Here is a 72,089-nt window from a genome sequence, read left to right as displayed (position 1 = left end):
TGAAACCTTGAGCAATTGAGACAAGGAAGGAACTATTTTTATATCATTCGGTCCTTTTCCTATTGTTATTATTTTAATGTCGTCCTAGGATACCATTTCCTTGAGACGATGAATTTCATGACCTGAGAGTTGAAAACTTGTAGAAACAGTTTATTTTTGTCTAGTTCACTGGCGCACAAATTGTTCAATATGAGCTTTTGTGATCACAAGTTGTCCCCGGCCTATAGTCCTTCAGTGCATCTGTCGTCATCTTTTTTTAAGCGACTTCTCATTTCTCCACTAGGTCGAATTTGTTAAAAATGTTCTAAGATGGTTCTAGAATTAAGCACTGTAGAGAAATATAAATGTCCATAGCATAGATATATAGCATACACCATAACATTCTGTTCATCTGAAAACTATATAAATCATGGCCCAGGGGATCAAAATTGTGCTCGCTATCTTTTAACTTGGTTTATAATAACTTGGATAGAGACATATATGTAAGTCTTCTAATTAAAAAATTAGGCATGTAGCATTTCCTAGCAAATTACTACAAATATTTCTGAAATAATGAATGCAGTTGGGGTATATAATGTTACACCAAATGTGAAATAATTACTTGCTCTGGCATTTAAGAATTGTGATCTTTGCTAGAAATGTATTTCATGTGAGCTATCTAGGGCCATCATGGCACTCTTTTATTCAGTATCCTTCATTTTCGTAGCCTTTATATTTGTTTCAAATTTTTGTATTAACCTTTTGTTATTTTGCATTAATGTATGAATTAATAACGTAATAGTTATTTATTTGCTTTTGTCTTTTGTCAAATTATTGATTACATTTGATTAAAAAGCTTCGTCATCATTGCTTATGAGCTATTTTGAATGTGTTGATACAGTGTCAATCGTATTTATCTCTATGTTAAATGCATTTTATTATTTATATTGCTTTTCCCATTATACCTTACATTAAATTAATAGGGTTCTATATAAAAAAAAAACTTGAGATCTAGTTTGTTTTGAATATTGCATCCACGCCTCATAAGTGAAGGTATAATTAGAAATTAATGGTGTATTAATATGCTGAACAGCATATGAAACAGCATAAAACAAATTTTAAACTATGTAATCTTATTTCTTCAGTAATTGGAACGCGTGGTTGTGTATATTTGTTAAGAAGTAGAAATCAAGATTTGGTACAACCAGTAAAGAAAGCAGTCGGGTATGTCTATTATTAATATTATTTAATTTATCTTTATTTATTTATTTATTTATTTTGCCTGAAATGCGATTGATTGGAAAAGAAAATGCTTTTGAATATATAATATTTTTGCGCGCATTATTTTAAGACGAATTCCTATTGTTTACACATAAAGATTTTATTTCAATTGTTATGATAGCTTACTTATACTATTCTCGGGTAAAGATGCGACTATTAGATGCTGTTTCACGTACGAGGTCACCTTACGATCCTTGGCCACTAGGCCACCGTTTCATGTTTCTCGTTTATAATGTACCTATGTTTGTTGTAAATAACTTTCTGTTCTCATGTTTTAAACAGATGTTTCCGATTCACCACATTTAAATATTTTGTATTCTTCTACTGTGAAAAGTTATCAGAAATAAAAAATTTAAACATTCTGTTCTTCTGAGCATACCATTATCTCTTTATTATTGTTGATTTTTACAATTAAGTTTTTTTTTCAATTTATTTAATAAAAACATAAAAGAAGTGACACTTTACATGATTAAAAAATGAAGTGTTAACATGCTTAGATTAAATAAATGTAAAGTAGTTTTAAGTCTAGACTATTTGATAAAGGGACCATGTTGCTATGGTTTATATATGTCTGCTTTCAGAAGAAGTGATCGTGAGTTTATATAATTTTCAGTTGCCTGATTCGACAATCTGGCTTGAAGTTTAGATAATGTTTCATTCGATTGCCTTAAAGAGGTGCACCCCGTTGTAAACTTTAGTGTTGTTTTAATTTTTCTGATCCTTTCTGATTTCAATACTTTAAACTGGCGCGAGGGGTGTGAGGGGCGTTGCATCTTTTCAATATCCCTCCTGTACAGATTCAGTAAAACCTAGTCTGCTATTTTCATGTTATTTTGTTAACGTTGTTGCTTCCCAGGGATCACACTTTATCCAGATTTTTAAATAAATTATATAGTGGCATGGCTATCGGTTTAGGTGTCGATCTGATTATCTAAGTATCACTAGTCGCGTGTTCACAAACCCTGAAAGGGGCAAGCCGTTGTATCCTTCAACGAAATACTTTACACTTTTTGTTGGTACTGGTTGGTTCAAGATACGAATTCGAGGCCTCTCCTCACTACACGATCGAACTGAAATAAATTCTTTATTAGCTTAACTTAATTGGTCTATTACATGTACTTCAATAGCTACATTTCGGAGATTTCGAATTACTATTTTGTAAAAGCTGCATTTCATAAATACGTAGAAATAGTTTACCGTCGGTCTAAAACCAAGCACTTTACTGTTGTATTAACCTTTAAAGTTATGCTTACGCCAATGAAATTGAAAAAAGGTAAAAAGCATCCTTTATATAAAATTTATGTCTGATATATTGTAATCAAGGATGAAACATACAGTAAAGGAAAGTGTTACGTGTTATAAAATTATTATGTATGTAATTATTGTTCTTAAACAATTTCCAAACATCCAAGACTCTGTTAAATATGTACAGAAAATGTTTATTTATCATGCAACTACTATGGTAACTGCCCGATAACACTTGCCTGATAATTATTTTTGATATCAGGTCAGTAACCTGATATCAAAAATAAGCCCCGCCCACTTTAACGGACTTTTTTCAATTGCTTATATTCTCATTTTCATCAGCATGTGAATTCTACAATGTAATTTCATACCCTTACAAGTCTTGAATCAAGGTGCGATATTTATTTATTTATTATTTCGATTTCAATTACGAATAAATTAGATAGCGAATAGTTTAAGCACCAACTAAATGAAGTGACGTCATAATTTATATTGCAAATGACATCATCGATGTTCACGTCATACTATACATGTAATCATAACAAACAGGCTAGACGATTTTCTTTGAGAACTTGTAAATGTTTACTTTATTTCGCCGGATTATTATTTAATAAGTGAAGAAATTGTTTCGTTTAAAAAATAAAACGCATGGTTGCGTAGCTTGTGTTTGATTGCCGATTTGATTTCTTTGATTGAAATTATCGTGAACTTTTGAATTTGACAATTCAAGACAAAAATTGCAGTAAAGTTTAGTTTATGTGATTCTAAGTGGATTTTCGGATCGATGTTTAAATTAAAGGTAAGAATTTTATCGTATTAGGCCTACATTCTTTTGTATCTTTTATCCGAGTCGAAAGAAAAAATGGCCGCCATTTACAAATTCTAAGTTTCAGGGGCGGAGGAATTTGTTTTCAAGAATTATTTCTTTGAACAAAAATCCCCCTTTTTAACGAAATTCGCTATTTAAAAGTAGATTATTTTGTTATTTTGACAGTTATTTTGTGTTACATGATAAATGGCAAGCCTCGCCCTTTCTAGCCCATATCAGCCTCGCCTGATAAAATTGATATCAAAAGACAGTAGCATGTTATTCTCTATATACATTATAACTAAACGTTAATATGATTGCATTTATTTCTATTGAAAACAAAACCGTGATAACCTCCCTTTATTTACATGAAATATATGTACAAGTAATGCTTTTTGAAACTTACAATATTGATAAATCTTAATTTCAGCATCAGATTTATGATATAAAACTAAAAAAAAAATGCGTTATAGGATCTTTAATGTTGATATTATATATTTAGAATGACGTCGGTAAGGATAAAAGATCTTGGGGGTGCGACTATGCGTGCAATTGACGTTGGTGGATTTATTACATCCAATTTTATGGAAGAACTAGGAAAGGAGAAGCAAATCTTTGATAAAGTTCCTTATTTCAAATTCCGGAAAGATGATTTAATGTTGTGTACATATCCAAAAACAGGTATATTCATCCTTCAATAATGCGAACGAAGATCAAAAAGAGAAAAAAAAACAATCCTATCCATCCATCATTTTGAATACTAAGAACGAAAATAAACTATATTTTTACATTTATTTTTTAACAAAATGCGCTATTAGTGTTTGAATATTCTTAATTTGTTAAGTAACACATTCCTGCACTTTAAAGTACATTTTAGCTGCGTCACGACAAAACCAACGTAATGCGTTTGCGACCAGCACGGATCCAGACCAGCCTGCGCTACCGCGCAGTCTGATCAGATTCCATGCTGTACGCTATCAGTTTCTTTACTTGTTATAGGTTTTGTAACCGAACAGCATGGATCCTGATGAGACTGCGCGAATGCGCAGACTGGTCTGGATCCATGCTGGTTGCAAACACACTATGTTGGTTTTGTCGTGACGCGGCTCATTTAATTACTCGAATCATCATGATTATGTTCAATACAACGCATTATTTTATAGGCACAAACTGGATATATGAAATACTTATGATGATTTTAAAGAAGAGCACTGAACCAATAAAAGACTTCAAGGATGACCTAATGCTTGATTGCCAGTCGGCTGAATTAATTGATATACAACCGTCACCTAGAGTTGTAAACTGTCACCATCCTTGTCGGTATGTATTCACCTGGTTATACGTATGTCATTCATGCTTTTATCTCATTTTTATGCAAACAAAAGCTTTCCAATATGCCCTGATAAATCTTATTAATGGCCCTTATGAAAATTGCTGATAAGAATTCCAGAAAATGATATGCTTTGGATATACTTTAAAAAAAAATATATGTTTTATTTTTGTTACATTCCACGATATATTTTGAGATATCTTCTGAAAAGCACAAAGTAAATGAAATAAAAAGTTCAAATCTGCAGAGGGGTGTGATTTGACTTATCGGAATTTAGAATAAATCCGGACGTTTGTTTTTTTAAACCTTCGACTGCATTGTCATCAATATGATAAGAGCCGTTAGATATTTGTCTAGATAAACAAATAGAACAGGTGTTCTATATTATTTTAACTTTACATAGATTTTGTCAACCATTCATAATTGCAGTGCACTGTAGTTTCAATTTATAACGTTAACAATTCTTTAGTCACATATTATGGTGTTGATTATAGAACACCGCTTAAGCAGATGGTTTTGATAATGTGAAACGTTTCACCTTTCACCAGTGTTGACCTTTTCTCTGATATGTCGTTGCTCTCAAAGGATCTTCCCGCCTTCTTCCAAATTACAATTATCAATATTCTATTCGATCCTTCCAATATGAGTTATTAGACAATGTTTTCGGTTAGCTTAACATGTAATTCTGATATGGTAAGGTAACGGTTAATAGAAATACTTCACCCATCGTCGGTCAAATTTACCTTATATCCTGCTCAAATGTCTAGGAAAATTAGGTTTACACCATTTATTAGAAAATAAATTCAATGTGACTTTATCGCGTGCCCTGTAGGACACAAGCAAGTGCATTTTTGCCCGAGTCAGGTATGCTTTATGTCATCGAAGGGCGGCATATCAAAATCGCACCGTTCGCCGGTCTGTCCTTGCGCCCCAATTTACACAACATTCCTGTTCAGATACATTGAAGAATTTTTAAATGAAACACATGTAAACGGCATCATAATGATGCGTGTCGTGTAAGACCCATGTTCTTTCCTCAAAGGTCAAGGTCACACTTAAGGTTTGAAGGTTCACAATCTTACAATTAGAGGTAAAGGTACACACATTTGTGTAACTTTGTCATGCATTAAGGGATTTAATAAATGCTTACAACATCAAGACGACATGTCGCGTAAAAAACGCACGTCCCTACCCTCAAGGTTAAGGTCACACTTAAAGTTTATAGGTGCCCATTTTCACAAGAAGAGTTTGACAGTACACCTTTTTTATTCAGACCATCACGTTGTTATTCATTGTAGGATTTTAAAATAACTTGGCACGAATGTCTACCACAACAAGATGGTGTGTTGCGTGTCACTACCTTAAAGGTCAAGGTCATATTTAGAGGTTGACCGTAACACATTCGTGTCCGGACTGTTACGGTTAAAACGAAGGAGCTCATTTTCACAAGAAGAGTTTGAAAATACACCTTTTTGTTTGGACTTCACTTTGTAATGCATTGAAGGATTTTAAAATAACTTTGCACAAATGTCTACCACATCAAGATGGTGTTCAGTGTCTAAGACTCATGTCCTTACCTAAACGGTTGAGGTCACACTTACAGTTTGAAGGTTCACATTCTCACAATAAGGGATAAAAGATCCGGACTGTAACTATGTCATGCATTGAATGATATTAGAATGATTTAACTTTAATGTTTACCATATCAAAACGACGTGTCTCATTTAATACCCATGTCTGTATTCCAGGGTCAATGTCACACTTGTGGTTTGAAGGTACTTATTCTCGCAAGAAAGTTTGGAAGTATTTTTCGAACTATCACTTTGTAATTTATTAAAGGATTTTAAAATAATTAAGAATAAATGTCAAACATAATGAATCAGCAAGGTTATTGCAGTTACCTACCATTGAAGGACATGAAAGATAAGCAGATAAAGACGATACTGTGTTGTCGTAACCCAAAAGACACTGCTGTGTCCTACTATAACCATATGAAGGGGTTTAAATCGTACGAATATGATGGCAAATGGAAAGATTGGCTCCCCGTGTATCTGCAAGGAAAATGTAAGTAGTGTGAAAGTGGCATTACGACTTTTTAGGAATGTTTTATATGCAATAAGGCGAATATAAAATGTAGTTTGGGAAGTTTTACTTGTCACTTTGCACTTTGTAGATATACGCAGTTTCAATTTTCTTATTCGATCCTTTAAATCAAGTTTGATATGGAGGCACTGTCATATAACTGAACCAAATAGAAAAATCTTCGAATTGATAGTGAGAATGTGAACCTTTTTTGTTTACCGTTTGGTCTATATGACGTCACATTGGGAAAGGTCAGGTAAACGCAATGTTAAAAAAGTCAAGAATAAAAACACCTTGTGCATTGTCATGCTGCAATCAAATGTTAGTCAAACCTGTTTCGATTTTTTAATCTTAAAATTTTGCTTGAGCTTTTGGAAAAAAATGGTATTTTTACTGCTTTTCCTTTGGACACAAAAAACCTCATTGTCGGTGTCGTAAAATGTGAAGAATATTACAATTCTTTCTTGAAACCTTAACATACATTTCACTTTGAAATTAATAATCTTTTGTCGCACTTTGTTGCCTATATTCTGTTTTAAATCGAGTGTTGGAACTCTAAAGAGTTACCAATATTTTTCACTAGTGGCATATTTTGCGAAAAATCATGCATAATATTGTAATTTGGAATCTATTTTTGCAGTATTTTCAAATTACTTATATAGAAGCCATAATAATTGTATGATTCTTTAACTCTAGAAACTATTTACGGGTGAATTTTCTAGAAACAATGAATAACAAAACGGTATACACACTCAATGGAAAATAATAAAGACATATCATTATATACTAGTACCTTTATAATTATGAGAAGTAATATGTTAAAAATGAACATTTATTTGACATTGTCGACTTTATTTTACAGTAGAGTACGGGAAATACACAGATTATCTAAAAGAATGGGAAAAAGAAATACAAAATGGCGTTGGATATCCTCTTCATATCATGTTTTACGAGGACATGAAAATCGTATGTTTACATTTCATTAAAATAAAAGTTTTAGAATAAGACACGGACGTGTAAGAGGAATAAGAAGCTACATGGGAAAATATACACAGTGAAATATGCGTTATATCATTTACAGTCGTATTATGTGAATCATTCATCGGCCAAAAAATTCCTTTGTATGGAATGAAAATACACGATAGAAACTACAGACTATGTTAAAATATACAGTCAAACTTGCATGCGACCACGTGTATTAAGCGTCTTTTGTCTTATGCAACCACTGTATATATATTTATATATATGAGCCTCGTCATGACAAAACCAACATAATGGGTTTGCGACCAGCATGGATCCAGACCAGTATCTGCGTATCTGCGCAGTCTGATCAGGATCCATACTGTTCGCTATCAGTTTATTTACTTGTTATAGGGTCTGTAAGCGAACAGCATGGATCCTAATTAGGCTGTGGGGATGCGCAGGCTTTTGTTGTAAACGCAGTATGTTGGTTTTGTCGTGACGCGGTTCATATATTATAGATAGAGAGCATAAATAGCAGCCCCAAAACTAGCGTTACTGTTACTCAAGTAAATCAAAAGTATGTTGGTTTTTAAAACTGGCTGAATGTATGCACAGGATAGAGGAATGAAAGAAAATGATTGAAAATATGATTGACAGCTTTTCAATCCATAACAATTCTTTACGACAAATTCAAGTTCTTATTAATATGCTAATTTTTGCCAGCAAAGTAATTCATGGGGTCACACCACAGGAAATAACTAAAAACGGACGTCAAATGAGATAATTTATGGTATTCTGTTAATATTGACGTTTTAGTATCTTATAAGATACCGTCAAGTTTTGATTACCCTCAAGAGTTATTTCCCTTGCTACAATAAATTTATTTGAATATATTCATATTAGATATATTCATCTTAAAATACTAATGAGCCGTGCAGGCGAACTTAAATAATCTTTAAAATAATGAAGAATAATTTGCATTTTTCATATTTTCATATTTATATCCGGTTCAGGGTACTATTTTAGGTATATTTCCTTATTTTTGTTTGTTTATATTTGTATATTGAATATTTATATATGTACATACAGAACGGTACTGAAGAAATTGAAAAGCTTTTGAAATTTCTTGGTGTTGAAATAGACGCAAACTTAAAGAATAATATTTTACAACAGTGCGACTTTGATAGTATGGTGGAAAGGAAGAAAATCCCTCCTGGAGCAATAGAAATGTTTATGAAGTCAGATTTCAGATTGTTTAGGAAAGGTTTGATTCAAATTTGATTATTCATAGATTTGATTTTCTTTTTTTTCTTGAATGGCATCTGTTGATAACGGCAGCGTCCCGGTGCCAATTTAACATGTTCTATAAAAAAGATAACTCCTACGTAGGATATAAAAAAACCTAATTAGGAGTTTATATCTCCTTGGTAGGACTTTTAAACTCCTACGTAGGACTTTTACACTCCTTCGTAGGACTTTATAACTCCTACGTAGGACTTTGTATGTCATACGTAGGACTTAAAAACTCCTACGTAGGAGATAAAAAAGCCTTATTAGGAGTTAATAACTCCTACGTAGGACTTTATAACTCTTACATAGGACTTTAAAACTCCTAATTAGGTTTTTTATCTCCTACGTAGGAGTTATTAAGTCCTACGTAGGAGTTATAAAGTCCTACGTAGGAGTTATCTTTTTTTTATAGAACATGTTAAATTGGCACCAGGACGCTTCCGTATATATAGTTGATGATAAGGTAATCTACTTATCATGTTTTTTTTTTATATTTTCTAGTACTTTTAACAATAACTTCGAAAATTCCATCTGAATATAATTTTTCCTTAAAATATTGCTCTTGTTATTTGTTAATTAAGATTAACTTTAATCAAGATAATTGAATAATTATAAACTCACCATCGTTGAAGGCTTGATTTCTTTTTCTAAACATGTGCTTTTTATAATATAATGACTAATAAACTGAATAAAAACAACTATCACTATCATTGTCCAACAATATTGTCTTCTGGTTCGATTCCTACCCAACACTATGTTATGTAGATACACTTTTTTATTTACCTGCAAAAAAATTTTTTAAATCGGTTTATTACATCCGGTTTTAGGATACATTCATTGAAGTAGTTTTTTTAAACTGTATTTTATGCTCCCCGAAGGGTGAGCATATAGTCGCCGTTTTGTCCGTCTGTTCGTCCGTCCGTCCGCTTTACTTGTCCGGGACATGACTCTGGAACAAAAAGAGATATCAAAAAATGAAATTTTGAAGATAGGATAGATCTCATTGGGTCAATGAACAGTGCATAAAAACCGTTACTCTGTCTTGTCTTATTTTTGAGTTGTTGCCTTTTTTAATTAATACTTTTAACTTTGCCCGGGACATAACTCTAAAAGTATAAGAGATATCAACATGAAACCCTGCAGGTAGATATATCTCATTGAGTAGAAGTGCGGTGTAAAAAAAAACATAACTCTGTCTTGCCTACTTTTAGTGTTATTGCCCTTTGTTCATTTTTACATTTGAACTTTGTCCGGTACATAACTCTTAAGACTTTCAACATGACACTTTGTAGGTAGATACATCTTATTAAATAGAACAGTAACTCTACCTCGCTTAATTTTGAAATTATTGCCCTTTGTTCATTTTTACGCTTTGAACATTTTCCAGGGCATAGTTCTGAAAGTATAATAGATAAAAACAAGACACTTTATAAGTAGACAGATCTCATTGAGTAGATGTGCAATGCAAAAGAACCATAACTCTGCCATGCCTTATTATGGAGTTAATGCCCTTGTTCATTTTTACATTTTGAACTTTGTCCAAAATCTGTTCGGGAGCATCACCAGGTTGAACCGGCTCTCTTTATTGTTACATTATCTTTAATAAAAGTACAGTGTGTGTATAATACAAATCAATGAATCGACTAGCCGAGTTAACTACAAGTGTAGTTAATACTAGACATACCGGTGGTTTTAAGAGAATGGCAATTTTAAGGGTAAAATAAAAAGAAGAAATAAAAGTGGCTGAACCAAGATTCGAACATCCGAGGATACGTCTATATTTTTGAAATGAAAAAAAAAAGACCTTAGTTCATACAATTTTCATACAATAAATAGTTCTTACGTTAGTTTGTCATTTTTGCAGGGCAAGTTGGTGACTGGAAGAACTGGTTTACAGTCGCCCAGAATGAAATGTTTGATGAGATATGGGAGAAAGAGATGGGTGGATCATGTTTTTCAAAGTTTATATACACTGATCCAAGATGTTAAGAAATGCAAATATATTATAAAATTGTACAGATGCACGATAGTGTGTACTACATAATTGTATATTTTCTTATATCATAGTTTGGACACCTTTTCATTAAAGATGTGTTGAAAAAAATCACCTATATATGCATATTGCGTTAAAGAGATTCCCTTTAAAGTTTTTTTACATGAATGAACAAAAAAAACAACTGTTGGAGTTTAATATTTCATTTCATGTACGTGTGGACCTATAACTTGTGTACCAAATTTCAGATGTTTCCCTCACTCCATTTTAAAAGAATGGGTAGTTATTGTGAAAAACGACCCGAAATTGAACATCGGGCCCGAAATTGAACATCAGGCTCGAAATTGAACATCGGGCTCGAAATTGAACATCGGGCTCGAAATTGAACATCGGGCTCGTAATTAAACATCGGGCCCGAAATTGAACATCGGGCTCGAAATTGAACATCGGGCTCGAAATTGAACATCAAGCTCGAAATTGAACATAGGGCTCGAAATTGAACATCGTGCTTAGAATAGCACACCAATACGATTTTTATACTTATTTCTGATGTCATTTGTACATATTTCTATCTCAAGGCATTAGTTGAACTATCCAAGTATTCTTGTTTCAAACTGGAGACACAGCAAAAGTTAGGTAATGGAGAGTCTTCACAATAGCAATTTATTCCATATGTAAAATTACTAGGCTATTTTCTATATGTGCGTGCGTGCGTGCGCGCGTGCGCGTGTGTGTGTGGTTGTATTAAGTTAAAAAATTAGGTTGATATAACATAAACTAATACAGGAAAGACACGAAAGTCTTCAATATAATAAGCAATATCCTGTAGGTCTCTTATAGAGACATGTTTAGAAATAATCAAAAATAAATAAACAAAGCAATAATAATAATTTTCGTCAAATGTTCGTATAATTAATTCATTTGATTGGAACCATAATTAAAGTTACGAAAATATCACATAGTAAAAATGTTTTAAAAGTTTTCTCAAAAAGCAGAATGCATAGGTTATAAGCATGTAGCATCATCTTGGGTCTTTGACATATTGAATCTTGCTCATAGGGTCACTTGGAACTAAATACATATTTATTTTCAAAAGTTTTTATATGAGAATATCCAAATTATATGTCACAAATGTTTTTATTTAAAAGTATGTATCGTGCAGAATGAATAAAAATATTTTGTTAAATGTCAGATTTTTCATGTTTGCCGATAGAAATTATAGATAGCAACATGGACCGCTTGTGTAAGGAACTTATCCGGATCCAAAGATTAAATACTGACTATGATTCCACATGGCATTAATAACGAGGTATTTATTAATAAATGCGTTACATAAATATTAAAAGGTTTATCCATTATCTTCTTTTTATCGCCATTGTCAATTAGACATCTATATTACTATATTGTAAATCCATTTTTTATTCATGTACCAGTTTTATTTAAAACATAAATATTTGAGCCGCGTCACGACAAAACCAACATAATGGGTTTGCGACCAGCGTGAATCCAGACCAGCCTGTGCATCCGCTGTTCATGATGTTCGCTACTTGGAATAGGGTTTGTAAGCGAACAGCATGGATCTTGATCAGACTGCGCCGATGCGCAGGCTGGTCATGATCCATGCTGATCGCAAACGCACTATGTTGGTTTTGTCATGACGCGGATCATGCTCTGCCCGAAACGTCTGTAAGAATGTTTGTGTTTATATGGCTTGTTTGTATATGATTTATTAGTCCCCTACCGGTTTACCGGAGGGGACTTTAGGTTTACCCTCCGTCCGTCTGTCCGTCTGTCTGTCCGCCCGTCAGTCCGTCCGTCTGTGCGTCCGTCAGTCCGTCCGTCCACAAAACTGGATCCCGCGATATCGCAAAAAGTACTGAAAATATTTTAATGAAACTTGATATATGGATGGATGGCAGTATGGAGATTATGCACGTCTTTTTCTTTTCTTCCCATGTTTAAAATTCTGGTTGCTATGGCAACAAATAGACTGAAAATATGGCATATTTTACACATAACCTGGATCCCGCGATAACGCAAAAAGTACTGAAAATATTTTTATGAAACATGACATATTGGTAGATGGCAGTATGGAAATTATGCATACTCTTTTCTTATCTTCCTGTATTGAAAATTCTGGTTGCTATGGCAACAAATTGACTTAATATCAAGATTTCTGATTCTAGTTTTTAAGTTTTTTCACTATAAGTTCTTTATTTCTTAAGGTAATTTTTCAAACTGTAAATATAAGTTGCTAGTCATCAACCATATCATATGTGACAAAGTTTACAACTCTAACACAAAATTTATCAGAATTACCTCCCTTGAACTTAAAATTTTCATGAAAAAAACATTGTTTTTTTTAATAACTTCTTTTCTTTTGATGGTATCTACTTCATATAAATGTTTCTTATTATCACTCAACATTTGTGAGTGTTCAATACTCTAGCAAGACTATTTCCAGAATTATGCCCCTTTTGAACTTACTCCAACTTCTTCAATCATGATAGGATTTTCTTCAAACTCCCACATCATAATAATATGACAAGGTTTATAAATCTAGCATCCATATTTCCAGAATTATGTCCTCCTTGAACTTTTAATTTTTCCTATTCGTTCTTTTAACTTTCATTTATTTCAAATTCAAAATAAACATTCAATATTCATACCTTCATTACTAATTGTTCTTTGTTACACTCACTTCATGTATGACATTGTTATCTCCTTTTTTTTAAATTTTGCTTTTAAAAATGTTATATTTTGATAACAGGGATGTTTAAAAAATAACTTTAGAGTGTCCTTCAGTCTGTCTGTCTGTCTGTCTGTCTGTACATAAAAACTGTTCACTGTGATCACTTTTAAAGAACTTTTTCAATAATTTTACTTAAAATAGAAACATAAGTGAATGGCCCTTCAGAATGTTGCGTTGGCTCTTACCAGTAGGAGACTTATGGATTGCTTGCAATAGTATGATAAATGCTTGTTGATATTTGAAATATTCATTCATTGATAAACTTTAAGAGCAAATGCCGTATCCATAAAATCTTACCGAAAGGTTAAACCCCTGCATAACATGTAACCAAGTGCTATTGTTGTTTTCAAGAAAGAAAACTCTGTCGGCCTTGTTTGAATTTACGCAATTATGTACATATGTCCCTTTGACCAAATTTGCTATCTGTTCATCATCACTTGAGGTCATTCTTTGTGTTGGTCATATTGACATGTATACTTAGAAATTATTATTGAAATATTAAGGTTATTGGTATGTTTTATTTATTTGTTCTTAAAAACTCTTATGTGAATTAAATGAAGACTTATTTTAATTAATACCGTTGTGTATTTGATCAAAGAAATTTTAATAAATTAGTAATATTCTTGAGTGTTAGAATTCAGGATGGCAGCATACTTCCTTCTCTTACAGTTATTTCTAGATCAATGTTTCTATTTGTTATGCACTGATGTTTTTGTAATTTACAGTAATTGCAGTACAGCTAGCTAATATCACAGTGTGAGTGACATAGGTATAGTTTAAATAGTCTGTTGCTATATTGTCATTTTTTATATATTTTTGGAGCTACATATGAATATTTTTAAGCTGAGCATATATTGTAAATTGTTTTATAAGTAAATGATTAAGAGGTCACTAGATGCAGGTACAATATTATGTAATACATTTAAAAGATGTTTTTATGTGTGCATGATTTATTAGCTGAGATATAATGCATGGATTACTCCTATAGACTGATCTGTTGATAGAATACATTGATGATATTAAAGGGTGTGTATAAAACTATATATGGAATGTTGAATATTTATTATTTTCAGGGGTTGTATGTATGATTTATGTACTGTGTATCCGGGAAGATCAATTTGCTTTGAAAATTTATAACTATAAGTCATGTGGAAGCTTTTTTTTTTAGATTTTTGTCTTAACAATAATCCATATGTAGCTTTATATCCAGAATTTTGTCTTTGTTGGTTGGGAAAATAAACGGTTAGTGGAGACAGCTTACAAATACTCCCTCTAGCCTCTTTAAAGATCCTGTACGTTTTGTGATTGATATTGTTACTGTGTGTAAACATCGAATGACATTGTTACTGTGTGTAAACATCGAGGAATATGTAAAAATCTGTACTGCAAACATTTGTGAACATTATATTTAATCAATAAATATATGCATTTATTTCTTATTGGAAAATTTGACTTAGAATTTATAGAAAATAAATTTCTAATAACCTCTCTTTATTTACATGAAATGTTAAATTAAATAATGCATATTGGAACTTACAATATTGACAAATCTTAATTTGAGCATCATATTTATGAAATAAAACCATGAAAAAATGTGTTACATGATCTTTTAACACTGTGTTGTGTTGTTTATTATTTCAAAGGTGTAAAGAATGTAATGATTTATGCTCGTTTGAGTGTAACGATACGACCAATTAATGTAAACGTTATCGTGTTTGACCTACATGTAATTGACAGGCGGATAGATACACCACCCGAGGACTTATGTCCGTGAAGTACGCGGGCTAACGGGCTAGCAGTCTAGCGGGCTAACAGTATGAACTGAGCGGGCTAGCAGTCTAGCGGGCTAACAGTGTGAACTGGGCGGGCTAGCAGCCTAGCGGGCTAACAGTGTGAACTGGGCGGGCTAGCAGTGTAGCGGGCTAGCAGTGTGAACTGGGCGGGCTGGCGGGCCAGCGGGCTAAAATCTAAAACTTTATTGATTGAACATAAAAATGTTATGATACATTACCTGGCAGTGTGAAGTGGGCGGGCTAACAGTGTAGCGGGCTAGCAGTGTGAACTGGGCGGGCTGGCGGGCCAGCGGGCTAAAATCTAAAACTTTATTGATTGAACATAAAAAACGTTATGATACATTACCTTGCAGTGTGAAGTGGGCGGGCTAGCAGTGTAGCGGGCTAGCAGTGTGAACTGGGCGGGCTGGCGGGCCAGCGGGCTAAAATCTAAAACTTTATTGATTGAACATAAAAACGTTATGATACATTACCTGGCAGTGTGAAGTGGGCGGGCTAGCAGTGTAGCGGGCTAGCAGTGTGAACTGGGCGGGCTGGCGGGCCAGCGGGCAAAAATCTAAAACTTTATTGATTGAACATAAAAATGTAATGATACATTACCTGGCAGTGTGAAATGGGCGGGCTAGCAGTGTAGCGGGCTAGCAGTGTGAACTGGGCGGGGCTGGCGGGCCAGCGGGCTAAAATCTAAAACTTTATTGATTGAACATAAAAATGTAATGATACATTACCTGGCAGTGTGAAATGGGCGGGCTAGCAGTGTAGCGGGCTAGCAGTGTGAACTGGGCGGGCTGGCGGGCCAGCGGGCTAAAATCTAAAACTTTATTGATTGAACATAAAAATGTTATGATACATTACCTGGCAGTGTGAAATGGGCGGGCTAGCAGTGTAGCGGGCTAGCAGTGTGAACTGGGCGGGCTGGCGGGCCAGCGGGCTAAAATCTAAAAACTTTATTGATTGAACATAAAAATGTTATGATACATTACCTGGCAGTGTGAAATGGGCGGGCTAGCAGTGTAGCGGGCTAGCAGTGTGAACTGGGCGGGCTGGCGGGCCAGCGGGCTAAAATCTAAAACTTTATTGATTCAACATAAAAATGTAATGATACATTACCTGGCAGTGTGAAATGGGCGGGCTAGCAGTGTAGCGGGATAGCAGTGTGAACTGGGCGGGCTGGCGGGCCAGCGGGCTAAAATCTAAAACTTTATTGATTGAACATAAAAATGTTATGATACATTACCTGGCAGTGTGAAATGGGCGGGCTAGCAGTGTAGCGGGCTAGCAGTGTGAACTGGGCGGGCTGGCGGGCCAGCGGGCTAAAATCTAAAACTTTATTGATTGAACATAAAAATGTTATGATACATTACCTGGCAGTGTGAAATGGGCGGGCTAGCAGTGTAGCGGGCTAGCAGTGTGAACTGGGCGGGCTGGCGGGCCAGCGGGCTAAAATCTAAAACTTTATTGATTCAACATGAAAATGTTATGATACATTACCTGGCAGTGTGAAATGGGCGGGCTAACAGTGTAGCGGGCTAGCAGTGTGAACTGGGCGGGCTGGCGGGCCAGCGGGCTAAAATCTAAAACTTTATTGATTGAACATAAAAATGTTATGATACATTACCTGGCAGTGTGAAGTGGGCGGGCTAACAATGTAGCGGGCTAGCAGTGTGAACTGGGCGGGCTGGCGGGCCAGCGGGCTAAAATCTAAAACTTTATTGATTGAACATAAAAACGTTATGATACATTACCTGGCAGTGTGAAGTGGGCGGGCTAGCAGTGTAGCGGGCTAGCAGTGTGAACTTGGCGGGCTGGCGGGCCAGCGGGCTAAAATCTAAAACTTTATTGATTGAACATAAAAACGTTATGATACATTACCTGGCAGTGTGAAGTGGGCGGGCTAGCAGTGTAGCGGGCTAGCAGTGTGAACTGGGCGGGCTGGCGGGCCAGCGGGCTAAAATCTAAAACTTTATTGATTGAACATAAAAACGTTATGATACATTACCGGGCAGTGTGAAGTGGGCGGGCTAGCAGTGTAGCGGGCTAGCAGTGTGAACTGGGCGGGCTGGCGGGCCAGCGGGCTAAAATCTAAAACTTTATTGATTGAACATAAAAATGTAATGATACATTACCTGGCAGTGTGAAATGGGCGGGCTAGCAGTGTAGCGGGCTAGCAGTGTGAACTGGGCGGGCTGGCGGGCCAGCGGGCTAAAATCTAAAACTTTATTGATTGAACATAAAAACGTTATGATACATTACCTGGCAGTGTGAAGTGGGCGGGCTAGCAGTGTAGCGGGCTAGCAGTGTGAACTGGGCGGGCTGGCGGGCCAGCGGGCTAAAATCTAAAACTTTATTGATTGAACATAAAAACGTTATGATACATTACCGGGCAGTGTGAAGTGGGCGGGCTAGCAGTGTAGCGGGCTAGCAGTGTGAACTGGGCGGGCTGGCGGGCCAGCGGGCTAAAATCTAAAAACTTTATTGATTGAACATAAAAATGTAATGATACATTACCTGGCAGTGTGAAATGGGCGGGCTAGCAGTGTAGCGGGCTAGCAGTGTGAACTGGGCGGGCTGGCGGGCCAGCGGGCTAAAATCTAAAACTTTTATTGATTGAACATAAAAACGTTATGATACATTACCTGGCAGTGTGAAGTGGGCGGGCTAGCAGTGTAGCGGGCTAGCAGTGTGAACTGGGCGGGCTGGCGGGCCAGCGGGATAAAATCTAAAACTTTATTGATTGAACATAAAAACGTTATGATACATTACCGGCAGTGTGAAGTGGGCGGGCTAGCAGTGTAGCGGGCTAGCAGTGTGAACTGGGCGGGCTGGCGGGCCAGCGGGCTAAAATCTAAAACTTTATTGATTGAACATAAAAACGTTATGATACATTACCTGGCAGTGTGAAGTGGGCGGGCTAGCAGTGTAGCGGGCTAGCAGTGTGAACTGGGCGGGCTGGCGGGCCAGCGGGATAAAATCTAAAACTTTATTGATTGAACATAAAAAACGTTATGATACATTACCTGGCAGTGTGAAGTGGGCGGGCTAGCAGTGTAGGGGGCTAGCAGTGTGAACTGGCGGGCTGGCGGGCCAGCGGGCTAAAATCTAAAACTTATTGATTGAACATAAAAATGTTATGATACATTACCTGCAGTGTGAAGTTGGCGGCTAGCTGTGTAGCGGGCTAGCAGTGTGAACTGGGCGGGCTGGCGGGCCAGCGGCCAAAATCTAAAACTTTATTGATTGAACATTAAAACCTTATGATACATTACCTGGCAGTGTGAAGTGGGCGGGCTAACAGTGTAGCGAGCTAGCAGTGTGAACTGGGCGGGCTGGCGGGCCAGCGGGCTAAAATCTAAAACTTTATTGATTGAACATAAAAATGTTATGATACATTACCTAGCAGTGTGAAGTGGGCGGGCTAGCAGTGTAGCGGACTAGCAGTGTGAACTGGGCGGGCTGGCGGGCCAGCGGGCTAAACTTTAATATTTCTTAGAAATGTGACAATATGAAAACCTCATGATACATTTCTAAGAAGTGTGAAGTGGGAGGGCTGGCGTGTTCATGATTCATTAACTGAAGTCGGCGTTTTTTCATCATGGCAAAGAAACAGGCACAGTTATGGACTTACAAAAGGATAAAAACCAAAACCTTTGTACTCGAGCCAACATGTGGCGAACTGGTTAATATACCGGACTCTCAGTCCAGGGGCAGAGATTTTTCTTGGGTCACTCCTGTCAAATATTCCGTATTAAATTTAAACCATGGTCTCAACCAACCAGGGATGGTTATGGAACTGGCATCTTTTGTTTTAATAGCAAAATCTAGACATTTTTAAACTCCTTATCCCGGCAGGCTGAAACAAACTACGGACATTAACACTTAATTTAAGTGCTTTGACCGAGTATACTCAGCCTTTGCGAACATCGAAGATCCACATCAGTCGGTGCGCATTCGCGCCGTCTGCCAAGAATCTACACTGTTTACTGCCCAACCACTGAGTATGATTCTAGTGTCCAGGCACCGAACATTGTGGAACCTGATCAACCGGCTCTTGTTGGCGCCTATTGATATAACTCAAAAACGAGAACGGTGACCCCAAATTCTGTTTTGCTTAAAATGTTTCTGTTATCATATTTTAACAACATGCCAAGTTTAAAAAAAATTCTAGTGAACAGTTTTAATTCTGGATATATGCTTATATGAAAACTCCCGAAAACGTCATTAAGGGTTAAAAATAAAATATCAACTATAAGAGTTTTTGTCGTCTTTTTATTAATAAAAAGTTTCTGCTGCGCCGATGGCAACAGTAGCTTCTCTGTGATCAAAATTCTGATTTTCATTTTTTCAATACGGGCGTTGACAAGAAAATACAAGAAAATGCGAGTTTGTTATCGTATTATATTTTCAATTTGATAGAACTTATGCTGCGCTTCGCGTGGCTTGCAATAAGTTCCATAAAATTTAAAAAAATAAACAATAACCTATACTTATAACAATCTCAAATATTATGCAAAAGTTATTTTTCAAAAAATATTAAGAACTGTCAAGGAACAGTATTTGTGGTTAATAAACCTTTCGAAAATTTCGAAATTTTTCACGAGCTTATGCATTCTTACTGACAACATGCAACATAAAAATATTTCTGAATACATACACAAGCCAACAAAGTTTATGTATCGTGGATGTGCATAATACATTAGTTCAAACGAATGAACAAACATGAAAATCAATACATGATAAAACGTTAAATAATTTTCAAAAATATAAAAATGAATGACAATTGTTGAATAAATTTTGTCAAACATATTGCAAATTGTCCATTTATATAATGACAGTAACTTAGCGTTTGATGCTATGGTAATTCTTTGTTGTTCTTAGGTGTGTGCCTTAAAATGATTTTAGATTTTCGAGAAATAAAACCAACATAATTTAAACAAGAAATCAATAATACAGTCAAATCAAGATAACTTGATCAAATTTGCCATGCATATGTTAAGTTAAGTAATAGATATACCATTGCTGCGTTGACGATTTCTGGGTTTGCGTAAATTATACCATAATCACGTGACCTTTCTTATGCCTTAACCTCACGAGACGAGGTAATGGTATAATTTACGGTTATTGGAAATTATACTTGGAAGAATTTTACATAAGAAGCGCTGAAGAGCTATAGGTTGATTTAAATTATACCATACCCAGACTATGGTTTAATTTTCAGTTTTGAAGATCGAAGGAGTAAGTGTTTCTGGGCGGAGCTATAGGTTAAAACAGATACATCATTGGTGCGTTGACGATTTCCGGGTTTGCGTAAATTATACCATAATCACGTGTGTAGCAACGCTATATGTCGCAACGCCGCTATATGTCGCAACTAACGCTAAATGTCGCAACGCTGACGATATATGTCGCAACGCTGACGATATATGTCGCAATCAACGCTATATGTCGCAATCGCCTACCGCTAAATGTCGCAACGTTGCCGCTATATGTCGCACAAAAATCGATTGCCACTAAATGTCGCAACCCCTTGACGCTAAATGTCGCACTTGGTAGGAAAGTAACAGATGGAACTGAAACAAAAAGTAAGTGTTAAAACATTTAAAGTTTATACCATTTACACATGAAAACATATCCTAATAACCAAACAAAAGTTGTATTTCGCGGTCTATGGCAAAAACCTTATATGGCCATAGAAACTGTTTTTGATAAAAGGGATGGATTTGGTTCTCAACCACGGACCAGGTGTGAGATCAAACTTTCCCTTTGAGGATGTCTTTCTCACAAAATGCATCAACAAAACATTTGGATATACATGTATATTTGTTAATATATTATTTGACATAACTTTTTATATTTATCTCAATATTTCTTTGGGAACATTAATGAATCAATATACTATGTAATTGCCAAATGTTGACTGCCTACTGCTTACTGTCAACTGCTTACTGTCAACTGCTTACGGCTTACTACTTATTATTCACTGCTTATAGCATTAAAATAAAAATGGGCGACCTATTACAACCGTATTGGTCAAAAAATTATTCAGTTGCCGGAATAGTTGCCATTCTGGAGGTCATGCACAATATAGTGCAGTGGTATATAGGCCACTTCCAACAGCCTTGCTGTTGGGTAAACCCTTTAGCGATGTGGTTGAGGTGTCGCCTACGGACCAAGAGGTCTGTTGTTCAAAACCCGGTTGGACCCTTTGGTATTTTTCTGCCTCCTAATTTTCTTAAATGGTGTCAGAAGTGTTTAACGGACTCATGCGGTAAGCAGGGAGTGACATTCAGGAGAGCTGGCTAGCTCTGAAAAGTAAAAAAGGGGAGGAGTGTAGTGGTTGTAGGTATATAGGCCACTTCCATCAGCCTTGCTGTTAGATTAACCCTTTCACGGCGTGGTTGAGGTGTCCGTCTACGGACCAAGAGGTCTGTGGTTCAAAACCCGGTAGGACCCTTGGTATTTTTCTGCCTCCTAATTACTTTAATAGTTTACAGGTACATATAATATTCTTAAAACAACATTTAAAGGAATTCACTGATAAATTAATAAATGCATGGACTATAATATGGAATTCCATAAACGACAGCCAACTGTTGACTGCTGACTGTCTACTTCTGACTAACTACTGTCTACTGTTAACTGCCTACTGCTTACTGTCAACTGCTTACTGTCAATTGCATACTGTCAACTGCTTACTCCCCCACTAGAAAACAACAACAACAACAACAATTAGATAAATAAATAAATACAAAAATGAATAAAAATAAATAAATAAATTTATCCGTTTACAGATAGAGGTTATAGACTGACCCATGAAAAAAATAGAGAAACTAAAAATCAAGCCAAAAAGAAATTGTTTTATCATATACTTATAAGTGAAATATTGAGAAATACTGATGAAATAAAATGCGTATTTTCAATTTTAGTATTTTCACTGTAAAAAGCTATTTTTCACTCTAGTGAAATATATTTTCCGTATTTTCACTGCTGTCTTGCCGGACAGCTTTCTTCTAAATTCAGACAATACTCAATAAAGTTTTAGATTTTAGCCCGCTGGCCCGCCAGCCCGCCCAGTTCACACTGCTAGCCCGCTACACTGCTAGCCCGCCCATTTCACACTGCCCGGTAATGTATCATTACATTTTTATGTTCAATCAATAAAGTTTTAGATTTTAGCCCGCTGGCCCGCCAGCCCGCCCAGTTCACACTGCTAGCCCGCTACACTGCTAGCCCGCCCACTTCACACTGCCAGGTAATGTATCATAAGGTTTTAATGTTGAATCAATAAAGTTTTAGATTTTAGCCCGCTGGCCCGCCAGCCCGCCCAGTTCACACCACATGCTAAAGCCCGCTACACTGCTTAGCCCGCCCATTTCACACTGCCAGGTAATGTATCCATAACATTTTTATGTTCTATCAATAAAAGTTTTTAAGATTTTAGCCCGCTAGCCCGCCAGCCCGCCCAGTTCAAACACTGCTAGCCCGCTACACTGCTAGCCCGTCACAATTCACATTGCCAGGTTAAATGTATCATTACAGGTTTTATGTTGAATCAATAAAGTTTAAGATTTTATTGGCCCGCTGGCCCGCCAGCCCGCCCAGTTCACACTGCTAGCCCGCTACACTGCTAGCCCGTCCAATTCACATTGCTAGGAATGTAATCATAAGGTTTTTATGTTTAATCAATAAAGTTTTAGATTTTAGCCCGCTGGCCCGCCAGCCCGGCCCAGTTCACACTGCTAGCCCCGCTACACTGCTAGCCCGCCCATTCAACACTGCCAGGTAATGTATCATAACGTTTTTATGTTCAATCAATAAAGTTTTAGATTTTAGCAAAAACGCTGGCCCGCCAGCCCGCCCAGTTCACACTGCTAGCCCGCTACACTGCTAGCCCGCCCACTTCACACTGCCAGGTAATGTATCATTACATTTTTATGTTCAATCAATAAAGTTTTAGATTTTAGCCCGCTGGCCCGCCAGCCCGCCCAGTTCACACTGCTAGCCCGCTACACTGTTAGCCCCGCCCACTTCACACTGCCAGGTAATGTATCATAACATTTTTTATGTTGAATCAATAAAGTTTTAGATTTTGGCCCGCTGGCCCGCCAGCCCGCCCAGTTCACACTGCTAGCCCGCTACACTGTTAGCCCGCCCATTTCACACTGCCAGGTAATGTATCATTAACATTTTTATGTTGAATCAATAAAGTTTTAGATTTTAGCCCGCTGGCCCGCCAGCCCGCCCAGTTCACACTGCTAGCCCGCTACACTGCTAGCCCGCCCACTTCACACTGCCAGGTAAATTTATCATAACGTTTTTATGTTCAATCAATAAAGTTTTAGATTTTAAGCCCGCTGGCCCGCCAGCGCCGCCCAGTTCACACTGCTAGCCCGCTACACTGCTAGTTCACACTGCCAGGTAATGTATCATAACGTTTTTATGTTCAATCAATAAAGTTTTAGATTTTAGCCCGCTGGCCCGCCAGCCCGCCCCAGTTCACACTGCTAGCCCGCTACACTGTTAGCCCGCCCACTTCACACTGCCAGGTAAATGTATCATACACATTTTTATGTTCAATCAATAAAGTTTTAGATTTTAGCCCGCTGGCCCGCCAGCCCGCCCAGTTCACACTGCTAACCCGCTAGACTGCTAGCCCGCCCAGTTTCACACTGTTAGCCCCGCTGGCTGCTAGCCCGCCCAGTTCACACTGTTAGCCCGCTAGACTGCTAGCCGCTCAGTTCATACTGTTAGCCCGCTAGACTGCTAGCCCGTTAGCCCGCGTACTTCACGGACATCGAGGACTTTGCATTGTATTGTAAAGGTCATATTGCCCACCCATCCATCCATCCATTTAACCATTGTCAGTCTTAAACCATTTGTTCTGACTTAAAATAGCCATTATTCTGTTAACTTAATCAAGATAAGCCAAATGTTAGAATATAACTTTAGTCAGTGAATTAGGAAACACATGTTTTAACTGTAAAGCTTTTGGTTGTTGCTATCCTGACACAAGTTAATAATCAAGAAAATAGTTTATTTTACAAACTATGAACTTTTAAGATAATTATATAATTCAGAGGTTCAGTTTTCGAAGACATAAAGTGTTATATTTTGTATCGTTGTGTATTAAACGATATTGAAACAATGCGAAGACCATCATCCTATTTGTCGTTATTTATTCTGTCTCAAATTATAAATCTTAGTAGGTGATAAATTATTTATTTCGTTTAAGCGAAGCGAATTAGAAAAAAACGTAAATTATTCATGTGTGTGTGACATAAAAGAGATAATCTATATATCGACTCTATCGAGAATTGGAAAGCCATAAGAATATTCTAACATTACCTTACCGTAAATAAAAATATTTAAAAAAAAGTTTTATTATTTTATTGTGTAATTGATGACTTGCTCAAATTCATATTGGGATATTTTAATTCTAAGTTTTGGGATTTCAATATCAAAATACAAAATACAAAAAAAAAATAAAAAAATAAAAATACCATCAGTATATATGCTGGTGAAGGGAGTCAGTGGATGAAGGGTTATTATGCATATTACGTTATACATAAACACCAATTCCATGACCCTTTTGGTACATCATTTATTATTGTGTAAAGCCCGACTGTGGTGAAAGATTAAGAACAGTACTGGTATAATTTGAACTTTACCCGGGGGTTCATGACCATATCCACATCTATGATCAGATAAGATCCAGTTAATGAACTTAAAGCTTAAAGTTTTCTTCACGTTTAAGCTAAACTATAAATAATTAATAACTAAAAGAGAGCAATCGATAATATGGATGATAGCTTATGCAAAATACGTGAATATGAGTTACAAAAACCTCGACATATGACACAATATAAAGTTAATAAACATATTCACCTGCACAGAGTAACGTCTACGTGTGTGCTTTTGTAAAACAAATCATCGATTAATACTGTTAATGTGTCAACCAATTAAAATTTTAGATTTTTAGCAGTTCTATGACAGACTTAAAATATATGTCATGTGTTTCTTTTCTGATCAGAATATCCGTCCCGAGGGTACCGACGTATTGAGTGGTAACGAGGCTTGCCGAGGGACGAATATTCCGATTTGAACCGCCAGTAACTGTCAAATATTTTTGTCTTGCAGTCTCTACAATATTTTACCATATTTAAAATACTTGCATATGAATTTAGAACTTTTTTTATATAAATATACATCAATTATTTTACATCAACATAATTACACAATATGAAAAAGGATTGGGCAACATTGTCGTGGGCCCTTTCCTGTAAATGTTTAACATCGGTTTAATCAAATGAAGATTTATATTAAGTAACTATACATTTTTATTTTTAAAGATAAACAAAAAGATTGAAGAGTAAAGAAAAGTTGCTGTATAATCTATCAATTGTGTGTGACACATTACTGTTGTCCTATATATGCGAAAAATAGGTAAGGCAGATCAAAGCCTCATACATAAAAGAAATCAAAATCAAACTACATGTTATCTTATGTCTTGTTAGTGCAGCAGGTCGAACATTCTTGCCAGTAATGAGTTATACCTATACAGTCAGAAGTTCGATATAACTATTTCTTCCCAGACTATCACAATCTGCGGGAGGAAAAATGCCCAACCCAAAGCATAAAGACAGCTGAAATACAAGATTGCGTTTAAACTTCACAATATTGCTTTTAACCAGAAAACGTTAAAGCAGAATTGCTTGATGTATGTAAGAGGAACAAACCCGACCCAGTTTACATTCTTGACTCTGGAGAGACATGGGCATACTTGTAATCGTCTACCTCAGTACCGCACAGAGTTAAACGCAATTGAGCTAATGTGGGCATTAGTTAATAAATACTTTTATTTCCTCCAATATTGAAGAGCATAACATATTTAAAGAAGTGAACATAGACATATACATAAACAAGTATAATACATATTAACAAAATAGTATATCCAATTTAGCATCGTTCATATAGTAAGAAGAAATGCATTAGAAATATTTTACATTAACTACATACATTATATCAGATGTAGAAAACAAACATAACAAAATAAATCTTAACTTACAATTTGTCTCATGAGGTGTTATTTTGTCTTAAATGTTAACTAGTATACTTATCAAGGATCGTATATAGCTTAAGAGGTAAGTATCAAATGTACAAACAGTTATCAAGGTATCATATATTGCTCAGGAGGTACTTAAAGCTGACACAAATTGCTGTTAACAGCATATCCATCGAAAATTGGAAATCATGCCACAGACATGTTGATGAGATGGAAGGGCATTTTATGAGGAGCGATATAGCTTTAGAAGAAGCGATTGACTGTATAATTATACATGTGAGCGACGCCGAAGAAACTGACACTGTTTCAGTAGTGGCAGAAATGATACATATATATATACACACACATATATATGTTGTGATGAGGACAGTACAGACATGGCTTCGGAAACAGATAAAACTATGTAATATGTATAAAATCAATTTCGACATACAATCACATGTATTGTTTTTTTGTTGTTTTTTTAAAGTTTACAAAAGAAAGAAAATTAAATAGATATAAAAATATATTTACATGTACTGTAAAATATATATTATCATCAAAAAAACGAAAATAAGAAACAACAAAATGCAGAGCAAGAGGCTGTGATTAAAAAATGGCAGAATATGAGGTTTGAACGTACGTGTACAACATATCACGTACAACAAATCACTTAAAGTAACATTTAAGTCAGTTTAACGTCAGAGCCATGCAATTTATACACAAACAATAATATAAAACTTATGCTATATATATATATATATATATAGTGATCGGATTTTCCCATGTACCGTTAAGACCAAATTATCATCCTTGGACAAAACCGCTAAACAATACCTCACTTACAACTTCATTCATAATGGCAAAATTACGTCCTTCTAGGCATGCATGCACCGAAATGATGTCATTTTAACGCAGTTCATTCATGAAATTCGTCAATTTACAGCACAACAGCACGCGACTCATATGCATTCCCAGGCCAGATGAAATTTCTGGCATGGGTAACACTAAAGAAAACACTAGTGTCACATGCAAGAATACATTTAACTATTAGAACTACATTATTATATGTGGTATTATCATAGAATGCTAGTATTATGGTAACATCACATTAAACGGGAGATCTCCGTCCGCATTGTATCTGTCCAAACAATCGTGAGCTCCTGGTTGTTTACATGTTATAAACACGTTTGTTGTATAGTTAGGTCTGTGGGTTTTATGTCCCGTATATCTCCAATGTTCCGCGTGTCTGTATATTTCTTTGCCGTATCTATTTCTCATGAACAGCCCTGGGTTCCTTGGAACATTTACCCATTGTCCGTCAAATAAGACTTTGGTAGGGGCTATACCGTTTTTAACAAGCATTTGGCTGTCCATTACAGGATGGCCAGTAAAGTCACCATATCTACCTTTGTAATAAATGGCAAAATTGACTGGCTTACCTAACTTTTGGTTACAGCACCTTGAAACAAGGCTTTCTCCTTTCAAGCCAGCTGTTTTTAGTGCTTTATCAAGCAGTTTACATTTTGAACAGTTTGTTATTGAAAATCGCAAATCGTAGTCTATGTCCCAAGGGAGATTTTTCCCTAACTTGACAGCCCCTAACGCGGTACCTTCCTGCAACTCACATATAGTGCCAGTTTCCTCACATTTTTGCATAATTAGATTAATACCATCATTGTATACCTTCATTGCACAAGGTGATAAAGCTTTGGAAGGGCTACTCGATATTTTTACATTTTCGCAGTTGAGTTTCATTTCATTCCCCATTGGCAAATAGGCATGATAAACTTTCCAATATTCAGAAAATGCTTTCCAGTTCGAACCAGATACAGTAGTCAGGTTATCAACATGGAACATAGAATCTGGACATAAAATTGTTTCCCGGCCTGACTGGGTAATTCTGAGAAACCAATCTTCGTATAGACCGTTATTCTCGTCAATATTTTTAAAACTGTTTTCCTTCAGGTATTTAGCAGTCGTTATAAACGGACCTTGAATATAATCACAAAATAAACATTCATGAAATGACTCATCATATCCCTCCATATACTTCAATGTGTAATTTCTATACACCGACTGGAAACATCCTTTTCTCCAATGACCATTTGATTCACGAAACGCACCACCCACAGCTGTTACATTTATACTTTCTATTTCTCTAACTAGTCTTTCTAACCTTGAATCGTTTGTGAATTTATTCATTTTTCTTGCAACTAAGACATATGGAGTTTGTACATCTTTTATCAAACTGTTAAGTGCAGATCCCCCAGACTCGAAATTAGAGAAAATCAATTTAACTCCTGGGTATTTCTGTTCTAATTTACTCGGAAACGTTTCAGAATTAATTTTAACAGCTATTCGAATACTTGAATTATTCAGAGTGCTATTGATTGAAGAAATAAATCTATCAAGTGTAACCAAAGAACTTTCCTTACCACTTGGTAGTGCTATATATTTGATAACAGTAACAAGTTTTGATACTGGTACACTATAGGAACATTTTTCTGTGACAAAGCCTGTATAATACAGCGGATACCCGTATTGACCTCCTTTGTATATTTCTCCGCATATATGTTCAGATTTTTCACTCCTTCTTTCATACACTTCTTTCGGATTCACATTGATATCTCCAAGCATAGTGTTCACAATAGAAATAGCTTTTTTGAGAAAATCGGACGTTTTAGACCCACGGACATGTTTCTTTGCACTGTGAATTACTTTAGCAAGTGCTATCAGCTTTTCTTTTGAATCTTTTTTCGCTAAATGTTCTATATCTAGATGCACAGGAAGCTGACTTGACCAACCTTTAACAAGTGGCTCCACATTCTGCTGCAATAAACAAACACACTTGCTTTTACTCAAACGTTACAGTATCTGTTACAATATATGTGCAATGTGCAAATTCAAATGATATCCGTACCTGGACAAAACCAGAGAGTTTGTGATGTCGAAGATGTTAATATTCTTATTACTGTATACATCGTTATTAAGGGGCTGTCATATGTTTGTGCTTCCAGCTTACTTATATAAACCAATATTTGTATCACCGTATTTCTATCCCGTTAATAATAATCATTCAACCAATCAATCAATCAATTTTATTGATTTTCACTGATGAAGACATCTAGCGGAAACGTATGCAATAAATAATTACTGAATGTTCGTGTTTGTGTGGCTTCTAATACAGATTACTCGCGTTTAAGTTAATTATTAATTGTATCTAGATTGAAACGCTTTATCTAAACACTGAAGAAATTGATCACTTATCGGAACTATTTGTCTTTGAATGCGTAGTGTTGTATCTATTACCATCATACCAAGGGTAGTATATCATGAAACCATTATACTGATGTACATGTATAATTCAGCGGGAATATCTTTCTCGGGGAATATCTTTCCCAATTCAATAAATGCTTTAGTATAAAGGTAATGATGTATAGAACGAAACCATAAAGGTATTGTTGTAAGTGTATCGGTTTCTAAGCATATATATAATAAATATGTTATTTATCTGCTTAACCCATCACTTCATGAGCATTTTGTGAAAAATGGCTGTTTTCATTGAAAAGTCTCCCGTAACAAGTTCAAATTGCTATAATACTATAAAAACTGCTTCAACACTAATCAAACTTGGCACAAATGTTGACTGGACCATTGCCCTTGCAACAACATGCTCAGGCTTAAATTTTCTGTTACCATGGCAACGAGGGGACATCTCAAAATTGCCAAAAATCACTATTTTGCGTTGAATTTTTCCATCAAAATTGATTTCAAAGTGCTTCAACTTCTCAGTGGATTGAGATAGAGTCAAATGCTTTTCAGCGTTAGTTACACGTTACCTTATGATCAATCTTGGGTCATTTATAGCCTCTCACAAGTCCAAAATTTTCTTGCAATCTTCTGGCAACCCCCTGATGTATCTTTTGGTTGGGGGAACCGCGCCGAAAAAGAGGTCACTTTTTTAACAACATTTCTCAAACAAAAACAAGTGTTGGGGCCTAAATAAGGCATTTTTTCACCATTTGAGACAACAAAAAGGGGGGGGAGGCGTTAAAAGGCGAGTATATAACATAATGGGTTAATACGTATAACATCTTAAGGATATGCATGTACTATGCAAATACTTAAACAGAAATTTATTGATACTGAATAATTATGTCTAAGCGGTAAATCAATACGCCCTAAATTACTGTTTAAGTTTATGTGGTAGTTACTTTTAAACAAGCCTGTAAGTTTTTATAATGACAATTTTATGTTTACCATTACAGTTAAAGATTAAAACGTAACATATCTTCTTTGTGTGTAAAACGAGACTGTATAGGAAGTATCAGTAATTTTAAATTTGAGCATAAACTATCTTTTATAAACCAGAGTTTATACGTTTGTCGAAATTATAGTCAGCTATTTTGTGTATTTGACAACATTATTGAAAGTTGTTTTAAAAAATGCACATGAGCGATAAGTAGATATATCTCTATGAGATATTGCTCACACCATGAACAAATTTTATTCATTCTACTTTTTATTTATGGTATAAATATGGAAACAAAATAACTGACCAAAAAGTATGCTTTTGATTCATACAGAATTTATTTTGATTCGATTGTGTAGGAAGCTACAAGCGTATAGCCACACTTTCAAATCCGTTCCTGGCTCAAGGAAACAACGACCTGCCTATGACGGGCTTTGAACCCATGCGGCTAGCGATAATCAGATTACTAGTCTGACGCGTTAACCACTCGCAAATGCCGCAACTAAAAGTATCCTTCTTGTCATTAAATATATAAGGAAACGTACTTGTTCTTTAAAATACATGTATATTCATTTTCTCACTTACCAGTTATTAACAAGGTACCATTTCAAAAACGACATATTTTCTAGTATATAATCTCATATTATATGAGATTATTCTTCATTGATTTTGTTTAAAAAGATTTGGAATGGTTTCAAGGTAAACTATATCTACAAATAGTAATAATAATAATTGAACTAAAATAAATTCTGTATTAACCAAAACATTTTCAAAATTTTCATGAATCTGGAGGCATGCTGCTGTAAAGACTCATTAAGCCTAAAAAACAATGTTATCTTTATTTTGACCATTTGGCTGAGTCATCTTTTGATTTTCTATTTATGTTTTGACAGTAGGTAAAATTGTAGTGATTCATTTTTATTGAAGTCAAATATATCATTATTATTATTTTATATTCGGGTAACTTTAATTAATACAATTTATTTTCCACTCAGTTCTATTTTCTTCACTTGAGTAGCGTATCATATGCTCTTTATTCATTATAACAACATTATAAAATAAATGGCGAAATAATAATAATAAAAATCATTTACGTTGAGGCGAAATGTTCTTGAAAAACGTGCAATAAAATGAATAAGCAGTCTTACTTTCATTTGGTACGTCCCATATAAGTATGGAATAATGATAAAGGAACTGAGAAACATTGCCCCTAGAAACAGCTTCCATCTTGAATCCAAACCTTGCATTTTGTCCTCTGAAATCATAAAAAGAGAAATCGATATAATAAACATAGAAAGAAACAAAGATCACAAAAATGCTTAGTGCTATGAATAAAATATACCAGCTATAAAAAGTGAATAAATATTCCATGGCTGAACTGTGCTCTGGTAAATTCAATGTGGCTTACTGTCGTGATCTGGAGTGAAAACTACCTACCACTACATCACCAACATAAAAAGGTATATCTTGACATCAGTTAGTTGTACTAATATACGATATATAACGTTTGTGGTCAATATACAGTCTCCAGGGCATCATGTACGTGATATTGGCCTCTGACTATTGTCCTCGACCGATATGACTTTTACTCAGGTCAGAAAAACTATTTATCGACCTCAACATCAGTATATAATTATACAATATACCTCCTTGTCAAAAACATGAAACATGACAAAATATCAAAACTAAAAAACAGAATAAAGCATAGCAAAAATATCAAAATTAAAAATCACAATTAATAAATATATCTGTTTTCTCACTAACGAAATTCAGTAAATTGAGGTTTATTCTGGCTTTATGTACAAACATTGTTATGCAACACAGGTAGTGTAACACAACATAAAACAAACATGAGCGCAAATAAAACATGGCATGCACACCAACACCAAATGTGTACCATTCTTTCCGTTGCGGTCCCTAAGTGCTGGGGCATGACATGAGCAGAAAATGGTTATACTTGATGGAAACTATCACAGAAAATATCTCAAAGAATATTTTAACACAATTGTATCCACACAATTGTATCAAATATGCTATGTAGTGTTAGTATAATCATCATGTATAACCCATAGTAGACTAGTAGTCCTATTATAGGAACAAACAAACATTACCATAGAAGATTTATAAGTACTTGAGTGTTTGATAAAACGTGTCAATGAGCTGATGAGTTTGGCTGATCAAAACACTAACTTTAGCATGAGGTAATGAATACTATGCACCCCTTTTTACAAAGTCGTATGTTATATTGTGTCTTATACAGTATTGACAGGATCTTGTGGAATAAAATCATCACTCCTGTAGGCCGGCGCCAACATTGAGAACAAATCTCATTAACTTGTTATGTGTTGTTTGGAGTTTTTTTTTTCAAAACCTGTGTTAACCCATGATACTAGATTGAACATAGATAGTCAAAATGAGACTGTCTAGAAATATTTTAGTATGATGGGTAAAGTTACTTTTATTATTTATTTACTTATTCATTTATTATTTTTGTAAAGAATTTTGAAACCGTGCTCGGAATATTCCATGTAAATTCGCATTTAAAGAATGGAAATTTTAGACATCGTTCACTCTCGAACCTAATAAGTCTTAATGATTTTAAGTATAGATCTATGTCTGTATTATAATAACAATATATATGATTTGTTTTAATATCAAGAATTATTCGTGTTAACCATAATAAACAAATTATTTACCTGCGCATTATTCCAATAAGCACCTGTCTGATACTATTGATCAGCTTCTGCTAGATGCTACCAGTATGATGGCTGATGTCTGAAGATTAATATTTAAACAGCCATTATTGGACTTCCATATAGCTGTATGGAATAAATCTGTCACCATGGCAACTATTTCATTATAATTGAGGATATTTTTGTGTGAAACGTGTACATTCTCCCCTTATTTTATGATTAGAACACAAACTGACAATGAAATGTTCTTGTGTACTTAACTATATCACTGTCAAAGGACATTCTTAAGGAGTGTTATTCCTGGCAATTTAAATTATGATACTAATAGCTGCATGCCTCCAGATAAGCAAAAATATTTCGATAAAATCAAACCTGAGAAAAATGTACTAAGATTTTAGGAAAGGTATAAAGATTTAAAATTCTAGTAATAATTTTCATGTTATGTGCGATTAATGCATGGCTTAATGGCTATTTTTGCATATTTTAACTTCTTTATAGTAATTTACATAGGTTGTAAGTGTCATTGAAAATGTGTAAATTGCATTTTTTTGTAATTTTATAACAATATACTGTTAAATGCATTTTAAAATGTCCATGGAAACTAGCATGAATCTGGAGGCGAGCTGCTTTAAGAGTGGTTTGGTCAAGAGACAACGTGTTACGTGCAAAGATTTATATCTTAATACCTACTAAAGAAATTTTTATAGATTGATTTTGATAAGAAAATATTCATTTAATAACAGCTAATGAGAAATTTTCAGCTGGCATTTTCTTTATAAATCAAAATTGATCTTTTCCAACCATTTGATGAGGGTTGATATTATGTGTATAAATGTATGTTGATGTCATAAACTGTTGTTATTTTGCATGTTTTGAGTCCTCGTGGGCTTTAAAGTTTATTGGAATAAAATGAAATGTCTATTGTCTACGGTTAATTTGACAAAAATATTCTATTTGGTTAATGGTTTGCAAGAATTGATGAAGTGTTCCGCTTTCTGAGAGTAGATGCATGAATCTTTGAGCATTTTCATAGAGTAGATGAATTAATCTTTGAGCATTTTCTGAGAGTAGATGAATTAATCTTTGAGCATTTTCTTAGAGAAGATGCATGAATCTTTGAGCATTTTCTTAGAGTATATGAATGAATCTTTGAGCATTTTCTGAGAGTAGATGAATTAATCTTTGAGCATTTTCTTAGAGTAGATGCATTAATCTTTTAGCATTTTCTTAGAGAAGATGCATGAATCTTTGAGCATTTTCTTAGAGTAGATGCATGAATCTTTGAGCATTTTCTTAGAGTAGATGCATGAATCTTTGAGCATTTTCATAGAGTAGATGAATTAATCTTTGAGCATTATTTGAGAGTAGATGAATTAATCTTTAAGCATTTTCTTAGAGTAGATGCATGAATCTTTGAGCATTTTCTTAGAGTATATGAATTAATCTTTGAGCATTTTCTTAGAGTAGATGCATTAATCTTTTAGCATTTTCTTAGAGAAGATGCATGAATCTTTGAGCATTTTCTTAGAGTAGATGCATGAATCTTTGAGCATTTTCTTAGAGTAGAGAGCATTTTCTTAGAGTAGATGCATGAATCTTTGAGTATTTTCTTAGAGTAGAGAGCATTTTCTTAGAGAAGATGCATGAATCTTTGAGCATTTTCTTAGAGTAGAGAGCATTTTCTTAGAGTAGATGCATGAATCTTTGAGCATTTTCTTAGAGTAGAAGAAGATGCATGAATCTTTGAGCATTTTCTTAGAGTAGAGAGCATTTCCTTAGAGTAGATGCATGAATCTTTGAGCATTTTCTTAAAGTAGAGAGCATTTTCTAAGAGTAGATGCATGAATCTTTGAGCATTTTCTTAGAGTAGAGAGCATTTTCTTAGAGTAGATGCATGAATCTTTGAGCATTTTCTTAGAGTAGAGAGCATTTTCTTAGAGTAGATGCATGAATCTTTGAGCATTTTCTTAGAGTAGAGAGCATTTTCTTAGAGTAGATGCATGAATCTTTGAGCATTGTCTGAGAGTAGATGTATTAATATGAGAGTATTTTCTTAGCGTAAAGAGCATTTTCTTAGAGTAGATGCATGAATCTTTGAGCATTTTCTTAGAGTAGAGAGCATTTTCTTAGAGTAGATGCATGAATCTTTGAGTATTTTTTGAGACATGTTGCATGTCATGTATGTATCTGAAGACGAGCTTAAGAATGTATGTGTACTATGGGTACATTTTATCACATTAATACATGACGTTTGAGATGTTTATCCTTTCGTAAATTTTACGCCGATATGTTGTTTATAGTTTGGAGGCGTTTCTATTGAAATTGAGTCATAGTTAAATCGTAAATGAAAAGTGCATTTACCGGTGTGCAGGTATAATTACCCGTACTCAAGTTACCGCGCTGTCTGTCGGAAATAAAAAAAAAACATCCTATTGGCGAAAAGGATAATGATAGAAAAGTCATATCACGTACATCGATCAACTTTTTTCTGGGGATGATAAAGAACGCCCTATCGTACAAATAAGATGTTCTATTACATGTTACATGATATAGTTTCTTTTAAATGATCTGAATGACGGGTTTAGTTAAGAAACACAATTCATTTAGTTCATTCGTGCCAAAACTTAATTCAACCAATACTATCCAAGCAATGTATTTCATACTCAAGGCCCTTTTCCATTCGACCAGCAATCCTTTATTTATAACTGTAATTTTCTTATCTATATCAAATAATCAATAGATGTTTATTCTTAAATCGTTGAAAAGAATACGCGCGGTTATCCGTGCAAATTAATACCCGTGTTAAGCAGCATTCAATGTTTTGTTTTTTGTTGTTGTTGATTTTTTTTGTTGTTGTTGTTTGGGTATTTAGTGGTGATGTTGCTGTTCTTATTTTTGAAGTCACGCCGACACTGTAAGTAGTATAGAACCACCGACCTTCCATAAACTAGCTTGATAACTTTCCCACTGACTCAAAGTCAGCGATTTTAGGCACTCGGCCACCGAGACCACATAGCCATCTTGTATCATAGATTGGGGACCTTTCTGTTGAAAATATGTCAGAGTTAAATTGTATACATATACATGCACAGTGCGTTAACTGGAGTGCAGGTATTAGTTACCCGCACTCCAGAGCATACCCATTGATTGGCTCATTTAAGTTTTGGTGGGCTTTACTTATTTAGACGGCAGAGAAAGGGAAAGCTGCTCGTTACTTTTTTCTTGGGTTTCATATTGTGACAACAGGGAACGTGTTTTTATGTTTGACTATGATACAAAAGAGAAAGAACATCAACACACTCGGCAATCTGCTTAATAGTCGGGGGCTATGCCCCCTCGTAAAAATAAGATAGCCTCGTGTTTCGATGCTTTTTTTATTACTAATAACATGTTTAGCGTATAAATTGACAATAGATAATGAAAAATATTTAACCTGCCCTTCTTCACTTTTTAAACTGGCATAGGCCGTGGTTAAGTCTGACCTTCTGACCTTATTGTTTGGACGGTGTTAAAACATAGTGTGGGGGACATTTTTAATTGTAACAATACATTTTTATGACTGTATATGTCGTAAAATGAGATGAAAGAAACAGATAGAATGACAAGGCATCCGGTTTCAAATAAAACCTAGATGGTATCAATTTTACTATTGTACAAAACATTTTTTAGTTTAAAACAAATACAAAGCAATTACATTCACATGTGAAGTAAATGATTGATTGTTGAAATTTGTAATTTGGTTTGTTGTTTTTTATTTTATCTATTTATTTATTTGTTAATTCATGTCGCACCATCACAAGCAGAGAAGAGCACAGAGGCTCCTTCGTGCCAAGTAGGCAACTAACTAAAACACCCGACCATACGTTAAATAGCGCCGTAACATGAAAAAAACTAAATACCTTCACGGCTCGAACCAACAAAAGAAAGGGGCAAGTGATTTGAACTCAGCGGCAATAAGCACCCTGGCACGGAGTCCCCTTGGTTTACGATTTAAGTCATTTGATTTAATGCCCGTTTAACAAATGGAAGAATACATCTAGTGTGTATTAGAAGAACTATTGTGGTTCCGTAATTTGGAATTCAAACCCATAGGCGGCGAGGGACAGGTGGTTTTAAGTTTACAAATTTAACGAGCCGCCCATGGATATATTTATGAAAATAGAATATATCTAGATTCGTTACAGACAGAAAAAAATATGCTTGATAAATAGTTATACTTTAAGATATAAAATTATTAATTAAAATCTAGTAAAAGTGAAAACAGAAACGAAATTCCAAGTTCTTAAATTAGATTCAATTAACAAGAATAAAACATACATGGGTTGGCTAAGAGCATTCATATGCAATATACAGAAGCCCCCCCCCCCCCCCCCCCTCATATTTATTACCCTTTGTTGAAATATAATTGCGTCTCTATTCATGGGTATAACCTTGAAAAAAAATTAATGGACTCTTGTCATATAAAACCACTTATTTGGTTGCGTTCTTTAGATGACATTTTTTTCCATCTGAACTCGTTCTGAAGAATATTTATTACAATTTATAGACAGACTCAATAATTCTCATGATAATATAAAATTCACATGTACTGTAAGAAACAATTACATTTTTGGATGTTAATATTGTAAAATGTGATGATGGTACGCAGCATACTTGTGTTCATGAAAATGATACTAATAGTCTTCATCAGTATACAAACTTTTCATCATGTCAACCTGTTTCTTTCAAAAAGGGTGTTCCGTTTAGTCAAGCTAAACGCTATAAGCGTATTAGTTCAGACGATGATGTTTTTAGAAAAGTTTGTCAAAATCAGTGAATTTTTAGCCCAGAATTATCTAAATATTTTAAATGATACATTTTAAAAGGTGACTTCTTTGACATAGCAAGATGCTCTTTTAACTTGTAAAAAAATAAAGATAAAGTCGTTCCTTTTGTATGCACTTACAATCCATCCTTGCCAAATATTGGTGAAATAATAAACCATTACTGGAATCTTTTCAAATACTCTGAACATGAAAGTTTTAGAGAACTGCATGCCTATAACGTTTCATTGCATAAAAACCACCAAAGAATATTCAAGATATTTTAGTTCACTCTAAACTTAACAATGCACCTAAAACTGGTAAAGTATTAAAATGCATAAGACCTCGCTGTTCCCATTGTTTAAAAATAGATAAAAAAAATCATTGTAGCTTGAATTCTAAATAAAAAAAAAACAAATATTTTCCTTATATCCTAAACTGTATATTAACATTGAAAACATTGGCTTGAATGTGCCATATTTTTAGACGAATTTGTAAAACAAACTCACCTACAGGTATCCAGATATCCTTGTCAATAAAACATAGCCAAAATATAAAGTACGATGTGGAACCGTAATCTAACTGATCACGTCTTTCATACACACAAGTTTAGGTATATTGTGTTACAGTATGGCGACGAGCTATTATAATTATGTAGAAATACATAATAGTCGAGTTTGGTATAACTGTTTTATCGCATGATAAAACAGAAATAAGAATTTTGATTAGACATAAAAAAATCAAGTTATATTTTGCTTCCCTCTTCAAATTCTTTACACGGAACCTCAGTTACTCTTTATAGTACATGTCAATGGCCATGCTACCAGGGTGTTTCTGATTGGTTGGACGACAACACATTGCAGTAAATAATTGTGACACGCCACTAAAGATTGAAATATGATCAAAAAGGGGGTGGCAGGGAAAAAAAACAAATATATGGTGGCTGATTTGTTCCATTCGAGTTTTCGCCCCGCGACGCCGCCAAGCGAAAAGTAGTTAAAATGGCGGGGAAGGCTAATTAGCGGGACGCGGGCGGAGTTTATTGTTGTAAGACCAGCACGCTACCACTACACAACATTGTTTCATTGCAAAGACTATGGTCAACAAGTACAAATGTTGCTGCAATGCAGCAATTGAGAAGCTCCGCGCAAAAAAATGTGCTCATTACAGATACCTTACCAAATTATTCCTACGCACAGGTCATGTTATATTCAGATTAAGTACTATTGTAGATTTTTTCCGAATGTTTTGTAAACCATTTTTTGCATAATTATACTTATCTTATGCACTGTCCATAATTAAAAAGAGGGGAAAAATATTTAATATAAAAAATGCTTTCACTGATGCCTACCTGGTAAGGAAAGTAATTCCATTGAATACAAACAAGACTTACAAGACTTGTAAATGTTATGTGACATGACTGTACTGTGTTCTGTTTCAGTAACAGAAGATAGATGATAGAAATATCAAAGTCTAAATATACAAATAGTAACAAAAGGGACTAATATTATAATAAAGTAATATAACATGCATATTTTTCATGTCAAAAAATTGTTTCTTTCAATACTGAAAGTAGAACACACTCTGGAATGAAAAAAATGGGATGAATTTCCAAAAGACCAAATTCAGGATTTTTTTGTTTGTTATACACGCGTTTCATGGTGATACAGTATTTATCAATATAATAACTGTTACCTGAATTTTAGGTAGGTATGAGGAAATTCACTAATATCATATTCGTGCGAGACAAAGATATGAAAGCTATTTGACATTGGTAATATATAAAAAAAACTATTGTTAATTAATTTTTAGGGAGATCAATATATATTTTTTGTTGAATTGCTTTAAAACCATTCATAAAAAACATTACACTTCATGTTCAAACTGCAGATCAAAGTTTCTGTTGATGTCATGATAACTATCTATAGCCTATGCTTAAGGGGATTCCGCTTTGTCAGCCATGTTTGTTTTAACTAAAGTCTGTCCAAAGTGAAAGTAGGCCAAAATTCATATAACAACAAAGTTTTTATTGTAAAATGATGAACCATTTGAAAATACACTTCCATGTTTATATTTTAAGGACAATTATAAACAAAAATAAAAATGATAACAATAAGAATATTTACCTTGAATGTGCTACATTTCTGAAGACCAAAAACATTCTGTTGCAAAGTTTTATGCACATTTCATGAATGGCAAAATCCTTTTAAAAGTCTGTTTTAGTGCCAGCAAAAGCTATTTTTTTGCAGCAAATACAAAAATCTTTCAAAACTAAACTCCAAATAAATCAGTATCTCATGTCCTTCTAAGCACATGGCCTCCATTATTTTTTGTAAAAAAAGTAGTGCAAGAAAACAATCATCATTTATAGCCTTATGAACTACAATTAAAATGAAAACACAATCAAACTTTAAAATCTAACCTTTTTATGTTTAACAGTGAAGTGTGTCTGTTTGTCATGTACACAAGAAATAGGTAAATGGTGTTTATTTTCATGGTACTACTTTTTTGCGACGGACGCGCCCTCAGGCGCGTTCAGAGCTAAGTCATCTACACATGGGATTTCGTTGGCTACAATCGCGCAATGTGTCCTAAACCAATTAACAGCCCAAGAAATAGTACATGAATTTGATCCTTCAAAACTCCCATACTTTGTCTGGATATCTTAATGTCTTCCATATTTAGCCTTTTCAATTTCAAATTAAGTTATCCAAGTTAAAATATGAACGTATATTATTGATAAAAACGTTGTAGTCCCGTAGTATTATTGCGCAATATGCAAATTACTGCTGAAACGATTTACCGCTGTCGAAAAAGTAGGACAGCAAATTATACTACAATAAAGGTGTAACCTCTGAGTTCCAAGACATTATTAGTAGGAAATAAATATTTCTACATTATACAAAACATTATTATTAACAAATCAAAAGTTTTCCGTGACTCTAGGATAACTCGCGCATTAATAAAAGAAGAACTATTTTCGTGACTCATACCGCGGGTTTTAGCTGAATATTCAGCAGTTATTAATATATTAGATACAGTACAATGGCTAGTATAAATATCTATTTTTGAAAATGCATGTAAGACACTTTACCGCCATGTAGTCTTTCATGGTAAGGAAGTTATAATATCAGTTCTACTTCCGATTCTTGTGGTTTGTTTACATATTTTACTAGGTCATGATATGAGTTAACCTTCGCTATTCTAAAAATAGATTTTGCTTCACCTGTTTCTGATTTTTGGACAGGCGATTAGGAAGTACACATTAAACATGTAATTAATAAACCAGCGGATTTGTAAATGCAATACTTTTAGAAATGCTATACAATTGTAAGAAGCAAACAAGTTGAAAATGGAATTTTAGTGTGAAGTTGAAAAGGACAAACTAAACACTGTAGTGCTTAAGTGACATTTAAATTAAAATAAAAACTATGTGCTCTGGCCTCTACATCTTTACCTTGTAAATAAAAAAATCTAAGAAATACAGTATTAATTGCTGATGATTTAACGAATTTTTTTTTTTAATGAGACATATCCAAGAGAAATAAAAATACAAATGACTTATATTTTATTGTCTGTATGCCCACTATGATATAACACGAAGCAATTCTAAATAGCATTCTCAAAATGTATAATGTATTATGTTTGAAGTTTATTTGCCTGGATTTATTCTAGAAATATTTCGTTGATAGTTTTTTTTCTATTTACATATCATTTCTTAGAATAAATCGATAAGGACACTGATTTACAAGTTTGACCAGAGTTTTTATGCATAAATTTCATTCTGTATTTAAGTGCTTGAAAGTAGAAAATCTGAATTATATCAATTTGGGACACAAAATATATTGCTCTACAAATCTCGAACTTGTATGGAACAAATTTTCTCTGTTATATATTTTTTGTTTTGTTTTTGTTTTGTTTGTTTTTTTTCTAAAAGAAGCCTTAATGTCTCTCCGGTTGCATGTCCGTCGCATTCAGTGCTGCAGCACTTTGATTTACACATGTCATGGAGGCCATGTTTTTTCAAGGTCAGATAAACTACTTTCCTAAGATTTATGTTTTTTAAAGTTTTTTTGTATTTTCTGCAAAAAATAGCATTTGTTTGCACTAAAATAGACTTTAAACTGGATTTTGCCATTCATGAAATGTGCATAAAGATTTGCAACAGAATGTTTTTGGTCTTCAGAAATGTAGCCCATTCAAGGTAAATTCCTTATTGTTATCATTTTTATTTTTGTTTAAAATAGTCTTTAAAACATAGAATTGGAAGTGTACTTGCAAATGGCTCATCATATAACAATGCGAGCTTTGTTGTTATATGAATTTTGGCTTACTTTCACTTTGCATGGACTTTGTTAAACCAAACTTGGATGACAAAGCGGAATCACCTTAATGAGGGTCCATCCGCTCTTAAGGCTACAATATTGCAGCTTTCGTTGTCGAGTACGGACCCCCGAACATGTCACCAGTCATACCATTATCACAAAGTGGTATGCTGTACCTAGTGAAATGTAACATTATATACTAAAGTTTAATTATTTCAAAACAACCAATATCTCAACATGTTATTATTAAACATTTAATTTCATAAATATAAATTAAAAATTAATTATCAAAAGCAAAATTGTTAAAATCTTTTGCCTGAAATCTTCTTTATATTGACAAATTCAATCACTAATAGTATACTTGATATGCTGTGTGTAAATGTATTTCAAAATGTAACAAATTATAATTTCATGTACTACTAAAAAAGGGAAATAACAAATTTATAACCTAAGTGTCAAAAATCAAAACATTTATAGCTATTTATAGCTTTCGAATTTATGTAACAGCAGAACTGCTTTCCGGTTCTCATTCATTAATATGACATGCTGCAAATCACCGACGAGGAAACGAATATAGAAATCGAAAGGAGTTCTTGAATGCGGATTTACTTTTAGCTGTTAATCGAAAGGATTTATTGCTCAAATCCGGGCCCATGGACAAAAAAAATAGTAAACACAAATAGCTCCGCGCCTAAAAGCATATTTTCCCTCCGAGTCGACGGGATGCTTACAAAAAAAAGTTTTGCAGGTGCGCGATGACGTAGAATCCTACCATTGTGGGAAGTAATGTAAGTTCGAAAAACTGTTTCTGCATTTGTTTATGTGTTTAGCTTTCTGTTCATCAATTTATTTAGCTGCAGAGAGAATGCATACACAAACAAAATGATTATAAGGTCAAATATGGAATTGATAAGCATGAAAATAGCCATTTATGAAAAACATACCAAAATAACTTAAATAGTGGAAGAAAAGAAAAAAACATTAACCTTTCCCTGTTTGAACCAAACATTAATAACCTTTGCCACCAGTATAGAGCCGGGTCAGCCTGCACAGTGCGGTCTGTATAGGCTTTATACTGTTGGGAGCCTTTAAACTTAATTTTCACCTTGACACCCCCAAAAACTGATAATATACATTCACAGAAACGGAAAATGGACAAGTCTATTTGAGAAACTCAGCAGGTTAGGGATGTCTGCTATAGTTTTCATACAGACTTACATGACAACGGTTTCTTAGTGGCTTCATCGTGGATGGTCACGTGAACCATGTTTGAAGTATGGAGGAAAACGTGATCAAACATGATTGGTAAATCAGCGCTGTGACGTGTACTTATTTTAAATTAATTGACACGTTCTTAGACTTGGTCTAAAAGTAACATTTTAAATGATATTATGTCTTGGTCGATGATTTAGTTTTTCAAATATTTGCCCTTAAATTTGATTGTTGCTAATTTTGAATAATTTCAAGAGCAAATAACATTCACAAAAGTCTAACAAGTCAGTTTCACTTTAGGTTTATCTTATTTCTATTCTTAGAATTAAAGTGATGAATGGTTTAGCTGGACAGGTCTTTAGGCATCGCGCATATTGAAAAGGACAATTGCAAAGAAAAACAAAAAATTCGCAGAGAAATAAAAATCAATTGGCAGAAAAATTCTTGGTGTATTAAGCTTGTAAGTCTATGAAAATGTCTCATACCTCCGATACTTCCTGTGACCATTATTATCATTACCCTGTCAAAATTCACTATAGGCACCATATATAATAAATCTTTATGTTTTATGCTGAACTTGGGCATGAAAGATGGCGTTTTGTTTTACTCAACCACATATTCACTTGTAATAAAAATAAGCTCGCGAATTCATATTTCGAAATTGTACTTTTTACCTCACCTGAGCTTGCTCAGGGTGAGCTATTAGGATCGGTGAATGTCCGTCGTACGTCCACAATTGCTTGTGAACACACTAGTGGTCACACTTATGACTCAATCATCATCAAACTTTGTCAGGATGCTTGTTTAGTCAATTGCTCGGATGAGTTCGAAACTGGGTCATTTCGGATGGAAAACTAGGTCAAAGGAGCTAAAAATAGAAAAACCTTGTGAACACTCTAGTGGTCACATTTTTGACCCAATCATCATCAACCTTTGTCAGAATGCTTGTTTAGATTATTGCTTGGATGAGTTCGAACATGGGTCATCTCCGATGAAAATCTAGGTCACAGGAGCTATAAATAGAAAAACCTTGTGAACACTCTAGTGGTCACATTTTTGAACCAATCATCATCAAACTTGGTCAGAATGCTTGTCTAGTCAATTGCTTGGATGAGTTTGAACATGGGTCATCTCTGATGAAAAACTAAGTCACAGGAGCTAAATATAGAAAAACCTTGTGAACACTCTAGTGGTCACATTTTTGACCTAATCATCATCAAACTTTGTCAGGATGCTTGTTTAGATAATTGCGCAGATGAGTTCGAATATGGGTCATCTCTGATGAAAAACTAGGTCACAGGAGCTATAAATAGAAAAACCTTGTGAACACTCTAGTGGTCACATTTTTTACCCAATCATCATCAAACTTAGTGTGGATGCTTGTTTAGTCAATTGCTCAGATGAGTTTGAATATGGGTCATCTCTGATGAAAAACTAGGACACAGGAGCTAAAAATAGAAAAACCTTTTGAACACTCTAGTGGTCACATTTTTTACCTTATCATGATCAAACTTTGTCAGGATGCTTGTTTAGATAATTGCTTTGATGAGTTTGCACATGGTTTATCTCCGATGAAAAACTAGGTCACAGGAGCTATAAATAGAAAAACCTTGTGAACACTCTAGTGGTCACATTTTTGACCCAATTATTAAGAAACCTTGTCAGGATGCTTGTTTAGTCAATTGTTTGGATGAGTTCGAACATGGGTCATCTCGGGTGGAAAACTAGGTCACAGGAGCTAAAAATAGAAAAACCTTGCGAACAGTCTAGTGGTCACATTTTTGACCTAATCATCATCAAACTTTGTCAGAATGCTTGTCTAGTCGATGCTTGGATAAATTTGAACATGATTTATCTCGGATGGAAAACTAGGTCACAGGAGCTAAAAATAGAAAAACCTTGTGAACACTCTAGTGTCACATTTTTGACTCAATTATCATCAATCTTGGTCAGGATGCTTGTCTAGGTAATTGCTCGAATGTCAAGCTCGAATATGGGTCACCTGGGGTCAAAAACTAGGTCACACTGCTCAAATATGGATAATCCTTGTTAACACTAGTGGTCACATTTTTGACACACCTGTCATGAAACTTGGCCCTCTTGTTATGTAATTCGTCGCCTTAATTCCATATGTAATGATGTAAGTCGTATTTTGACAATTTTGAGAAAATAGACTACAAAGTTTTGACAGACTATAACTTCACTCTTACTCAACCAATTTTAATATAAAATATATCTACGTGTGCAGAATGATTTACATTTTGAATTAAAAATAAGTTCCTATAGAGGTTTTTTTTTTTAGAAAATAAAAACAAAAGAATGAAAAATCACCAAATCATAAATTTTATTAAAGAAGATACAAGAACCCGTATGCTGTAACAAGTTACAGCAATCTGACCCTAAAAATATAAGGATATTTAGAAGTTACAGCAGAGTGGAATAATGACTATTTTACTGTTTTATACTGAAGTCATATTTATTAGGACGTAACTTAAAATTGGGTTGTTTAACGAATAGTCTGGATCCACATTAATTTAGGCACATAGCATGGAATCTGATCATGATCAATACAGTTTATTAGTCTAAAAAGACAATAATATAAATCAAGACAACGCAGTGAAATGTGAATAGCCATGAACAGTCATTTTAGGGTTGTATTTGAACTCTTACTTGAAATAGTGAGCCTTGCAAATGAACAACAAAACAAAATATTATTGATATTGCAAATGCAACATCATTGAGATAAAAACAAACAACAAAGTTCAGAAACATTTTCATTGTATTGATATTAACCACATTAAAAAAAGAAAAACTTTTATCACATGATATGCTATTTTCACATTAAGATTGTACACTTCAAAATGTTTAGAATTCAGATATACTGTTGGTTTCATTTATTATAACATTCATTCATTCCAAATTAAATTTTGAATACCTGTAGCATTTAGACAAACAGCATGTTGAACAAAATTAAACTTAGAAAACACACAGAAATGTTCTAAAAATATAACTGCTTTTACTTTTAAAAACAATATCAGCAACTGTAACATAAAAGAAGAATAAAGCTAGTATGTATTTAACTTTTCTAAAAACAACATTATCTGATGCTTTATTTAAAAAACAATTTAAAAAATTTGAAACGCCAATAAAAGCTCACAAATTATCAAAGATACTACAGATCTGGATATGGTGTTTCAAGGAACTACTGTAATTCAATTACAAACACTACTTATATATAGAGCGGCGTATAATTGAATATTTGTTTGATTGTTTGTTTGTTTGTTTGTTTGTTTCATTTTACGCCTTTTCCCAACAGTATTTCAGTCATATAGGCGGGTAGTTTCCTAACCATCGTTCCTGGAGAGTTACACCAGTACTAGACTACCTTCCTCCGCGCTAAACTACCAAAGCATCTCCCGGGGATCGAACCCACGCCAGAGAGGTAACTGGATTAGAGTCATCGACTCTAACCCCTCGACAACGGAGGCGGTTACAATTGAATAAAATGATATTGGACTTAACATAGACATATAGAGGGGGGGGGGTGTGATCATGATTCATGCCTGCATTGTGCACTTTTCTATTAGAACAGACTGACGAGTATCCAACTTATAGTGATAAATTGATCGTAAATATAAAATACAATTAATGAATTAATGTATAGGGAAAAAAATTACTAAATTGATATTTAGAATCCAAATGGAACAAAATTGATTTTAGGAATCATAATAAAATTGATAAATTTACTCTTAATTAATAATGTAAATGGTTGATTCATGGCTAAATATAAACAGTCAAAATTAAATACCTTATTACCTTATGACACCATATAGGCTGTGCCGTATGCGCATTACTTTGTTCAGATATGCATGTGATAGCCATAACATGTTGTATCATTATATTTTTTGTTTCCTTGTAGAAAGGATAAATTTGCATTAATATAGTGTTTGTTATTTTACTTTAAATAAATATTACTGAATTAATTGCTTAATTCTGAATGTAAATTCTATTGACATGTTATTCAACAAACATTTGATATAACAAATATAACAATATAAAGACGCCTCAATGTTGTTATATGATCTACGCACTTTGTACTATTTCTTCACAATGATATGGTCCAGTAACAGATTTTAGTTAACTAAAAGAAAAACAACAATTATAATAATAGTATATATTACAATATAATAACTTATTAAAATAATAATAAAAACAAATCTTTCTGCTTTTAACAGTATCTTTCATAAAATATTCCGAAAACTCTTGGAAATAAGATCATTTTTAACCCTTTATTCCATCACCTTCCACATCTCCATGGATACTCATTTCAACTCACTTTAGTGTACATTCATGTAAATTGTCAATACACAACAGACAAAAGGAATTCCATTTTATCATTTTTAAAAAACTTTTAACCAAGCATATTTTTTTTCTTTAAAAAATACTTTAGGTATTGGATAATTTTCAGTAAAAACGTTCAAATCGATTGATAATTACAGGCAGTATTACCTTACGATTTGGAAGTTTATGTACTAGAATTATTTTTTAACTTAAAAACTTAGATTAATTTTGCTTTGCATGCTCCGATTCAATAATGAATTTTACCGTAAGACTGGAACTGATTATATAATCTGATTATGATGATAAAAAGGTATATAGACAGACACCCTGTGGATTTATGCAAACTAGCTGAGGTGGTCAACAGGGTGGCATTCTGTTTATTCAATTTTGTGATCTTGTATTCAACAACTAATTGGTACATCTTAAGACATATCTCAGCTTTTTTACTTTTGTTATAGGGATATTGTCAACTTTTACCAACATAGGGATATTGTCAACTGTTACCCACATAGGGATATTGTCAACTTTTACCCACATAGGGATATTGTCAACTTTTACCCACATAGGGATATTGTCAACTGTTACCCACATAGGGATATTGTCAACTTTTACCCACATAGGGATATTGTCATCTGTTACCCACATAGGAATATTGTCAACTTTTACCCATAGGGATATTGTCAACTGTTACCCACATAGGAATATTGTCAACTTTTACCCACATAGGGATATTGTCAACTGTTACCCATAGGGATATTGTCAACTGTTACCCACATAGGAATATTGTCAACTTTTACCCACATAGGGATATTGTCAACTGTTACCCATAGGGATATTGTCAACTGTTACTCACATAGGGATATTGTCAACTTTTACCCACATAGGGATATTGTCAACTATTACCCACATAGGGATATTGTCAACTGTTAACCACAAAGGGATATTGTCAACTTTTAACTTTTACCCACCGATAGTCTTGGACATACTGGTATAAGAACCCGAACACGTGATACAGGACTGAACAATACTGCTATTTTAAATGTTTCTTTTTCTTTCTTTCTTTCTTTCTTTCTTTCTTTCTTTCTTTCTTTTTTCTTTCTTTCTCTTTCTTTCTTTCTTTCTTTCTTTCTTTCGATATGACTGTGGGTATTCTTGGATTGCATAATACCTTGGACAGTAAAACTTTTGGTATTTTTGTGATCGTTATAAGAAAGTGAAGAATTATGAAATAAAGCTTTTTTTACCTAATGACCACTTTATTCAGTAGAATATGACAAATGTTGAACAAGGGAAAACCCTAACATTAATATTACAGCTAATACTGTATAAAAGATGTCAAGCCATATTTCCTATACAAGCTAAAAGCATGCATTTCCTGGTATCTCTAATGCTACGGTCTTACGACAATAAACAACAAAAACTTATTTGTCAGTTTTTACAACATATACAACACTTGGTATATGATGTAAGTGTGTTAAAGGGGTCATATCACTTTAAAACTGATAATTCATGGAAGCATCACTGTAAATTGTATGTTTCCATCACCGTTGTATCTATCTAAACAATTATGTGCACCTGGACTTTTGCAAGGTATAAACACATTTGTTGTATAGTTCGGTCGAGGGTTTGTATGTCCTGTATGCCTCCAGTGATCAGCATGCCTGTACAACTCTCGACCATATCTATTTCTCAAAAACATTCCAGGGTTTCTCGGGGCATTTGCCCATTGTCCATGAAATAATAGTTTTGTAGGAGGTATACCACTTGAAAAAAGCATTTGGCTGTCCATTACAGGATGACCAGTAAGGTCACCATATCTACCCTTAAAGGAAATGCCAAAGTTTTTTCGGTCACCCAACTTGAGTGTCTTTGAACAACAATCAGGTGAGAGGTGAGCATTTACTCCAGCACTTTTTAATAATTTTTCGAACCGTTGACATGCCGAACAGTTAGTCAAGGAAAATCGCAAATCGAAGTCTAAGTCCCATTGGATATTTTGTCCTAATTTGGCGGCCCCTAACGCAGTGCCTTCTTGCAACTCGCATATGGTTCCGCTTTCCTCACATTTCTTCATAATGACTTTGGTAGCGTCATTGTATACTTTCAATGCGCAGGGTGACAATACTTTCGTGGGATTTATTGCTATCTTAACGTTTTCACAACTTCTAGTAACTGTCTCACCAGATGCTGTATTGATATTGAAAACATCCCAAGTTTTCGCAAACTCGTTCCAATTTGAACTCGACTTTATGTTCTGGTTGCTAACATGGAACATACTGTCCGGACACACAATTGTTTCCCGGCCTGACTGGCCAATTCTGAGGAACCAGTCTTCATATAATCCATTATTTTCTTCAAGACTTTTGAATTCGTTTTCCTTCAAGTATTTAGCAGTCGTAAGAAATGGACCTTGAATATAATCACAAAACATACATTCATGAAATGAATCATCATATCCCTCCATATACTTCAAAGTGTAATTTCTATAATACGTCTGGAAGCAGCCTATTCTCCAATAACCATTTGTTTCCCGAAACGCGCCACCAACAGCTACCACATCTATACTTTCTATTTCCCTAACTAGCCTTTCTAACATTGTGTCGTTTGTGAATTTATTCATATTTCTTGTAGCTATGACATATGGAGTTTTTACATCTTTTATTAAACTGTTTAGTGCAGATCCCTCAGATTGATATTTAGATGAACTAATTTTTACGCCCTTGTATTTTGTTTCCAGATCATTTGGGAATGTTTCTAAATTTACAGCTATTAAGATATTAGAGTCTTTCAAAACACTTCTGATTGAGGCAATAAATTTGTCAAGTTCAATCGTTAAACTTTCTTGGGCACTTGGTTTTGGTACATATTTAACCAAAGTTACCAGTTCTGAAACCGGTACACTATAAGAACATTTGTCAGTGATAAACCCTTCGTAAAACATTGGAAACCCGTGAAATCCACCTTTATAACTTTCTCCACATATATGTTTAGATTTAACACTTTGTCTTTCATACACATTTTTAGAATCCACTTTGATATCTCCAAGAATATTGTTCATAATATGAATAGCTTTATTCAAATAATCTGAAGTCTTAGACCCACGCACGTGTTTCTTTGCGCTGTAAATGACTTTAGCCAGTGCTATAATCTTTTCTTTAGTTCCCTTTTCTGTTAGCTTATCTAGATCAAGGTGAATAGGTAGACGACTTGGCCATTCTCCAGCAGTAGGGTCAGCATATGGCTGTAAGAATCAATGAAAAATTAACATACATACATGTATTAACAAATGCTTGAAAATTCATGTAAAAATATTTCGTGTACGGACTGAAAATTGAAAGACAGGTGATATAAGAAGTACTGTTCTAATGACTGATATACAGAATATCTAAAGATTGATAATAAGGTAAATGTCGTTAGGCATTGGTTTTATCAGGTTTAAAGATATTTTTATACATTTGTGGATAATTAAAAAAAAAACACACAATGAAGCATGAAAGATGTGAATCCAGAGGTTCAAAAGTTCATGGCTGTCCACTCTTTTAACATCATTAAAATGTTATAAATGACATATCAGTATTTAGATGTTACGAATGACATATCAGGATCCAGATGTTATAAATGATATAGATGTATCTAAGCATTCAGATGTTATACGTGATATATATCAGCATTAAAAAATTATCAATAATAGATAAGTTATTTTGAATATGTTGTTGAATAATAAGGCACGGTATGGTACGGAAGAACATAAGTGCCAGGTGTGTTATTTATTAACTCGAAATTTCGAGTTACCTAACTCAAAACTTCGACTTACTTACTTGAAATATCGACTCCAGTAACTTTTTGACTTAATCACCCGAAATTTTCCGACTTATTAACTCGAATGAAATGTAGTGAACTAAACAAGTCTTTGTTCGATGTCCAATAATAAATTTAATATCATTTATTTTTAGAACTCTCTAATAAGACTTGCGTTTGTCTATGAAATGAAACTAAACATACAAGGGGAAAAATATAGAAATGAATAAATTATCAGTCTGGTGCCTAGTCTAGGGCAAGAATTATTTTTAAATCAATCAGACAAAAAAAGCGATTTAAAAAGACTGACACAATTTGTTTTCGAAACAAATTTCTGTTTTATTTACTTATTCCATATTGCCCGCGCTGAAACATTCTTGCGTATGAACAGAAGTCAAATAAAGTAAACGTAATGAACAAATTATGAAACATGAATACCAATATCAATATTAAGAAATATTCATCAGAAAAGTTAAAGTAGCGAAATAAATGCATAATAAATGTTGATCGAGGGTTTAGGGCAACTTGATAATGAAAATTTGTGGATTCTCCATCTACAACGTACAATCGCACTCCTTACTATACCTTACATCATATAAACTCCTGGTAACTCATAACTATTTTGGCCATTCTAAATTTCGAGTTTAGTAAGTCGAAATTTCGCGTGTAGTAAGTCGAAATTTCGAGTTACGCAAGTCGAAATTTCGAGTTAGAAAGTCGAAATTTCGAGTAAAGTACAAATGTATGTCGAAATTACGAGTTACGCAAGTCGATATTTCGAGTTATTATATATAACTTGAAATTTCAAGTTAGTTAGGCGAAATTTCGAGTTATGTAAGTCGAAATTTCGAGCTTATTAAAAACACACACCTGGCACTTATGCTCTTTCGTAGTTACAAAGTAATATAATACACGAGCAAACCAAAAATCTATTAATTTTTCATTGTAACACGTCACGAAAGAATGTTGGACTACATACATGTACATGTAGTTGTTAACACAACGGTTTAAATAGCTCTTTATAACTGTCGATAATAATGGAAAATTTTTGACATGTTCATTAAGGGTTTTTTGGTTTTTTTGCTTATATTTATTGTCATATATTAATACGATTTTATTGCAAATCAAATGGCACTATAATTTCCTAAAAAAAAGCTGAAGCGGATAACTGGGTCAACGATTCTTTTGAAAAAGGTTCAACAACAATATCAATTAAACGGTGTTTTCACAACCATTTACAAGAAATGATCGATTTATATCAAATGCATTCCGTGTAAACATATTAATTTGCTTAAAGTAACAAAATTGCGTATTGTAGTTGGGATGCAATAACAGCAGCAAATGCATTGTTGTGAAAAGCAGGCTAATAACATGTATATAAAAGTTATACTTTGGCTTGTTGACGGATATGTTTTTGTTTGGAGTTTAATTACATAACATCGCTTTGAAATAGAACAAATTTAATCTTTAAGCTTCAGACTAAGCTATATTATACTGTGAATTTATCACATAACCGTGCCGCTTGCGGACTCCGTAAAAATGGTATTGCACGGCCGTGCATATATTTTGACGTGATGTCATAAAAATAGCCTAGTTAAGACGCGCTAAATATTAGCGCTACACTATATGCGCGTCAATGAAATGCATCAAACAGTCTTTATTTTTGGTAAGTGATATGTAGAATATTATATTCGTGTAAGTTCATTACTAAATTTATTGAACTTGTTGAATAAAATAATATTATGATCGCCAGAGGCTTGCATATTATATTTTTATATAAATCGTTTAATAAATTCAGTATTGAACCTGCACTCAATCAATACCTCGTATATCTGAACCTCCATTTATAAAATGCATTGCTTTAAAATTGACAGTGAGGTGCAAGTTTTTGTCAGCTGAAAGTGCTGTAATGAAGCAGAACAGATAATTGAGCCGTATCATGAGAAAACCAACATAGTGGGTTTGCGACCAGCATGGATCCAGACCAGGCTGTGCATCCGCGCAGTCTGATCAGGATCCTTGCTGTTCGCTATCAGTTTCGATTCTTGTAATAGGGTTTATAAGCGAACAGCATGGATCCTGATCAGACTGCGCGGATGCGCAGGCTGGTCTGGATCCAGGCTTGTCGCAAACGCATTATGATGGTTTTGTCATGACACGGCTCATTTAAATAAAAGAAATCTTACCCTGATTTCATATGACACGTATATATATGGTATGATAATAAAGGAGGACAGAATCATTAAACCAAGTAACACCTTCCATCGTGAATCTAAGCCGCCTTGCATTTTGTCAACTGAAAGTAAAAATATGTCAAGTTAATAGTGAACCTTAAGCCTTGCATTTTGTCAACTGAATGTAAAAATATGTCAAGTTTATAGTGAACCTTAAGCCTTGCTTTTTGTCCACTGAAAGTAAAAATATGTCAAGTTAATAGTGAACCTTAAGCCTTGCATTTTGTCCGCTGAAAGTAAAAATATAAGTCAAGTTAATAGTGAACCTTAAGCTTTGCATTTTGTCCACTGAATGTAAAAAATATGTCAAGTTTATAGTGAACCTTAAGCCTTGCATTTTGTCCGCTGAAAGTAAAAATATGTCAGGTTTATAGTGAACCTTAAGCCGTGCATTTTGTCAACTGAAAGTAAAAATATGTCAAGTTAATAGTGAACTTTAAGCTTTGCATTTTGTCCACTGAATGTAAAAAATATGTCAAGTTTATAGTGAACCTTAAGCCTTGCATTTTGTCCGCTGAAAGTAAAAATATGTCAGGTTTATAGTGAACCTTAAGCCGTGCATTTTGTCAACTGAAAGTAAAAATATGTCAAGTTAATAGTGAACCTTAAGCTTTGCATTTTGTCCGCTGAAAGTAAAAATATGTCAGGTTTATAGTGAACCTTAAGCCTTGCATTTTGTCCACTGAAAGTAAAAATATGTCAAGTTAATAGTGAACCTTAAGCTTTGCATACTGCCCACAGAAGGAAAAAAAAATGTCAAGTTAATAGTGAATCTTAAAGGCCCATTATGCATCAGAAATGCAACCATTTTTTTATTTCTCAAAACCTTTTTATTTTTTGTATCTTGTTAGTTAAGGCTCCAAAAAAAAATATTTTGCCATATACATGATCTGTTCTTTGCTCTTTTAGCTCTATTGGCAATGGATATAATTACAGTGAATTGGTATTTTGTATGGAAGTCAAAGTACTATTTTCAATTTGTTTACTTTTTGCTTCCTTTACGACACATTTCTGCACGTTAAGTGCTACATTCTTGAGTCGTTAAAAATCTAACGTCCTGATTCACTTATCATTACATTTTTAAACACATGATTGACATATTAAGAGAATTTTGATAAAAGGATTTAATATGAGGCATAGTGTGCCTTTAAGCCTTGCATGTTGTTTTCTAAAAGAAAATATGTCAAGTTAATTTTGAATCAATGCCTTGCATTTTGTTAATTGAACGCAAATAGGGAAAGTTAATAGTAAATCTATGCCTTGCATTTTCTCAAGTGATAAAATGTCAAATTAATAGTGAATCTTAACTTTGGATATTGTCCACTGAAGAAAATATGTCAAGGTAAAAGACACATGATACACGTTTTCACACTGCTGTTTAAATGTTTTAAAAGTAAGCATTTAAGATTGTGTTTATTTTTTGAATCACTAAATATTATAGATTAGCCTCCAATATTCATATCTAGCTCCAATTTCCAAAGAATAAAGTTGTTCACTATCAACATATAACACCGGGCCGATAATCCTAATACTTCTTTGCAAAGTTAGGTCTGTTTCTCAAAGATTGTCAAAATTAATCACTTTTGTCTTTGAATATCTACTTGTTCATTTTTAGAATTTAGTATTATTTTCTTAAAGGCAGATAACTCTATCTTTTATTTTTGCATAAAAATGATAGTTATGCGCCACTTTTTTTTTTCGTTTTCTTGTGTTGAAGGTGTATTTTACAAAAAAGTTATCAAAAATCAAAGGGGCAGCTAATCCTAAACGCCAATTTTGCTTAATTATTTCCCTTTTTATTAGAATGTTTGCCTTTTTCCCAAAGAAACTGTTTAAGGTTTTTAGGTTGAGTATCAAGGCACATTTCAGAATTATGTCGCCTTCACTTTGCTGTTTTTAGGAAACTATAAAGGATTGACAGAAAGGGAGCTCACTCTTATTAATCTTGACGTGCCGTTTGATCACTGTCTGCACCGCTTGCTATTCAGTCAGTACACATTTCATTTAAAAGGCATGTTGTGACGAATTGGAGAACTAATTTCATTATGCATTATATATGTTATGAAATGTTAATAGTGAACCAAACAGAACAAAAAAACAAATGCATCATGTATCTTAATCACATGACGTAGTATTGTTGTATAGAAGGTAACTTAACACAAAATCATGTAGATAGAATTTGATAGAGCATATAGGATTCTTTTATAGACTAAATTAATATGTGATCAAGACAAAAGCTATAAAATAAATCTATTCATGCAATTTGTAAATAACACTGGACACATTTGATGGAGGTAGGTACGAGTGGTGTCCCTCCCCTTTAAAGGGAGACACAGGCAAAATTTTTATTTCTTAGTTTTGGAGTTTTCATTCATTATTCTGTTAATGCCACCGAGGTGAATACATTAGGCAGTCAAAAGAACAAAACTTTTCTCCCTATAAAATATAAAATGGTGGTTTCCTAACTTGACCCGCGTGGGTCAGGTTAGAGCACTAGGATTTCACAAAAAGTGTCACAGTGAACACTGGAAACGTTAAAGAACATGTCAAATGAATGACTTAGACTTGTTTCAATCATACAATATCCACAATATCTTTATTTTAACTTCAAGGGTTTATTTTCAAGTGACATGACTTGTTTTAAAACTATTTGGTGATTTTATTGACGTCTAAATTCTAATCAATAAAATAGATATATTTATGCTTCAAACCCAAAATATTTAGAATTTAAACAGAAATTCATGCTGGAACTTTAAGAAATGTCATTTTAGCGTTATTTGAGTACATAAGATCATTTTGATAGTTTTGAGTACATAAGATCATTTTGATAGTTTGTCATTATTTTGCCTAAATATCCCCGCGGAAAACTTTGAAAATAAAGTTTTGAAATGGAACATGATTGTGCCTTTTGGGGGCATTTTGTTGTATTCAGACACACTAATATTTTTCACACTAATCTAAAATCTATGTCGTGGCCACGAGTTACTAAGTCGTGGCCACGAGATAACTAAGTCGTGGCCACGAGATACTATGTCGTGGCCGCGAGTTACAAAGTCGTGACCACGAGTTTCTTAGTCGTGGCCACGAGATAGCTAAGTCGTTGCCCCGAGATACTATGTTGGGCCACGAGTTACTAAGTCGTTGTCAAGAGTTACTAAGTAGTGGCCAAGAGATAGCTAAGTCGTGGCCACGAGATACTTAGTCGTGGCCACGAGTTACTAAGTCGTGACCACGAGAAAGCTAAGTCAATGCCACGAGATACTATGTCGTGGCCATGAGTTACTAAGTCGTGGGAACGAGATCGCTTAGTCGTGGCCACGAGATAATTAACCAATCAGAATACACTATATATATATATTATGAATTTTTTAAACTTGACAACTTACTTTTACATGCAACATTAATCTTTGAAAATATTGATGATATATACTTTGAACTTGTCTTTAAGATCATATTAGAAAGTCACCTTCCAAGGCCCATCAGACATTAATTTTTACTATAGCTCTTTGTTGGGCAAGTTTGTGATCGAATTTGTCAGTTTGTACGTACTACGCAGTGATTTTCCTGCTTATATAACAGACTCCGATAAAAGGCTTCTTCCCAATTGAAATTTTCTTTAAAATCATGCAGTTTTCCCCAAAATCTGAACTTAAACCTGATTTTTTTTCTTCCCAAATCGGCAATTTTAGCGATATTTTTCCCAAAATCAAGTGGCTAAGGCCTCTTCCAATTAAGTGAGAAAAATCACTGCTACGACTGTAATGCTGTTAACCTTGTTTATACGATAACATGAGAAGGAATAAGTCCTGGTTTATTTTATTTGTAAGGGACATTGCCCATGGCTATAAGGTAAAATCCTTGTCCGATGAATAATTAAAAAAAGGATAAGGCATGGTTAATGAAACCCAGAAAGATCATTGCACCTGATCAGTAGATGACATCTAATAATTTCGAGGTTATTGGGTCAAAAATCAGGGTCACAGTGACGCTAAATGTAAAATTATTGACAAGTTAATAAGTTGTATAAATGGCACTTTTACAGGCTGGTGAAGAGGGGGCATCCTTGTACTATAGCACATGTCTAGTTAATTAGGGAAATTCATATAAATTATGTAATCTGATAGGTTATCCATCTCGTGGCCACGATTTAGCTATCTCGTGGCCAGGAGTTAGTAACTCGTGGCCACGACATAGTACTAGCATATCGTGGCCACGACTTACCTATCTCGTGGCCACAACTTAGTATCTCGTGGCCACGACTTAGTATCTCGTGGCCACGACTTAGTATCTCGTGGCCACGACTTAACTATCTCGATGCTACGACTTAGTAACTCGTGACCACGACTTAGTAACTCGTGGTCACGACATAGTATCTCGTGGCCACGACTTAGCTATCTCGTGGCCACGACTTAGTAGCTCGTGGCCACGACATCATTATCTCGTGCCCACGACATAGTTTCTCGTGGCCACGACTTAGCTATCTCGTGGCAACGACTTAGTCACTTGTGCCCACGACTTAGTAACTCGTGGCCACGACATAGTATCTCGTGGCCACGACTTAGCTATCTTGTGGCCACGACTAGTAACTCGTGACCACGATATAGTATCTCGTGGCCACGAGATAAATAAAAACACACACATGTCACACCTGTGCCACCGTAGACCTTCCCATCAATTAAAAGTCCAGAATTAACGCTCGTGTAACGACGTGCGTCATCCGAATACTACGCAAGTTTTACCAAAAACTCTATCCACTCAAAATGCGTATTGCAATAAACAGGTAAACATCTACCGTAGTATAATTATGTAATATATTGACGACAATTTTCCGAAATGTTCACAAATGGTAGTTTTACCCGAAATTTTATCAATTTATACCTTTGTTGTCTGCAAAATTCCTAGTTGTCTGCCCTTAATCTTGGTCATCGAAGTGTATTACAAATGTAAAGGTGTTGTCCAAAAGTTACAGAAGTTTACTTTTTTTTTTCTTTTTTTGTTGTTGTTGTTGTTGTTGTTTTGTGTGTTTGTTTTGTTGTTTTTGTTTGTTTGGGTTTTTGTTTTGTTATTTTCTAGATACAAAGTGGGATATATTTTAAAGTGTATTATGTTGATATGTTTTTAGAATTGATATCTTCGACAGAATTTAAGAACATGATATCTAACGATTATTTTATATTAACCAAATATTTGTGTCCTGCAGATAAATAGGCACTTCTTTGTTTTTTTTATTATTAATTTTGCAAAGGAATCCAATGAGAAGTGAGAAAAGAGACCTCGGGTATTTTCCGTTTAAAGCCAGAACTAAAGACCTTTCAATGGCCACGACAAAAGCATCTCGTCCGTAGGCCTACCACTTAATTATCTCGTGCGCACAACTTAGTAACTCGTGGCCACGACATAGTATCTCGTTCCCACGAGATAAATTAAAACACACTGTGGCACCGTAGTAACAACTAGTTTACAGACTTTCTGAAACGCTGGAATGATCGCTTGACTTCACTGAACCCACGTGGAAAGTACCCGTGTAACAGTGTACAGCGTGTAACACCGGTGCTTTTAGAAAAGTTTTTCACAAATCTGAAAGAGGTGTTACTCTAACATCACTTGTTGCACAAGCATCAGTTCATCTTTAACCTTGATGATACTGGACCTCAATCCGAACAAAAGCAAATTGGTTTATAATCTCACAACCTTCACCTTTCTGACATTCTGAGATCCAAACAAGTTCAGCGTCTTATGTGCTTTGATTTTGATATTGTTATTGATATTGTAATGAACTATAGAATATTGATTTTATTTAACAAATGCACATATCATATTGTTTGTACGTATAGTATTTGATGCGCATGCGCAATTTATCGATATAATATGTACGAATCTACGAGAGAAAAGCATATATTTGCAATCCGACTGAATGTTTACCTAATATCGGTTTGTTTAAACAGTTTGAGTATTGATTATGGTATGATAACCCTATTGGGCACTGTTAATGACCAGAAAAATTGACAACATAGGTTAAATTTTAAACAAACTTAACAGTTTGGAACCTTTAAATTATCTACAATATTATCCTTATGAAAAAATGTTTTCCCATTAATTTTTGGTAAGAAACAAATAGTACCATTCATCTAACAATCAACATAAGCAAAATGATTGTTTCTACTAAAGATTTATGAAATATGTATACAATGTTACCATACTCAACCCATTTTTAACACTGTCTTGTTTGATCACTTTCCTATACATAGAGAGCCTAATTTTAAAAAAATCCTATAATTTATCAAAATGAGTGTCTGTTTTCAAATTTTCCTTATTTTTTTTCGGTTGATCTTGTAAAATATTTAATACCTTTACCGTGTAGTTTTGATTTTATTACACTTTGAAAACATCATGTGTCATATTTGTTATTAGATTTAGCATTATTTATCTAATGAATACCTATATAAATTAAATAATTAAGATTCAACATCTTGTTCTTCCTAAAAGTGATATAAGAGATACATTAATAATGTTAAAAGAAAAAAAAACAATAAAGAAAAAAAATTGACCCGTCTGCATGGGGTTTGAACCTACGGTCTAAGTTTCAATTAAGTTATCAGTAGTTCTAGCCTATTTTAATAGTCAAGTCACCTCAAGTACCAGAGAATTGGTTGACCTGTCGTGACTAACTCGGGAGAGTGGCGCTATTAAAAGCCGGATTTTTATTTTTATTTTTATTTTTGGGGGGTGGGGTGGGGAAGGGGTGTGGTTGTTGTTTTCTTTTTCTATCATGCTTTGAACGTTTTGCCGTCCCCTCTACTCAAACCCCTACGAACGAATAACAGGTCAGGAAAGATTCAGCTTTAAAATGCTCCGCAGATGTGGGCTCTACGATTGGACCAGCAAGTGCGCATATGACCTGGCCCATATGGTTTCAGGCGGCCAGTGTAAATAAACGTATCTACACACACATGTTATAATTGAATAGCCGCCTGGTTAGGCTTAGCTCAATATGCAGAGGGTTGAACTGTAATTCGGGCGACCCGGGTTCGATTCCTTGACGGTGTGAGTACCTTTCTTTATGATTGATCATGACATCCTTCAACGGTCATTCGCACTGTACCTCTGTTCTGGCATGTCCGGAAGTTACAAGTTCCTTGCGAAAATGAGGGCAACTAGTACTGGTAAACAACCCGCCCAAGAACGGTGCCGGTGGCTGAACAATGATCTAGTTAATTCAGTGTAGCTAACTGCCGTTATTAGTCAGAGGGGAAATATTGCCCATACAAAAATAGCACAAAATCTCATGGCGTCATGCCGTAGCACAATTATTTTATAGATGGATCACGTTATAAAAGAATGAATAATGAACAGGGAGACGAATTCGTGGTGCCACTGTCTTATCAGCGTTATTTACGCAGGTTTTGGGCTTAAATAAGGCAACTTCATAAAGCCTAAAATATCGTTTTTTCACAATTATTGTTCAGCGAAAACATTGAAAATGTAGTCTGACACAATTTCAAATGAATTAAAACATGAAAACAGAGGTATTTAACTATTAAACATTGTTTAATAAGGCGTTGATCATGAACTTTAATTTTCCGACACATGTTTTAAACTTCCGACACATTATATTCATACTTTATACACATGATTAAAACATTTTCAACAAATAGCTAAACTTTAAGTAAAGATTCGCATTACGGTGCTTATTTCACAATTCAAAGAGCCACTAACCCATTCACAAAAGACTCGAAAATAAATATCTGTTGAATAAAGGAATAGAGGATCATTTACGTACACAGAAATTTAAACCTTGTTATACACAGTAATTTAAACCTTGTTAATATTTACATGTACTCTAATTGGCTTCTTTGCCTTGTAAGTAATTTCAATAAAAGATTGTTGACATATGTATACAAAGTATTTAAAATTTTAAAATTATTGAAATGAGAAGATCCCACGAAAAACAAAAGTGTATCGAAAATGCAAACAATTCGATTCTATATCTACATTAATTTATATAAAAAAAAGATCTAATATAAAAATTATTGGATTGATAAAGAAAATACAATATTGCTTTGGCTTAACAAATCTTCCTGTGTCTAAATAAAAACTGATATTATAGAGTACAATTACTACGGAAGACCGAAAGGCAAATTTGGCAGATTTAACCTTCATAAATTCCAAAATTAACTTCACAAATTTAACTTCATGAATCCATTATTTCAACTCTACGAATTTAGCTTCATGAATTCACAATTTCAACTTGGCGAATTTGTTAATTTGAAATCGTGAATTCAAATGAATTAACCTAATTCATAAATAAATTATATGTTCAACGTAATTATTAACGATTTCAACTCTAATTAAGAAGACATGTTATTGACTATTAAATTTTCATTTGCACAGGAGATTTGCAGTTTCTAAAATTTATTGATCAATAAAAATGGGTATTTTTAGTTATGCAATTCTGTTTGTATAGCAACTGATAAAGAGCATAATAAATATTTAACATGTAAACTTCAACCAAGGGTGCGCAGTGGGGTAAAACGTACAATCAAATCGTTCATAAAATGGCATGTATTTTGCAGTCGGTATAGTTATTGAATTCACGTTATGAATTCACGATTACAACTTCTTGAATTTATTGATAAATTTACAATTATAAAATATTAAATAATAAATACAAATTTTCCTTTTCTGTATATGAAAAAAACTGTTCACTTCTGAGCCATGACCTCTGCAAGTTACTTTAAACAAGAAAATAAAAAAAACTTCACTGTTTAGGGTATTTTTATTCATCTGGAATCAATATAAACGTTGAATTTAAATCTGTTGACAGACACACGGATTTGAACATTTTTTCAGAACTAAAATCAATGTGCAGATAGGCTGGCTATTTGTCACTTAATGCTCCTTCAAAACATTGAATATCACTTTTTTAATCAAATCCAAAATCAAATCAACTAAAAAATAATATATTATTTATGTTCAATTAAATGCTTAATGTTTATACAGTGCCTTTATCGGACCGTTTATGTCACGGAACGTATTTGTCACACGTGTGACATATTCAGTTCGAATTTGTCACATGTGTGTCATATTCGGTTGGTAAGGGATTAAAAAGTCGATATTTTATCTTCCAGTCAATATTTTTTTACCAAGCCATTTGAAGCTAGTCACTGTGTATTGACACAGTACTTAGTCACCTTAAAGCGGCGATCACCCCGAATGCATTACCTCCACTTTGAAGAGTATTTAAATACGCTAGAATCACTGTCAACTGCATTGAAACTGACGGGCACGGGTTCAAAAAGCAGAAGGGGCAACTTTTATTCTTTCTTTCTTTTTCCTTTTTTACCTTCCAAGTGTTTGATTTTAATTATATAATTATTGTAGGTATTTATAGGCTAAATTATTCCAAATTTAATAGCAAATATGATACAAGATATTTTCAAAGTTTAATGAAATAAAAGCTACACTTTAAAAGTATTTTATATTTTGAAAGATCAACCAATATTCAACAATTAAGGCAAATTTTGAAAACAGCCCTCATTGTGGTAAATTTTAGGGATATTTCGAATAAGGCTTTTACATTGGGAATTGCTGATTCATGATGACGATGATGATGTATCATTGATGATGATGATGATGATGATATGATGATGATGATGATGATGATGATGATGATGATGTTGTTGTTGTTGTTGTTGTTGTTGTTGATGATGATGATGATGATGACGATGATGATAATGATGATGTATCACTAAAACGGCGATGATAATGTTAGTTTACTATGTAAAATGTGTGTCATATACGTCAGGCATTTACTACCAAATTGCAGAAACGTATATGGCACATAAAGACAGCTGTGATTAATTCGGCCGAATATGTCCCACAAGTATGACATATATACGTTCCGTGACATATACGGTCCGGCAGTTGTCCAATACGCTAATAAACCTCTTTTCTGTTCAGGCACAATAAAAACGTTAAATCACCTTAAATCGGGTACATTTACACAAAAGACCAGCGAGGCCAAATTTTACATTTCTCAAGTGTTTCGTTATTATATCGACCTTGTTGTAAAACGCATATATACATTGAAAAGATTTAGTTAGATTTTTTCCGCTTGAAGTCTTTTGATTTTATCTTATTTAAATTGAACAGACTTAAAACAAGGACAATTATAGTGTATTTGAATATTTTTCAAAATATCTAGGGACATTGTCCACCATAATTTAATGTATGATTCAGAGTAAACACACTAATCCGACGGCCTATATGCTTTTGTTTTATTAAAACCATTCAACTCAACTCAACTCAAATAATTTTAATGCGTTAAACATACAATATATTTTTATAGCACATACAACATAACTATAGGTAGAAGACATGGATTCTTCAAGGAGCACAAAAATTCAATGTAAAACATATGAATTCATAATTGTGACGTGTTTGAAGTTCTGTAAAACTATTTTCTAATCAAATTTGCATAAAATAAATATTTAGAAAGATCTTTACAATTATTTTAGATTCAGACAATAATAAATTAGTAAATTTTTGCCGTGTACGCCATGTATAATAGTAGCGTCTGAGATATTTTTTGCGAAGGTCAGCATATTGTGAGCATGTAAACAAAAATTGAAATTCGTTTTCAATTTGTCTCGAAGAACAATTATTGCATATTCTGTCCAGTCTAGGTACGTTTGTATATCTTCCCTTTTCAATAAATAAGTCGTGAGATGATGTGCGAAATTTTGTAAGCGCAACTCGAGATCTTTTGTCCTTAATATAATCAAGATAACTTTCAAATTCAAATTTATATTTTATAGAACTGTATGTATCTAGACGACTAGAATTATTGATAGAACAATACCAACTTTGATAATAAATATCTAATATGCGTCGTTCAATAAAATTGTAGTCAATTAACATGCTATATTGGTTTTGTCAAATATACGAAAGTCCGCATTTATCAAGTATAATTTTAATTTGATGAGCCCAAATACATTTATTATATGTGTTATTTCCTTAAACATCGACTTTAAGAATGTAATAGGTTTTGAAAAGAAGAGATTCTTTTTTACATGTCAATAATTCTATCCAATATTTTACCATTATTAATTGCCTACGAAAGCTCATCGCGATTCTAGCTAATTCGCAGAAAAGAGCGTCTAAATGTGTAGAATACTTTTCTACAGGATTTGGAGTGAATGACTTTAACATCAGGTCCGACATGATGACCCCAGATTTCAGCCGCGTAATTTAACTTAGAAGCTTTTGTTTGTTTTGGGTTTTACGTCACATCGACACAGTATAGGTAATATCGCGACGTTCCAGCTTTACTGGTGGAGGAAGACCCCAGGTGCCCTTCCGTGCATTATTTCAGGCATGAACGGGTACCTGAGTAGAACCACCGACGTTCCGTAAGCTAGCTGGATAGCTTCCTCAAATGAAAGAACCCAAAGTCCATGTCGGGATTCGAACCCAAAGAGGTGAGGGGCAAGTGGTTTGAAGTCAACGACCTTAACCACTCAGCCACGGACGCCCCCTATTTCACCATCTGAATTACATATTAAAACCAGACACGCACTGCGCTTGTCTTGCTCACAACGAGGTTATGGTGCTCACAACGAGGATTAAAGCAAATAAGGGTATACCTTCGTTTCTATGAAGACTTTCATGTAATAATTCACGCTGAATACTTGTGGGCATCTGTTTAACGTTAGAATGCACATTAAACCTCACCAAAATCGACGTTTTCAATGCTAAATTTGGTCCGGAGAGAAGTTGTCTCCAGCTTTCCAGCTACCCCGAGTGACTGCGTCGCACGGTATTTCCGTCAAATTGTCGACCAATAGGCAATATCTTTACATTTGCATACTCGGAAAACACATCGCTAGCTAACTGCATTCCGATATTTTTACATAAATGTATGTAATCTTCAAAAATTATGAAAAACTCACCGTGATTATCGTGTCAAACGTCCTAGACGGGTGCTCACAACGAGGAACAGAAGTTGCTCACATCATTTTAACCGATGGACATGAGTTAAACGGGCGTGTACTTATCAGCTGTACTTACACATGGATGTATACATGTATCCGATAAAGGCGAAATATACTTGTGTTTCTTATTTCAACTAGTGTTTTTTTCTTTTTGTTTTGTTCTTTCGGTGGCATGAGATTATTAATAAGACAGTCCAAATATCAACAAAATGTCACTAAAATTCCTTTCATATTACATTTTATTCCAAAAAACAACGAGAGCTGAAATTACATGCCTCTACCCGACAAGGGCAGTAAACTAAAATTAAACAATTCTCTAACATTCTAACACTACTCTCAATGAGTATATACCCACCTTGCACCATCACTGGGTGAAGCGGCCTGCACTTTAACCACCAGGCCAACACTCCAACACTGGCAGCGTGACCGAGTGATTAACGCGTCGGACTAGTGACCGCGTGGGTTCAAACCCTGTTAGGGGCAAGCCGTTGTTTCCTCGAGCAAGAAACTTTATATTAATTGCTTAAGTTAGTATACTGGTTGGTTCGTGGAATGGATTTGAGAGTGTTTCAATAATTTTATAGCTTCCAACACAATCGAACTAAAATAAATTTGTATAAACTGCACCCCAACAAACCAACAGTTTCAACACAATGAAAGTTACAAGCGCTAATTAAACGGACTCGAATGTGACTGAAAAAAGTTGAAGGGACGCGAGCTGAGACAAATATTTGTTTTAAAATTCAAACTTGATTTTTTTATTACTTGAACCTTATCCAAACATAAAGATATAATTTGAGTCGCGTCACGACAAAACCAACATAATGGGTTTGCGATCAGGATGGATCCAGACCAGCCTGCGCATCCGCGCAGTCTGATCAGGATCCATGCTGTTCGCTTACCAACCCTTTTACAAGTAGCGAACAGCATGGATCCTGATCAGACTGCGCGGTTGCGCAGGCTGGTCTGGATCCATGCTGGTCGCAAACCAATTATGTTGGTTTTGTCGTGACACGGCTCATTTGACGAATAACTTTTATTGAAGGAACAGACACGTCAGCTATTTTATTTCCAAAGATTTCTTTTACATCGTGCAAGATTTATTTTTAAAAAGACAATGCCGAACCAAGGAAAGCTACTTTACCCCAAGAACTGTAGAACACATATTCCGCGTATTACCAATTTGAAAAAAAAACAGCTCTTAAAACACCTTGAATATTCATCAAAATATAACATTAAATGGCACGGAATTCTGTTTTAAACAAAACGAAAAAAAGTAAAAACATACCAGTGATGTCATATATAGTGCTGTTTAATTTGAAAATAAAGCAATCCTTTCATTGAAAAAATCCTGACTTGATATGAATCCACAAACTATACAATAACTTGACGAACACCAATACATTGTCATTGTATAGTATCACATTATTTTAGGTATTTTGGACGAGTCCATAACATGTAATTTGAGAAGTTTCGGATTAGCGTTTTACGGAATAAGATTGGGGACACTTTAGAATCCGCCAGTTGAACACAACTAATAAAATATAGTTTCAATTATTTACCGTATTATTTTTTAATGTTTTCGTATTGAATTAATTGATTTATGATTAGGGAAGGTAGAGTGCTTTAAACGGAATAAACTGTTAAAGAGTTACTGCCTTAAATGTATGTAATTTCATACCTTTCACATGCATATTTCATTACAAATGTTGAGGACGTGTTGTGCCGTGGGGAGGATTCAGGACAAAACCGTGAGATTAGTCTTCTTGGTATGATGTTGAACGGCTCGTAATTCGGTTTGAAATTACATAAAATTTGAAGTATACTTTAAAGCAGGTGCAAGATGTTGGGATCACGGCTGTCATGAAAATACTAAATAACACCAGTCCGTGGTGGTATGATATATCTGAATTAACCAGTACTGCCGGATATACTAAGGTACCCGTGTAGGCCTATGCCTGCTATGATGCATAAAAGAGCACGTTTAGTATTCCTGCGAGTTGAAAGAATCATGAATTAATGAATATTTTAAATGAACAAAAAAGTTTTACTCTTTCCTAGTTACTGTAGCACAAAAGAGCTAAAAGTTGTTTCCTTGAACGGCTTTCAGCGTCATTCATTCTTGCTGATGAATGGATGTCGATGTTATCATTAAAATGAAGCGAACGACTGACGACATTACTCAAATTTCGACGACACTCAAACTTAAATACCCTATAACTTTAACAGAAAAACAATTTTGAAAGTATGGTTTGGAATATTTAATAACGAAATACTGATGTTTACGAATCGTATCTTAAAACTATTTATTATCATAAGAGAGTTTTTGTAACTTTTAAAAAAACATGAATTTATATTTTATATATGAGTGTGGTTATTTTCAGTCAAAATTCTCGTAAAGTAGAGCTTGCACAGGGCCAGAAATTTGTTAGCCTGCTCCTTTGGATGTTGACTATGAATAATGTCCATAACATTGATTTACTCGAACACAGTTGGGTTATGTTAAAATTAGAAGAATACTTATGGTCCGTCAAAAGTGTTTTCTGCGCCGACATGTAAATACTTGTACGGCTGTCGACGGTTGAACGGCTGTCTGCATATTTGATTATGGACGTCAAAAGGACGTTCGTGTCACTTTAGTCACACGTTTTGTGCGCTTGAGGACCGTTCAGCGGTCGTTGATAGGTCGCCAGCGACCCAATAGTGTGCAATGCTCGGCGAAAGTTAGTAAAATGCTCCATAAACGTTCTTAAACGTCTTTCAGCGTTTGAAATTTTAACACTGAAGAACGCAGGTCTGAGGGAGAACTTCTATGCATGTTCAAAACTTTTTTCTCCGGACAAGTGTTCTCCGCCGATTCCCGGAGATCACCGACATTCACTGGCGCTTACACAACGTTCTGCTGGCGCTATCCCAGCAACCATGGGCGACTACCAACGTTTCCTCAAACGTCATAGAACGCTGACCAGAACGTCATGGTGTGACAGCCCAACAAATCGTTCCGGTCAATTTTGTGCGTTCTTGATTGTTTCCATTTGATATACCATATTTAGCTCTATTTTTGCCATTGTTTTCTATAATCTTCAATGATGCCGATGCCGTGCCGTGAAGTGGTCTTAAAAGTCACATCATATATATTATGATTTTTAGAGCTTACGTATTAATTTGTTAGGCAATGGGGAAGGACACGAAGTGGTTGCACACTTGGTTCAAGCGAGAAAATTGGTAAAAACCTTGATAAAATGGCTACCAATTCATGAATATTTACAACACTCGCAATTTTTTTTTTCTGCAGGTAAGTTGGATTGTATGTTATTTTGAAATTTTTTATTATGCCCATTCCATAAAAGGCACATTATGCCTCAGAAATCTATATTTTTTTTCAATTCTTTAGAAATGTCAAACATGTGTTTGGTAATGTTTTAATAATGGATTTAGAGCATGTTAAATGTTTATCAACTTAGGACTGTAGCTCTTATTAATGTGCAGTAAATTGTCTTAAAGATAGGAAAATGTAAACACATTAATATTTTGACTTCCATTCAAAATTCGTATTCACTATAATACATCAATGCCAACAGGGCAAAAGAAGCAAACAGATAGTTCACCTAGATTCTAGTTCACCTATGTAGCAAATAACTAGGGTTTTTTAAAGTAAAAAAATAAACAGTGTTTTGAAAAAAAAGATACGCATTTCTGAGACATAATGGGCCTTTCAGGGAATGTTTATAGTATAGCACAATCGCTTTAAAGTCTTAGATTCCTAGGTAGCTTCTGATTTGACGAAGTTCTGGTCATGTACATATTTTAAGATTTGACAAGTGACACTCCAGGACGGTTTTATGCTTATTTATTCAATTCTGTAAATTTTATTAAAGTTCACAAGACAAACATATAAAAATGCCAATTTTCTCGCTTGAGCCAAACAAGTGTGCAACAAATTCACGCCCTGTCCCTTGATACGACAGTAACTAGAGATACACAGCATCTTTGGTGTTCAGTTCCAAATGGTACCTTTAAACAGGATGCTGCAGACTTTATGTGAGTGACTGGAAACTGTTGTGGTTAGTAGACGTGAGTCTTTCTTTTTCGATTAAAAAAAATATAAAGATTTATAAATTAGTTACAACCAAAGAGAAGTACATATGGCGGTAATCATGGAATGAGATTATATGAGCCGCGCCCTGACAAAACCAACGTAATGCGTTTGCGACCACCATGGATCCAAACCAGCCTGCGCACCGGCGCAGTCTGATCAGGATCCATGCTGCTCGGTTACAAACCCTATATCAAGCAGTTGCGCAGGCTGGTCTGGATTCATGCTGGTCGCAAACCCATTATGTTGGTTTTGTCATGGCGCGGCTCATATCATTCATTCCATGAAATACGCTGACTGTATAGTCACATGGAAGGGACTGCATGACATGCAATTTTGAGCTTGTGTATACTGAAAAGTAACCGTTAGGATATGTCGTCTGCTTTCCAAAATTCTAAAGTTATCGTTTGACGGCTAATTTTCACAAGATTTAGGATCTCAGGAATTATTCAGTTATTGCTGGCAGATAAAACGACTGCATTTACTCGGTTCATTGTTGCTGTAGTTGGAGAATTTAGCTATTTATATATAAACAATATTAAATGGAAAATCAATTTAGCTGTATGAAAACCGATGGTCCATTTGTTCCCATTCCTTCAACAAAAAAGCTACATCAAGAATCAGGAAGCAGACAGATCAATGCATTTTATTGATCTAATTTATGATTGCAAATGACGAATGGAAGTGGCCTTTTTATATGGTGGCACAAAAGTGACATGTCTGTGTTTTTATTTATCTCGTGCGCACGAGATAGTTAAGTCGTGGGAACGAGATACTATGTCGTGGTCACGAGTTACTAAGTCGTGGGCACGAGATAAATAACCGATCAGATTACACTATTTATATGAATTTTCCTAATTAACTAGATATGTTCTGTTGTACAAGGTAGCCCCTACTTTACCTGACTGTAAAAGTTCCATTTATACAAGTTATTGAGTGGCCAATGTTTTTACCATAAGCGTTGTAACACCGCACTTTGGGGTCCAATGATCATTAGGGTCCGTCCTCAAAGTGGGTTACGTACTTTGGGGTCCGACATCAGAGTGCGTTACGCACTTTGGGATCCAATTTTAATCCTAAAGTGCGTTTAACAGGTACATATGCATTTTTTAACATCAGGCAAACGAACGCACTTTGGGGTTATAAAAAATGAATTTTCATTATATCAAATAATATGCCAATGGTAAACAAACATCAATGTATTTAATAGACGCAAAATACGTGCCCTTTATTATAGTAGAATCAATAGGAATTTTAAATGATCTTGATCAGTAAGTGAATAACTTTCATCAAACCACTTTTTCTAACATTTTCCATTTATTTTAAAAGAATGTAAACGTTTCATTAATTCCATTTAGCTAATTGCATCATTTTCCCGTTTTTGTATATACACATTTTACTGAAATATATATAGCATAGACAAAGGTATAAGTTCTGTGAAATCTTAATAAGACATTTCAGTAAAAAAATGTGCCTGATAATATGTCGAAAGGGCCATTTCTTTAGCTTATCTTTATGTGACATTTAAGAAACTTGAGTAGGTGTAGATGCGACCTTAAGTATTGGTCCGTATAGGCAGTACTCAAAAATATCATAAACTATTTTAGTAGTCACACATTAAGAGCGGAACTTCATAATAATGTAAAAGTTCTCACTGGGGGTCTAGAGGGGATGGTGGCGTGTCAATACCCCCCCCCCACACACACACCCGAAATTATAAAAATAACGTTTTAAAGGCCCATTATGCTTTTCTTTGTATTTCTTAAAAGCTTTTTAACAGGTTGGT

At 34.5% G+C, this 72,089-nt stretch overlaps 3 protein-coding genes across 5 annotated transcripts; 1 reads left to right on the top strand and 2 right to left on the bottom strand.

The window, feature by feature from the left end:
* Nucleotides 1-837: 837 nt before the first annotated feature.
* Nucleotides 838-11,700, top strand: LOC132742891 (sulfotransferase 1B1-like). Its single transcript, XM_060731393.1, has 7 exons — nt 838-1,203; nt 3,816-3,994; nt 4,477-4,633; nt 6,541-6,707; nt 7,588-7,691; nt 8,778-8,952; nt 10,843-11,700. The coding sequence occupies exons 1-7, from the start codon at nt 1,076-1,078 to the stop codon at nt 10,965-10,967; spliced, it is 1,035 nt and encodes a 344-aa protein (XP_060587376.1). The 5' UTR covers nt 838-1,075; the 3' UTR covers nt 10,968-11,700.
* A 15,367-nt stretch (nt 11,701-27,067) lies between these two features.
* On the bottom strand, nt 27,068-39,086 carry LOC132742905 (uncharacterized). 3 transcript variants are annotated; one of them, XM_060731414.1, is made up of 4 exons: nt 38,814-39,086; nt 33,506-33,584; nt 31,958-32,064; nt 27,068-29,386 (listed from the first exon to the last, which is right to left on the bottom strand). In XM_060731414.1, exons 3-4 carry the CDS (start codon nt 32,054-32,056, stop codon nt 27,650-27,652), a joined length of 1,836 nt encoding a protein of 611 aa, XP_060587397.1. In that variant the 5' UTR covers nt 32,057-32,064; nt 33,506-33,584; nt 38,814-39,086; the 3' UTR covers nt 27,068-27,649. The 3 variants fall into 3 exon arrangements, with proteins under 3 accessions (XP_060587397.1, XP_060587396.1, XP_060587398.1); XM_060731413.1 differs by lacking the exon at nt 33,506-33,584; XM_060731415.1 differs by lacking the exon at nt 33,506-33,584 and having other exon boundaries at nt 38,818-39,086.
* Nucleotides 39,087-46,045: 6,959 nt separating this feature from the next.
* Nucleotides 46,046-59,117, bottom strand: LOC132742904 (uncharacterized). Its single transcript, XM_060731412.1, has 3 exons — nt 59,093-59,117; nt 54,167-54,276; nt 46,046-51,423 (listed from the first exon to the last, which is right to left on the bottom strand). Exons 2-3 carry the CDS (start codon nt 54,266-54,268, stop codon nt 49,690-49,692), a joined length of 1,836 nt encoding a protein of 611 aa, XP_060587395.1. The 5' UTR covers nt 54,269-54,276; nt 59,093-59,117; the 3' UTR covers nt 46,046-49,689.
* Nucleotides 59,118-72,089: the final 12,972 nt, after the last annotated feature.

The sequence above is a fragment of the Ruditapes philippinarum genome, unplaced genomic scaffold (genome assembly GCF_026571515.1).
Source record: "Ruditapes philippinarum isolate M1 unplaced genomic scaffold, ASM2657151v2 ctg1300_1_1_1_1, whole genome shotgun sequence".
Classification (NCBI taxonomy): Eukaryota; Metazoa; Mollusca; class Bivalvia; order Venerida; family Veneridae; genus Ruditapes; species Ruditapes philippinarum.
This window is presented reverse-complemented; position numbering and strand designations above follow the sequence as displayed.

Excerpts from the sequence above, each read along its gene's own strand:
- LOC132742905 (XM_060731414.1), bottom strand. The coding sequence starts at position 32,056 with ATGCAAGGTTTGGATTCAAGATGGAAGCTGTTTCTAGGGGCAATGTTT. Across the intron at positions 29,387-31,957 it reads ATGGGACGTACCAAATGAAA|CAGAATGTGGAGCCACTTGT; the intron begins GTAAGACTGCTT and ends TGTTTATTGCAG.
- LOC132742891 (XM_060731393.1), top strand. The coding sequence starts at position 1,076 with ATGAAACAGCATAAAACAAATTTTAAACTATGTAATCTTATTTCTTCA. Across the intron at positions 3,995-4,476 it reads GTGTACATATCCAAAAACAG|GCACAAACTGGATATATGAA; the intron begins GTATATTCATCC and ends ATTATTTTATAG. Across the intron at positions 7,692-8,777 it reads TTTACGAGGACATGAAAATC|AACGGTACTGAAGAAATTGA; the intron begins GTATGTTTACAT and ends ATGTACATACAG.
- LOC132742904 (XM_060731412.1), bottom strand. The coding sequence starts at position 54,268 with ATGCAAGGCGGCTTAGATTCACGATGGAAGGTGTTACTTGGTTTAATG. Across the intron at positions 51,424-54,166 it reads ACGTGTCATATGAAATCAGG|CCATATGCTGACCCTACTGC; the intron begins GTAAGATTTCTT and ends TGATTCTTACAG.